Here is a 72089-nt window from a genome sequence, read left to right as displayed (position 1 = left end):
TTACAAATCGATTCCTAATAAATCTCCTTGCTTTTTGACTTCAATCCTTATCCATTTGTTATTCTGTTCACGCTGTAAGCTTGCTGATAAGCCTGTATGATAACCTGTAAGCTTGCTGACAGTGAACATAATACTGAATCATGTCAAGCTGTTAGCACATTCATATATAACTTTGATAGCTCGCTAACAAGCACCAGTTTTATGCTATTAGCTTGCTGGCAGTGTGATCATCAAAACACTGAGAGTATCAATCTCCCCCTTTTTGATGATTACACCATATTTAGGAAAAGTAATAATACTCCCCCTGAATACAGCAATCTAATATCATTAATCTTAACAGATAAATCAATTCAGCATATAAACCCAATATAACAAATATGACATGCTAGGCAGTAGATATGTCAATCAAATTATGCAACCAAACTTACTAAACCAAATACTTGCATAGATAATTCAAATAAAATCCTAAACCAGGATAAACCACCTGGTATCCAACAATTATCCAAAACAAATTGCAAATAGGGCCAATAAAGTACTTAAACACAGTTAAGCACACACAAGTCTTATTAATATTAATAGATAGATTCCTAAATTGTCTCCCCCTTAATCATCCAAAAGGGTAGAAATTCAGGTCTCCCCATCATCCTTGTCAGACTTCTCCTGTGCAAACTTCTTGGCAAGTTCCGCAGCAACACGATTCTCTTCCATCAGCAAATTTCCAGCCGCAGCATAAACAGAATCAGTACCTGCAGCCTCCTTAAGAACATCCATTGCAGTGCGTGGCCGTGGACTCTCAGTACCATCCTCAGTAGAAGTAAACGTGAACTTGACATCAGAGGATCCGCAAGAACCAAACATCCTCTTGCGTAACTCATATCCAAAGCTACCAGAACTACACTTCTCAGGAGAATTACCAGTCTTTCCTCCAAAAACAATATCCTTCCAAAAATCGAACTGATTTGACAATTCTTCCATCTGTTCAGAAAGCTGTTTCTGACCATCCACCAACTGCTTATGGTTGGCTCGCAGTTCCTCCATGTATTCCAAAATTTCTTTGGCAGAAATACCCAAATCAACACCAACAGGAGCAGTAACAGGTGGAGGAGTAACAACAGGAACCTCCAACACCGACAAACTACCATCTTTCTCAATTTTTAAATTTGACTGAGTCAAACATTTAACATCCAAAAATTCTTTTGCAGCAAGAGACTCAACACCATCAAAACTGACACCAAACCACTCGAAAATTCGAGTTAAGAGTAAACCATAGGGCAACCCAGCAGAAGACTTCCCTTCAAGAACCCCAAGCATATTATTCAAAATCAAATCCCCAACATCAAATGGCTTCCCAGCCATGATCATAGACACCACAATAACATCCTGAGCAGACAAGTTTGAGCGAGTACCCAAACGAGGACACAGATTTTCAATCGACACTTTAAAAACAGCATGCGCTAAAGGCAGTATTTGGGTAGTAGAGGGAAATGTTTCAGTAGAACTCTCAACCCCAAACAAAATCTTAAACTGATCTTTAACTTGAAAATCATCAAAATGTTTAAACCCGCGTTTAGTGTGTATCGAAACAGGGGAAGGAGGAGCTTGAATAATAGCGTTCAAGAACATAGGTGACAGAGTAATCTTTGTATCAGAAACAAACGACACAAATTGACCGGAAGGATTCAGATGCAAGTTTAAATAAAACTCACGCACAAGTGATGGATAACAAATCTTCGGTAAATCGACAATAAAAGACTCAAACCCTAAGGCAGAAAATAGCTTAACAACCCCGCAATTGAAGAATGCCTTACCAGAAAGAGGCTTCCCAAGGATAATCTTGCGAGTAGAGATGTTGTTATCTGATTTCTCCTTTTCACTAGATTCAACTTTTGCTCTCTTCATATCCTTGTCGGAGCGCTGAACACCCGACTCCTCACCACCACTATCAGAATCCACAGTAGCGATAACCACATCGTCTTCGTCGATTAGCTTGCGACCGGAAGTAGGAGTTCCCGTCTTAAGTCCAGCCCTAGTTTTTCGCCTCATTGCAACTCGGTATGCGATTGACGCGATTGTGATCAGTGTATAGCGATTGAAAATGAGAGATGAAACCCTAACTGGTTGTTGGGGGCTTTTAAAGAGGTAGCTGTAAAGACTTGGAGATAGAATATATCTCAAACTCTTTTGGATCATATTCGGGGGAGGGTTTTTAGGAATAAATCTAGTTAGATTTATTTTATTCAAACAATTCATTATATTATCCGTATGTAATCTAAAAATTTGTTACCGTGACTAATCTCAATTCCACTTAAATAGTGACTAGATAGAAATTCAAATTTTAACCTAATCAAGAAACCACATAGATTAGCACATAATCACGTAACACAAATTTTCACATAAATTCATAAAAATCAGCACACAACGGATAGTTGATTTATGGAGTAAAATTAACTAAAAACTCTTGAACTGACCCGCATGCAAAAATAATTCAAAATATGTAAAGTACTAAGAGTAAGCTGATAGTACCCGGACCAAGCTTATTAGCTTGCTGACTGCACCTCACACATACCCAATTCCCTTCTCAGCACAACATATCTTTCTTCAGGAAGAGGTTTTGTGAAGATGTCAGCTAGCTGATCTGCTGTAGCCACAAAAATCAGCTTGACAGCACCCTTTGCAACATTGTCTCTCAGAAAATGATGTCGAACATCAATATGCTTTGTCCTTGAGTGATTGACTGGATTTTCTGAAATATTGATTGTACTTGTGTTGTCACAAAAGATAGGAGTTTGCTTGCATTTGATTCCAAAGTCCTTCAATTGTTGTCTCATCCATAGCATTTGAGAGCAACAGCTACCAGCTGCTAAATACTCCCCCTCAGCCGTAGATAGAGCAACTGAAGTTTGCTTCTTGCTTAACCAAGAAACTAAGCTTTGACCCAAAAATGCACAAACACCACTTGTACTTTTTCTATCAGTTTGACTACCTGCATAATCTGCATCACTATACCCAACAAGATCAAAAGCATTTGTGATAGGATAGAATAAACCCAAAGTAATAGTTCCACTTAAATATTTAAATATTCTTTTAACAGCTTGTAAGTGAGAATCCTTTGGTTTTGCTTGAAATCTAGCACAAACACAAACACTATACATAATATCAGGTCTAGAGGCTGTAAGATAAAGTAAACTACCAATCATACCTCTATACATTCGAATATCAACATCTTTACCATTTTCATCTGCTGTCAGCTTGCTGACAACGCTCATCGGTGTTGATTTCGCCTTGATATTCTCATATCCAAATCTTTTGAGTAGATTCTTGATATACTTGGATTGATGCACATAAATTCCTTCTGGAGTTTGCTTAATTTGGAGCCCCCAAGAAATAATTGAGCTCTCCCATCATGCTCATGTCAAACTCACTATGCATGCACTTTGAAAACCACTTACACAAAGAATCATTAGTAGATCCAAATATAATATCATCCACATATATTTGAACAACTAATATATCTTGACCTTTAATAATGGTAAACAAAGTAGGATCAATTTTACCTCTAATGAAACCATTTTTGATCAAAAATTCACTTAACCTTTCATACCATGATCGAGGTGCTTGCCTTAATCCATAAAGTGCCTTCTTGAGCTTGTAGACACGGTTAGGATATTTTTCATCCTCGAATCCTGGTGGTTGCTTGACATAGACTTCTTCCTTTAGATATCCATTTAGGAATGCACTTTTGACGTCCATTTGATGTAGCTTGAACTTCTTGTAGCATGCAAATGACAAAAGCATCCTAATAGATTCCAATCTTGCAACCGGAGCATAAGTTTGATCAAAATCAATTCCTTCTTGCTGATTGTATCCTTGTGCAACAAGTCTAGCTTTGTTTCGAGTGATAGTACCAAATTCATCAACTTTATTCTTGAATACCCATTTGGTTCCAACAATTGAAGCATCCTCTGGTGGATCTACAAGTTCCCAAACATCACATCTTTCAAATTGGTTGAGTTCTTCTTGCATTGCCATGATCCAATTTTCATCTTGTAAAGCTTCTTGAACATTCTTTGGTTCCTCTTGAGCTATGAAGGCGGCATAAGCACAAATGTTGGCTTGAGCTTTCCTTGTCTTGATTCCAGCTGATTTATCTCCGATGATCAACTGAGGAGGATGATTCTTCACTGTTCTAGTTGATTTTGGTAGATTATGTTGAGCTATGACCTCTTCATTCCTTGTAGTCTGCCTAGGAGGAGTCTGATCAACAACATTTTGGCTTGCTGATGAAGTTTGACCTCTGGATTCACCCAATGTGAGCTTAGACATCTTATCCAAAGTTTCCTCAAGAGATGGAGTGGATTCAGTAGCTTTATTGCCTTCTGAAGTTGTGGCAGTTGACTTGTCAGCTTGCTGATTTCCAGTTTCCTGCACTGTCAGCTTGCTGCTAGTACCTGTACCTGCACATTCTTCCTCATCCCTTGCAAGATCATCAGTAGACTCTTGAAATGAAACATCAATAGACTCTTCAACAGTATGTTTAGCAAGATTATACACTCTATAAGCACGACTTGTTAAAGAATAACCCAAAAATATAGCTTCATAAGATTTAGAGTCGAATTTACCATCCCTATCAATGGTTTTGAGTACGAAGCACTTAGATCCAAAAACCTTGAAGTAACTGATATTAGGCTTCTTTTTCCTTAGCAATTCATAAGGAGTCTTGTTGAGAATTGGCCTGATAAGCACTCTGTTAAGAACATAGCTTGCTGTGTTGACAGCTTCTGCCCAAAAGCTTCTTGGCAGCTTGCTCTCCTGCAGCAATGTCCTAGCTGTTTCTTGTAAGGACCTGTTCTTACGCTCTACAACTCCATTTTGCTGAGGTGTACGAGGTGCTGAGAACTCATGTGAGATTCCTCTTTCTTCACAATAAGTAATGAAGTCTTTTTGGAATTCCCCACCATGATCACTTCGAATACCTACAAGTCTTGTATCTAGTTTGTTCTCAAGCAACTTGATTAGCTTCTCAAATTCACTAAAAGCACAATCTTTAGTACGCAAGAATAATACCCAAGTGAATCTAGAATAATCATCAACTATAACAAAGGCATATTGTTTACCTCCAATACTCTTATAAGCTTCGGGACCAAATAGATCCAAGTGAAGAAGCTCTAAAGGTTTAGAAGTAGATACCATTTTCTTTGCCTTATGTGGAGTCCTTGTTTGCTTTCCCAATTGACAAGCAGAACATGTCTCCATCTTGACATACTTAAGCTTTGGTAGTCCTCGAACAAGCTTCTTTGCTGACAGCTTGCTGAGATGATCCATATGAGCATGTCCAAGCCTTCTATGCCAAATTTCTGGATTATTATCCACAGCTGCTAAACAAACACCTGCCTCCTGTTCTTCAAAGTTCAAAACATATATATTTCCTTCTCGTTTTGCAACTAGAGGAGTTTTGTTAGCACCAACAAGTATAGTACATTCATCCTTACCAAAGTTAACAATATGACCATCATCAAATAACTGACTTATACTAAGCAAGTTATAAGTAAGACCTTTGACATATTGTACCTTGTTAATAGAAATGATACTATTACCTATAGTTCCCTTGCCAAGAATAGGAAGAGTTTTGCTATCACCAATTGTGACACGTCCACCCTTCTTCATCTTCAAGCTTAGAAACTGTGATTTGTCTCCACTCATGTGCCTAGTGCATCCACTATCCAATATCCATTGATTTGGCTTTACTTTAGACACGAGACAAACCTACAAAACAAACACAAACAACTCAACGTTTTGGTACCCAAATTTTGTTGGGTCCAGCAGTGTTAGTTGATAAAACATATAGAACATTAAGATCAGATTTCTTGATCCACATTTGGACCACTTTAGAACTCTTCTTCCATGTTCTGCTGGTCTTATCAGCATACTGTCCCGGAGCTGTCTTCTGTCTGTTTCTGTTGTCAGCATACTGCCAGTGAGCTGACTTCCTTCCCCAGCTTGCTGATTGAGGATTCTTCATTGGACAATTATTAGCAAGATGGCCCTTCTTTCCACACTTGTGACAAGTCACCCAAGGCATGGCATAATTATATGGAATGCCATTTTTCCCTTCATATCTCATTGAAGAAGTGGATGTAGAAGCTGCACCAATGCCTCCTTTGTCATGAGAACCTTTAGCTTGTTTCATTATAGATTTGAGACTTTCTTCTCCTTGAACAAACTTTCCCATGGCTTTCTGAAGATCTTTGACTTCTTGCTCCAATGATTTGATCTTTTCAGCTTGAATAGAGATTTCGGCTAAGCTTTGGGATTTGCTTAACTCGAATGCCTCCAAGCTTGCATCCTTAGCTTTAAGATCTGCTCTCAGCGAGCTGAGTTCCTTCATGAGTGTATCATTCCTTCTTTGGATTTGCATGTTGTTCCCTTCAAGTTGTGAGATTTGTTCCTTGAGGGCAGCAATGATTCCACTACTAGCTTTGGCACTCTTTTCATTCAAGAAATCACCTATGACTTTCTTCAAATGAACGTTTTCTTTCTCGAGCTCATAATTCTCATTCTTAAGATCAATGAGTTCCATTATTGATGAACAACTCTTATCCTGCATGGTTAGTTCACAAGTAGTTGTATCAATAGTATGTAATTCAGAATTGATAGAGTTTACCTCACTGTTAGTGTCCGTATCTGAATCCGTTGTATCAATTGAGCCATCGAGACCAACAAGAGCCAAATTCACCATCTCATCACTAGAATCATCAGAAGCTGACTCGTCTTCATCATCACTCCAAGTTAGAAGTGCCTTGGATTTCTTTTTATTCTTGTAATCAGCTTGCTGTCTAGGCGGCTTTGACTTGTTTTTCAGCTTGTAGCAATCCCTTTTGAAATGTCCTTTCTTGCCACATTCAAAACATGCATCATCCTTTGGATCTTTCTTTGCACCAAAAGCTTTGCCCTTTTCTCGCTTCATTTTGTTTTTCTTTTCAATCATTCTCTTGATTTTTCTGGACATAAGAGCTAGATCCTCATCTGATTCTGTTTCCTCATCTGTTTCCAGCTTGCTGACAGAGGAGTGCAGTGCAAGATTCTTCATTTTCTCTGTTGGCAGCTTGCTGCTTTCTGAGCTGTTAGCTTCAATCTTAGCTTCAAATTGTTCCAACTCAGCAAATATAGCCAGGTGATCCATAGTATCAATGTTGAGAGCTGACTCCAATGCTGTGACCTTGGCACCATATTCGAATGGAACAGCATTTAGAATATTCATGTTGATTTCCGATTGAGGAATCTTTTTGCCAAGTCTTTCAAGACTGTTGAGAGTGACTTGGAATCTAGCTTGGCTTTCTCGAATGGATTCTCCCTTCTTGATAGCAAAGCTTCCAAATTCTTTCATAAGCTTCCCGAGCTTGACTTTCTTTAATGCCTTTGAGCCTTCGTGATATGTCTCCAATGCATCCCAAATTTCTTTTGCAGATTTGAGAGAAGAGACCTTGTCATATTCAGCTTGATTCAGCCCATTGATTAATGTACTCCTTGCTTTTCCATTGGCAGCAACCTTTGATAGCTCGTCCGCTGTGAGAACATCAACGTCCTTGACTTTGCCATCGCTATCAAGATATTCATAAGGACCTCTTTGCACAACTCTTTGCATTAGGGGATCTCTGGATAGATGAGCCTCCATTTGGCCTTTCCACCAATTGTAGTTGTCAGAACCCGTGAGGAGAGGAGCTCTAAAATCGGACTTTCCCTGAAAGTTATCAGCCATATCGATCGATACTATTCCTGTTACAGAAGTATTAGTACAAACCTTGCTCTGATACCAATTGAAATTATACACCTAGAGGGGGGGTGAATAGGTGTTATGGCTAATATGACCGATTTTTAATGTTACCGAATATTTATACTGTCACAGACAGCTTGCTGTTAATTATCAGAGTAAACAGTCAGCTAGCTAACAATGCAGATGCAATGCAAAACAGATATAATCAGTAAGCTAGCAACACAGAGAATTTTAGCCAGGTTCGACCCCTAACCCTAATGGTCTACGTCCTGGTCCCCTACCAACTGGTAAGAGATTATATTATTAATCAATAATGTCAACGATTACAATGATTCAATAATATAACTCCCTTTATCCCTTGTTCCTGTTATCAGCTTGCTGAAACCCCTTGAACCACGAACCAAAAGCTCTCCAAGACCTATACTTCCCAAGTATACTCTTCTAGCTAACTAGTCCCCTTGTTCCCTTGTTTCACAAGCTCGATACACAGCAACAAACCTTTACACTTTGAACAATACAATGTATGAATGTAATACAACTGAAACTATGAACTCAATATAGATATATAATCAAATATAAGCACTAGAGCTCAAAGTAAGATTTTGCAATGAAAGTGTGTTGTATTTCAGAAGCTTGAAGTGTGTTCTTGTTCTCACAAAACGGAAACCACACTCAAGTTTATATACCATCATTCCAAACGGTCATAACTCAACAAACTATCCAACGTTCTTGGTTCAACAACCTCACGTTTAATTTGCTTGAATAATGAACGTTTGAATAATGTTATCTTTACTGAGTAAAAGCATAAAGACGTTTGAAACAACTCAGTAAACGTTTATTTATAAAACCATAATTTGAAATAGGATAGGAGTAGTTTTAGAGATAAGATCGAAAGATATAAAAACTCCTATAAGTTAGGAAATCGTTTTTGTTTGAAATTCTGATTTAAAACTGAGCTCTAATATTTATATAAGTCATATATAAATATTAAAGTCCTTACAAATCGATTCCTAATAAATCTCCTTGCTTTTTGACTTCAATCCTTATCCATTTGTTATTCTGTTCACGCTGTAAGCTTGCTGATAAGCCTGTATGATAACCTGTAAGCTTGCTGACAGTGAACATAATACTGAATCATGTCAAGCTGTTAGCACATTCATATATAACTTTGATAGCTCGCTAACAAGCACCAGTTTTATGCTATTAGCTTGCTGGCAGTGTGATCATCAAAACACTGAGAGTATCAAAAATTGTCATTAATAACAAATAAAATTGTGTCAGCAGACACAAGGATTCAGTTTTCAATATATAAACAGAGACGAACCTTAATTATCTGACAATAACAAAAAGAATTTAGACATTAATGAATTAACCTATCATTTTCTAGTAATTTTGCTTGCTTACACCTACCTATAACACGCATTAGCTCATTAATCAATTGTATGTCTGCCTAATATCAGTTCATGAATCCTGCCATCAAAATTATTAGTCAATTATATTGGCCTCATCTTATATTTTATTTTACAGTTGAAGGGAGGAGCAAGTATGAAATTCAATTTATATTTTAGAGTCACCAAATGAAATATGATGGGTGGCTATGACATAATATTTTATATAGTATTTGGTGAAGTATGATGACACTAAAAATATAATGTAAATGTGATTGATATGCGCGTGCAATAATATACGCGGAAAATAATTAAATGTGAATTTTTCTCTTGAACAAAAAATAACAATCATAATATCATTATCCGCATTCTCATTGAACTAGCTTATAACCCGTGCAAGGCACGGCAGCTTTTTAATTATTTATAAACTTTTTAAATATATTGTAAATGATGTGAAAGAATTTAATTTATAAATAATAAAGTAAAATTTTCAATCAAATAAAATATGAAATTATGATTTGTTTGTAAGTCAGGACTATTGTAAACATATATAGATTCTACTTTTCAGACTTGTTTCTGTAAAAAAAAAAAAAAGTCACACGTGTTGGATCATCCGACAGTGGCGATGCAGTATAAAATACACCGTCACAGCCATTAAAGGCTTCAAATAAACTATTGTAATCAAGTCATTCTTTTTCTCTTATGTATCATGCCAAAGTCTTAAATTTTTTCAATCAAATTTTAATATATATTGAGTAGAATATGTAACGTCAACTTCCATTAGATTATATTTATAAATGTATTTTATATTAGAATTATTATAATATGATTTAAATTTGGCTTACTAATTTTAAAATATATTAGATAAAAAAAAATTTGTGACGGTGCGATTTATATAATTCTACAATTAAAACTGGTAGGAAATATTTATTTTGGATTAAAATATCCGGCTTATTAATTTTGAAATATATTAGATAAAAATAATTTTGTGACGGTGCGATTTATGTGATTCTACAATTAAAGCTGGTAGAAAATATTTATTTTGGATTAAAAAATTCATAAACATGTGAAAGACAGAATTTATTTTAGGTTCAGAAAAGGAATTACAAACATGCAAGATATCAGTTGTCTTATAGAATTAGAAGTTAATTTTGTTATAATCTAACGGTGCTTATTTGTTCAATATACGATCCAACGGATGATAAGTTTTTAGAACATGTGATCATATGACCAAATTATCTCCATTACGCTTATTATATATAAGTATATAATTCGGATGATAGTAATATTTTATTTCTAGAGAATAAGGTACAAAACTAGTATATTCTTATTATAATATTGACATACATGCATTTAGGTAAATATCTTTTCTTAACCGTTTCCTAAATATATAATTTTTTTATTATATTTTAATTTACGAACATATATATTATGTATGAAAAATCTTAAAAGTTAGAAAATGATTTTTAAAATAATCTATTTAAAGAGTTTTCCGCAAAAGTATTTGAGATTATAACTTCATTAATACATCAATTGTTCCAAAAGTGAGTAAGTACGATTAATCACTAATAAATCCTTGTTTCATAACTCGTCAAATTGATAAAATATATGATTAATGAATAAATAAATATTATTAATTTCTGACTAATCTAATTAATCCCTCATTAATTCTTGGTTTTATGGTTTTACCAATTAAGTTTGATTTATATATATAATGAGATACGAATTTTTCCTTATGCTTTGACAAAAAATTTTGAATCATAAGGATCATTTGGCTGAATTTAAAATAAGTGCTTCTTGCTTAAAGTAAAGAAGTGAAATAAAAATGAGAAACAGGTTAAGACTTATAAGTGATTAAAGTGTTTGCGAAATAATTAGAAGTCGTGAAACAAAAGCTAGTATTCCTAACTTTTTATAAGTGCTTCTTGACTTTTTACACAAATGGTACAAATAAGTGCTTATGACTTATAAATCCAAAAGTTTTAAACCCAGCCAAATACCTCCATAACATTATTATCCGTGTTGAGATGGATGATAATAATTATTTATTTCTAGAATACAAGATACGAAACTAGTGTATTAATTCTCATTAATATAATATCAATATCAATAATATCAATATGTGTGTGTTTAGGTAAATATATTTTTCTTAACCGACATATTTTACTAAATTGGATCATTTTCTTTACATAATCCGTTTAAAGAGTTCTTCGCAAAATTTAACTGATATTTGATGACTAGAACTTAATTAATATATTATATTGTTCTAAAAATTAGTAAGTAATCATGATTAATCACCAATTAATCATATTCATAACTCGTCGAACAGATTAAATATGATTTTTATAATATAATACATGTAATTTGCATGTGTTATATTATATTTACTATATTTTAAAATTTGTCAAAGTATATAACTAGACCTTTACTAAATTGGGTTCGTTTTACCAAAATGATAACTAAATCATTATTTTTTCAAAAATAAATGGGAGGATAAAGGCATTTATGAATTTATAGTCACTGTTATATTTGTGGGGCTCAACTCTAAGTCTGTAGGACTCGGATAATACCAAAAATCCACTTGTGAAAATTATAATTTGAATGAATATATTTAATTATTTTAAAAGACTTTATTAGTGAGAACCACATAGGGTCTGGTTAAGATATGTTGGTTCTGTTTCCGTTTATACGTCTGTTTCAAAAAATCTTTTCCATGTTTAACTAAGGGCCTGCATGCCTGATTGACTGGTACGTGTTGAAATGATATGAGAAATATTTATCTTTTTGTTTTGAAATAAGCTGAGAAATTTAAAATGGTATAAAAACTAGTACCATATGTGCAGTAATTTGAACCTGCAATTCAACTTAATAAAATTATTCCCTTGTAACTTAAAGTTTTCAACACTCTTATCATTGACAAAACTATGCATAATAAATAATGGGTTCTTTTCCATAAATACCTAAGTCTAAAATTGTTTTTGCAAAAATACTACATCTTTTTTAAATATTTTGCAAAAATATCATACTTTTGAAAATATTTGCAAAAATACAACCACATGCAATTATACTTCCAATTTTTTTTTTAGGTAAACCGCACTTAAGCGACAGACTCTAGTTTAATCAGAATTTTCGACTCCCAAAGATACCAGTCCCCTCTTTAACCAGCTGAACCAACCCTTGCGGGCTATTTCACTGAAATTAAATACTTATCTTTAGGAAAATATAAGTTCATATACTTTCAATAAAGAATATTATATTTCTACAATAAAGATAAATCAAGTATGACCTAAAATAGTCAAAACTATTCACAAGAGTCGTGTGTTATTTAGCGGCCGTTTGGGTGAACTTAAAATAAATGCTTCTTGTTTAAAATAAAAAAGTGGAATGGAAGTTAAAAACAAGTTAAGACTTATAAGTAATTAAAGTGTTTGGTAAATAAGCAGAAACCTTGAAACAAAAGCTAGCATTCCTAGCTTTTTATAAGTGTTTCTGGACTTTTTACACAAACGATACAAATAAGTGCTTCTAACTTATTAACCAGAAACCCGGCTTTTAAGCCGGAAACAAACATCCCCATAGTTTGGTAATGGTAATAAATAGATAAAAGAATTAAATTAAATTCATAAATAATAAAATACATAAAAATAATTGGGCTCGAGGTGATCACACGTGTGCAGAATTAAATGTGTGAATAAATAATTGTAGAGATGAGAAGCTTGAGGTACAAAGTGTTCCGGTGAAAAATTAAATAAGGTTGGGACCAACATGAAAGTTTTACAAGTCATATGTATTCTCATCTTTGTCTTCTGCGGTGGGAGCCATTCACTACCGACACAAGTTAACCGTGAAGTTTTCGGCTCTCTCTTTTCTTCTCCCCTCAGATTTTTTTCTTAATTGTTCTTACTTTGTTATTGTTTGGAATTTCGAAATAGTCGGGAATTACGATATATTTTATAATTATAACTAAATTATTTGTTTCTAATATCAACCATGGCGTCAATTAGCAATGTCCTGTGATTTTGCGATTTAAAAAATTTATATAATAATAAAATGAAAATAAATATTTAAGATAAATGTATGATGTAGTAGAATATAAATAATCTTTTAATTATTCAAAGTATAAAAAAGTTAATTAATCATCTATTCACATAATCAGATGAACATGTTTCATATAAAAACATTAAAATCAAATTGTGATATTCATTAGGGTGAAAATAGAAGAAAAGTATTTTCTAATTTAAAATTAAAAATAACGTTAAACCGACTTCTTAAACTTTGGCCAAACACACTTTAAATATCCATAGAAAGCAAACAAAATCTGTTATGATATGATTTATGTGCAACAGAAATTGTGCTGTAGTGTCACGAACCTGACTCTATTTCTCCTTTTCTATCCCGACTTCCCTGTCATTAAATATTAAAATAAAAATATTATCATTATTATTTTAACTTAATGCATGATGACCTCTTTCTTAACCTTTTCCTAACTTGTAAACTTCATGCATAGAGGTGTTGACTGCTAAATAAAATTGATGAGCCTAATTCACTTTCCACTCGGGATAAAATTTGAACTCTCGACATCTCGATACGAAGACGATGAGGTCGTCACAGTATACTGCATTGAACAAGGGTAGTTGAAGAAATTAAACCCCACCTGAATCAGAAAAATATCATGTTTATGAATTACTTTATGTGTGGCTGCTTCTGCTGCTGCAACTACTTATTTAAGAAGGTGCTACTTCTTCCAGTTCTCATGTTCGTATCTGTTCAAATTTTAATCTTCGGCTGCATTTTTTGCGAAGGAAACGTTTTAGTAGCTACCGATTACCTGAACAATGAAGCCATGACTAGTATACACAAATACAAGTCATTATTTAATTTATATTATTACTGCATGAGTGCGTGCTGATTTTTGCATGTGTACATTGCGGATGGTATATTTTATTTGGCCTAATTTTTTCACATTTTGGTTTTTTTTTATTGGTAGAAGATTCAAACTTTTGGCTTAATTACCTTGTCTAACGATAAAAAAATAACAACTTTTTAATGATAACTTTAAGGCTAACATAACATGAGATTTTAAAACATAATTTTATGAATTTATATTTACTTTTTTCTTTTCCAATAAAAATGTAATATTTAGAAAAAGTGATATTTAAAAATTAAATTATTAAGTATGTTTTATACATGACTTAAAATGTTGTTAAAGTGAAAAAAAAAGTATAAAAACTTGAGCGAAAATGAGTGACGAACGAGTAATAAACATGTGCACGAAGACAAAACAAAATATAACTTTAATTTTTTTTTATAAATGGATGTAATCATGATTATTAGCTGACAATATTTATGTTAAAAACTCCTGAATTTTGAAATATGAATAACATTTGACGAATCAGAATCTCAAAAACTGACTTTAACTAATGTCCAATTTAAAAAAGAAAAAAGAAGAAGCGAATTTCAATTACACATTTGCTAAATTGTTAATAGTTTTTTCCTAAGAAAAGGCTGAAAAAGTGATCAAACTCATAAAAATATTTTAAAATAAATATTATAGATAACAAAAATTAAAATGTGAAATAGTAAAACTATAAATAATACACCCTCTGTCCCAGTCAATTGTATACGTTTCTTTTTCACTGCTCGACACGCTTTTTAAGGCTCTTATAAAACATAGTTCCACAACTTATTTTTAAGATTTTCTTTTTTTGTATAAAAATATAAATGTTATACTTTTATACAAAAAAGAAAATCTTAAAAATAATTTACAGAACTATACTATATTGAAGCATTAAAGTCCGTGCCGCGCCACCGTCCCCAATGTATACTATTGACCGGGACGGAGGGAGTAGACAGAAAAGGCGAGTCCTCTTGTGATATTGACAAGTGAGCATGAAAAGAAAGAAACAAAAGGGAGCCCCATTACCCACGACGCCTTTAAGTTGAAATAAAGGGCTGGGACTGTGTTAGTTATCAAGTTTAAATAAAGTGTTCGAGCGTCAATCTTATCATAAATTAACCATGTGTATCGGTTTGGAGGAGTTTATTACTTACAGTTATGGAGCAAGTTGGTGGGAGCTCAGCGTAATTTGTAAGTTAGTGTCTCCCATAATTACCATTTCTGTTTTTCTGCGGAAAAAATTACAAAATTAAATGTCTGGTTGTGCAAAGCTACTTCCGACTTTTAATTTACTTTTCTCGACTCGATTTTTAAAAAAATCAAAATCACTTATAAAAATTAAGAAAACTAATATTTGTCTCAAAAATTCTGCTCTTCTCCCAACCAGTTTAATCAGTTCTCACTCCTAGTCTACTAAGAAACTCTTTTTTAATTTTACACAAACAACTTCTAAATATATTTCGAGATGAGCGATAATATATGAGATTAATCAATTTTAGATATTTAGACCTAGATAGGTGCTAGTCACGAGTTTAAACTATACACATTCGAAATGAGATGGGGAATCAGATTATTTTTAATTATGAGCTTAAATTAAATACTATAGCCTCTTGCTTTTCAAATTAACACCTTACAATCCGGTCATTAACTGGTTTGACTTATTTGTTAAGTTAGTCCTGTAATTTTTTCAGATCTTAAATGAGAGATCTTCTGATGGATATCCATGCTAAGGTTAATTGTGTATTTAAATTTAAGTATGAGACACATTATTATTGTACGTTAGTAGTTAAATGAGTAGAAAAGGATGATCATGTTTGGTTTATTTTATTAATCTGAAATAAGCCGTTTATTTTATGTATTTTCAGAAAACAAATATTCATTTTTATAAATAAGAAATGTTAAACACACATAAATATTTAATATTAAAAAATAGTATGTAAATATAAATTTTTTATCGCAAGAAAAATCTCACCCAAACATCTCCTACATGTCAGTTAAAAAAGTTCTCCCACTTAGATTAAATCTATTTTAATGTTAACAAAAAAGATTAAATCTATTTTGTGATATTATATGATAGAGTCTGTTTGGGTAAATTTAAAATAAGTGTTTTTTTGTTAAAATAAAGAAGTGCACCACAAGGTGAAAAGTAAAAACATGTCAAGAGATTTATGAGTGATTAAAATGTTTTAGATATGAGTAGAGTTCATGAAATAAAAGTTAGTATTCTCAATTTTTTATAAATACTTCCTGACTTTTTATATAAACAGTACCAATAAGTGCATAAAAGCCTGACAAACACCCTAATAATATATATCGCTAATTTTCTTTTACGCGTATCATAACCAAAACAATTGAATTTTACTTTATAAATCTACAAATTAAATATGATTTATTATAAAATATTCATATAAAATATCTAGAATCATTCTTATCTATCTCAAGATATCATATCATGATATTGATATCCAAAAAAAATCAAAATTTGACGAGCATCAAAATTTCTCATATTTTTTAGCCGAACGAAAATCTTAAAATAAAATAGAGATCGATGCTAATTAGAGTATTAGACCAATGGTGACCGGTCACACCAGTTACGCCGGACAAGTCGCCGGCAATTAGCCGTAACCGTAAAGGACAATAACAACTACCCATTATTACAAACAAAAATTATTACACCACCCCTATTTATTTATTTTTTCTAACTAATTTCTTTATCTATATTATTCCAAACGTTAGCTTGCGGAAAATGAATAGAATTCAATACAAAAACATAACCTAAAGTCATCACTCTTTCTCTCTCTCCTTAATATCTCTCCACACTCTCTCTCTATATCTTGTGGGCTTTGAGCTGTGATTTAGCTGTCTCTATAATTCTTCTCCTATATCTCTCTCCATCTCTCTCTCATCTCTCCCCATAAACTCATCTCTCTCCTCTCTCCCTCTCTCTCATCCAAACCCCCCTGAAAAACCCATCTCTCTCTCCCTCTCTCTCCCATCTCTCTCCAATCTCTCTCCCTCTCTCTGCTGCATTTCGAGAAATGTTACAAGGAGCCTAAAATGAACTACAAAATCAATCAAAACCCTTTTATATTCGCCGCTTTGCTGCTTGTTTTTCTTACATTTTTGAGCTCCTGTGAAGCCTATAGCTTCAATGGGAGGCTGAGCGAGAGTGAAGTTCATTACATCAAACACAGACAGCTCCTGTACTACAAGGACGAGTTCGGAGACAGGGGCGAAAATGTCGCGGTGGACCCCGCTTTGGTGTTCGAGAATCCGAGGCTCCGGAGCGCTTACATTGCTCTGCAGGCGTGGAAACAGGCGATAATTTCGGATCCGCTGAACCTAACGGGCAACTGGGTCGGATCTGAAGTGTGTAACTACACCGGAGTTTTCTGTGCTCCGGCGCCGGAAAATAAGTCCGACCAAACAGTCGCCGGAATTGATCTTAACCACGGGGACATTGCTGGGTACTTGCCGGAGGAACTTGGGTTGTTGACAGATCTCGCATTGTTTCATATAAATTCGAATAGGTTTTGTGGCACGGTTCCCAAGAAATTCAAGAAATTGAAGATTTTATATGAGCTTGATATTAGCAACAACAGGTTTGCTGGAAAATTCCCTTATGTAGTTCTTGATTTGCCGAATTTAAAATTTTTAGATCTTCGATTTAATGAGTTTGAGGGGAAGGTACCTAAGGCATTATTCGATAAGAATTTAGATGCAATTTTTATTAATCATAATCGGTTTAAGTTCTCAATTCCGGAGAATTTTGGGAATTCTCCGGTGTCGGTTGTTGTGTTGGCTGGAAATGATTTTAAGGGCTGTCTTCCTGCGAGTATTGGTAATATGTCGAAAACCCTTAATGAGGTTATTATGATGGATAATGGTTTGAGGTCTTGTTTCCCTTCGAGTATCGGATTGTTGAAAGAATTGACTGTTTTGGATGTGAGTTATAATGAATTGGTTGGCCCTTTGCCGGATAGTCTTGGTGGGATGAAGAGTTTGGAACAGCTGAATGTAGGTCATAATATGTTGTCCGGGGCTATTCCAGAGAGTATTTGTGACTTGCCGAGATTGCAGAATTTCTCTTATGAGTATAACTTCTTTACTGGGGAGCCTCCGGTTTGTTTGAGGGTTCCGGAGTTTAGTGATAGGAGGAATTGTTTGAAGGGGAGACCAGGGCAGAGATCAGGAGGACAGTGTAAAGGGTTTTTGAGAAAGAAGGTTGATTGTTCGGCTTTTAAGTGTGAGCCTTTTGTTCCTAGCTTGCCTGCTCCACCACCACCGTCTCCACCTGTCCCGGTGCCTTCACCGCCTGTTTATGTTCCACCACCAGTGCCTGTGCCCGTGCCTTCACCTCCTGTTTATGTGCCTCCGTCACCACCCCCTGTTTACTCACCTCCACCGCAAGTATATTCACCACCTCCACCTGTTTACTCTCCGCCACCACCACCGCCTGTTTACTCTCCACCTCCACCACCACCGGTTTACTCACCACCTCCACCTCCTCCCTCACCGCCTCCACCTGTTTACTCACCACCCCCGCCTCCTCCACCTCCACCACCAGTTTACTCACCACCTCCATCCCCTCCTCCTCCACCTCCATCTCCCCCTCCACCAGTTTACTCGCCACCTCCCCCACCTCCATCTCCTCCGCCACCAGTTTACTCACCACCTCCACCGCCTCCATCGCCACCTCCACCATCTCCTCCACCGCCAGTTTACTCACCACCCCCACCCCCACCACCGCCTCCACCAGTATACCCATCCCCTCCACCTCCTTCACCGCCTCCACCAGTATACTCATCCCCTCCACCTCCTTCACCGCCTCCACCAGTTTATTCACCACCTCCACCCCCACCAACTACATACCCGCCTTGTATACGCTCACCACCACCTCCATCACCATCACCTCCACCCCCACCTGTGTACTCTCCCCCAATGCCATACATTTATAACTCACCACCACCACCTTCTCCACACTCACCACCACCACCCCCTCATTCGCCACCACCGCCTCATTCACCACCTCCCCCACCAACTTACATCTACTCATCGCCCCCTCCTCCACCCCCACAACATTCCCCACCACCACCATCCCCGCCTCCTTGTATAGAACCCCCACCCCCGCCACCACCATGTTCCGAGTACTCTTCACCCCCACCACCTACACCAGTCCCGTATCATCCCCCTCAATCACCACCACCACCGCCTCCGCCATCATCCCCCGTATACTCATCCCCGCCTCCACCAGTTCATCATCACAGTCCGCCACCACCAGTTGTTCACCATCATTCTCCCCCACCGCCAATCATGATCCCACCACCTCCCGTCTTTGAAGGTCCATTGCCTCCAATATTCGGGGTTTCCTATGCCTCTCCACCACCCCCTCCTTTCTATTAATTCTTTTAGAGAATTTTCCCTGATGATTCCTCACAACCACAAACTTATACCGAGAAAAAAAACAACCAAATTAATTTACTTGATCATCTTCTTGTCTTTCACTTATCTATTATACACCGTTGGCAGTTCTCATTATCCAGATGAGGCTTGAAAATCGTAATCTGGACTCGGGTGACCCACATTTGAATTCTTTACAACAAGTAGCAGAAGCAGCAGTGAAGCTTGGAAAACAAGAGTGAAAGGTAAATTAAGAGGAGAAATTAAGTCTGTCTCAAAGATTTATGATTGAATATATTTATCGATAAATTTGAGTTGTGAAATAAATTTCAAAGTAGGTTGCAGGGAATTTGTATGTATAGAGACCATAAAAAATCTTCATAGATAGTATAGCTCAAAGCAGTTGTTCTTTCTCTCTGTTGCTGCTTCGGGTTTGTGGGTGGATTCATTCGTGTTTATCTCTCTATCTTTTTTTCGTTCTTCATTTACTATTCATACTTTTTATCCTATTTTTTAATTTTCTGGCTTGGAATTTATAGTATGATCATGAACATTTTACCTGTATTCAGTTTTTGTTAGCTAGATCATTTCTTCTCTTTTCAACATGCTTGTATAGTTTTATTTCCTGGCAATGAAGTCTATGGCTTATCGCCTTGACATGTACTAGTATCTTTCATATTTCATCGCTGTCTCACTGGTGTATTGCTAGTTGTGGAAACTGCAAATGTTGCTTCGTAGAACCTAACAAATTGCTGAACCCCTTGTGACGAATATGTAATGCCCTTAAAAATACAGGATGCCCTTCTAAAAACCATTCTTCCCGTTAAATGCTGCAAGTCCTCGAGGATTCATCGTCTAGGAACCGTTCTTCCCGTTAAATGCTGTAAGTCCTCGAGGATTCATTGATAGTCTAGCGACGTGTCTCCTCCTTCTATGTCCATAAATGTCCTATTCATCTCTGTTCCTGATTCTGGTCACATTTTCAGAGTCCTCACTCCCTGTCCTCTAAATAATCAAATGCACTTTAAAACAAGTAATGCAAGTGGATTTGAATTGTGCTGAAGTGATGGAAGAAGCCTGTTGCCTGTTCTAATGCTAATCCCATATAAATCTGCTGCATTAAGTTGAATCATTAGTCTCAAAACTATAATTAAAATAGTACCAAGAATACTAATTGGGATTGCAGCCATGTGCTAATCACTCCCTTTCATTCCGGAATCTGCTCAATTTTGTGCAAGTGGCTTCCTTTTTACGCGTCTCTATTGGAATTTTGAAATTCTCTCCATTTGCTTTTGTGCTGCTTCTTTATTCCAATATGATGCCATGTTGTATTATAGCCCTTCAAAATTCTCCCCATGTTCCCCGTCAAACTCACTCGTTTTCAAATCTGGTCCTGTTTATCTACACTTCCAATTCGTTTTCACAATCATACTTTTAGCTGTAAACTATTAATGACACTATTTATGTTTTTCCCGACTGTCTTGAAATCCTGATTTTTCCATTTTTGATAATTTGGAGTATTTTACTATGAGAAATTGGGGTTAGTAATAATAATTCCGATCCCAACCCGAACCGCATTTAGATAAGCGTAGTCAGAGTGCTATTATTTGACCTCCAACTTTCATCTTGTTTTTAACAAGATTCGAATTGTCGATCTTCGTTGATAGATACCATATGAGCTCTATTTCATTCTTGACAAAATTCGGACTCTCGATCTCTGAGATTCGTAGAGAGGACAATACTATTGAATTAAGGAATCATCGGTAGTAACAAAGGCAATGTTATATGAGAGTTGATGTACAATGCAGAACCTCATTTTGTAAGACACCCGGAATGGAAATTTTGTGGAAGCCGAAAAAGCAGGTGAATCTAATGGAGGCTCTCTCACATTCCGTGCTTGATTGCCTCCCTTGTAATGATAAACCCAACTGTCATTTTGTTGAGTTACCAACCACTCTATACACGCAACTTCAACTGCTTGCTCATAGTACAGTACATCTCCAGTAGTAGTTTGGCATTGGTCATGCATTGGCCTCCACTCACCACATATCACATGCTACTCTCTGACAGCCCCATATCTTTCTTTTAGTTTGTTTCTGCTCAAGTCTTTTTTCCTCCCTGAATCATAAGTTATCCGATTTGGGTCCGGTTCCTAACAAATGTATGTTAACGTATATTCGGTGGAAAAAATTATGTTTATGGAAGGGTGCTACCGTATTATTCAACAGATTTATTAAATTCGGGAATTTTCCTCCCTGAATCATATGTTATCCGGCAGGTTCCAGTTCCAGACAAACGTATATTCAGCGAAAAAAATATGTTTATAGAAAGGTGCTACAATGTAATTCAACAGATTTATTAAATTCGGGAATTTTCACGTCCAAATTTTTTTATACTAGACGTATATACTATCATTCGTATATATATACAACCAACTCTGGTGTTGTTCAAAATATAAAAAAAGACAGTAATTATCTGGGTCATTTTGAGATTTTAAATGTTGCTCAAGTCTTTTGTGTTTTAGTTTCATTAATTAATTCGTAAAATGAAAACATCTACTCTCTCGCTTTGACAATACAAGTTCTCTGCCATTTGTCAATTTTGTTTAGATTCAACAAGAGGTCTAAAACTCAAGTAGTAGCCCCCATGTTTTAAACTCCACAATTCTCTTATCTTCGATAAAAGTAGATCATATTTAAAAGTAGAGGGTGAATATTAATGAATATAAAGCCGGTTATGCATTGCATGCTTGGCACTGTCATGAAGATGCTTGCTTTCTAAATCTGACTAGCTTAGTTCCAAAAAGAACAAAATTAATAAAAGAAAGAACTTGAACAAGTCTCTTTACTAATTTAAGTTGAGGTATAACTTTAAATCATTTCTTAATTATGGTTTAGTAGATGTTCTTAACTTAAGTATTTGGTGGTATTATAACTTTTGACCCACCATGGATATAATGCTATGATCTGAAATGGTCTATTGTTGTAATTAATCGTCTTCCACATGTAGCTTAGCCGAACATTTCTTTGTATGGGTGGTAGAAAAACTATGATGATATCCGTTTCATTTCGTTCCGAATGGATTTTATGGAATATGATATTTCATATTTGAATATCAGATATTTCGACCCGAAATCTAAAATTCAATCCTAATCCGACCGATTATGATTTCAACAGGGATAAAATAGTAACGATATATTATGATAAAAATAGAGAGATATATAAGTTCACAAGATCGGAGTTCCCACTATATTAATTGTACGAATCATATAAAACTTTATTTCTATAATTTATAAATGTGTTAATCATCGGAACAGAGTTGGTCGAATTTTCACAATTCTTGCGTTAAATTGTAAGATTTTATGAGAACTGATAACACTCTAGAAAAAGTTGTAAAATAATGATGACTTGTTGAAAGGAATTTGATCTATGTTATCGTACTATTATTTCATTTTTCTGAAATACTATTATTTTCCCGTCTTATATATCCATAAAAGAAACTATATTAAATGCAACGCTCCTATGTTGTTTAGTTGATCGTTTTCATGATTGTGGTTTTAAAAAAACCACATGAAAGAGGCTGCCTCTCACAAGACAGGCTGTTGTGAGGTGTTTTTGGTCGAGCCTATTAATAATTTCATAATTAGTATTGCCGTTACATTTATTCAATTTTGCAAGCGAACAACCCTGATAATTTAGGCCTGATCTCAAAATGTTAAAACTATTCAGGCACAAATGCGAACGATAGTATATCTTCTGAATTAGAATTCCGCAAACTGATTTTGACTAAGATTATTGGACCTTAAATCGTAATAGATAAGTGTACTCAATATAAATGGCAAATATATAGTATATACAAATGCAGGTTTGGAGGATGATACTGAGAAGTGAGACCCCATCCAAAAGCAGATTAAATCTGGCAAAATCTGATGATTTCACTGTTTACCAAATGTTCATAAATTGGAAACCCTACTTGTCAAATTCTTTATGTGGATATTTCTTCTCCTCGACTTCAGTTCAGACAATTATAAGAGCATCAACCGACTGCTGGATACCCGATTCTTCAAAATAAAATATCTTACGATCTTTTTATCTTATTTTTCTCCGTTAAATACTGTGTTAGTTTGTCTTAATAGTTAATATATATACCTTCGATCCCTTCCCATAGTATTTATTTTGAGAGAGAGAGTGTGGTAGGTATAGGTTGTCACAAATTATATTTAACTAGGACTTTTTGCCCGCGCTTCGCGTGCTCTAAGAATTTTGATTTGAAATTTTCTTAAAGTATTGTTTGTCCAATATTTTTATACCGTTTTTCCACTGCAGTGTTCTGGTTTTAAATTTGTTGTTTTTTCTAGTTTGAAATCGTATATATACCGTATAAATAGTCATAGGTAATTTAAAGATTACCATCATCGAAACTATAATTATTTCTTTGTAAATTTATCATACATCTTTATGTTCAATTAATAAAATTTATATTAAATTCCGATAATAGTGTAAAATATAGTAAGGTATCTGTATTATATAATATTACAGTAAAATATATAAAATCTTGTGCATCAAGAATCATCTATACTTCTACAATCGCCAAATGAACCTTAACTATTTGACAAACCTGTGAAAATCAGAAAAAGTTGTGATCGATACATTGACATTCATATATCTAAACCAAAAAAGAATTTATATATTATAATATGTTTTAAATTTTTTAATTCATAACATAAATAAATTTGTGAAATCAATAATCAATATCTATAATAATAATAGTAATAATAATAATACTAATAATAACATACATTGGAACAATACAATATTCGATAGTTTGCTAATATCAATTTTATAATTATGACTGTATACAAAATTAATAATACACAAAGGAGAGGCCGAAAATAAAATAAATTTCAGCATTCGACAACATACATGTCATATGCACCTAAAAATCAATATATTATAACATGTTTATATTTTTGTGCCTGATGATATGTTATATGTTAAATATTTTGATTCGCTCTAATATCGATACAAAATAAAATATTCTTATTAGTGTTTTTTATCTTATATTATCAAATATCAAATAATATATGTTTAAACATTGTAAATTGATAAAATGGAAACAATTATTAAGGGGAAACAATTTAATTTACAGGTACTGACAACGTAAGAGTAATAAAAGACTTATTAAACTACTTTGTCCTAAAAGGCTACCGTACCTATTTCTACGCTCTAAACCCTGGTTGCATGCGACGGTGCTTAGAAGCTCAATCGTGTTCTCCACAGTGCAGCATTCCCTTGTTCTTGTTATACAATTGCTCCAGACTTCTCGATCATCAAGATGAAGGTACACCTACTCATTGCTGCTTCATCGTTTTGAATTGATCGCTTTCAATTGAACTATATACAATTGGTTACATTACTTCACATTGTTCTCGTTCTTTCGCTTTTTCTAATTTCTTGGATTGAATTTGTATATAACAGCTATATTAACTCTGATTACGAATCATTCTAAGTTCTGCTGTTTACCTAAATTAGTTGTTGTTTGAATCCTTGGCAGCAGTGCTGTGTCAAATTAGAACATATGCACTCCAGTATCTTATTGATTATATATCTGTGTGTTTCCCTTTTTTATTAAGTTTATAATATTCGAATCCAGGATGAAAATAGCCTTGACTCAAGATGGACAAAGTTGTTTAATAAGGGTATGTTTAAGCTACTCTGCTGTGTTAATGATAATTCCGTGCTGATCATGTCCTGATGTGTACCAGTTTTCAATGTCTATGTAATTTAGGGAAATTGGATAAGAAATGTAGCTTTCTCGCCGCAAACATAGAATGCGACATCTTTGGGGCAGTGGTAATGGTCAAGTTATCATTATAACATCTTTCCTTTACTGTGATACCCATATCTATAAAATTCATTTTGTCTGTATGCATTGAATACAGAGGGTTCCAGCATCATTCCACGATAGATATGGTGATTTTCTTCCTAGTCAGCTAGGAATAAGATGTAAAAAATATCTGTGGCCTGCAAAATATGACAAAGCAGTCAGGAAGATTTACGATATTGGTAAATTCATGAGATATTATGGTCTGACGGTGTACAATGTTGCCTTGTTTGAGTACTACGGGGATGGTTTGTTTGAGGTTCAGATTTTCAGGGACACTGCTGTCGAATGTCTCTATCCTAAAATGCATCCAACTGAGTTCTTTAAAACCACTGGCAAGTATTATGACGAAGAGGACTATATTTTGGACACGAAATCTTTGGAATTGGAAAAACAAATATCTCTTCTCTGTTTTAATGCTTGCGCTAACAAAACTGATTTTGTTGAGATGTGCCTTTCAGAACAAAATCTTAATCCGCACCTTCAGAATCTGGTGAGTTAATTTCTGCGGAACGTGTACATATTAAAACTCTGCTAAGCTAATGTAATTATGTCTGCTTATTGCTATTTGGTGTGTAAATATATTCTCCCGTTTGCTTCTGGCACACACGTTTATGGAATGTACTCCATTATATTCCTGGTTCTTTAGTATTTAAAAGTTATAATTATCTACACGTGGACACTGAATAACAGGAATTAGATCCTTCCTGGGAGAAGTTTTATAACAAATGGGATGATGGCAGCAAAGTTGTCCTGAGGTTAGAAAGGACACACTGGGAAGTCTTCGTCAGTTGGCAGAACAATAGGTGCTCGTTTGGCAGAGGCTGGGTAGATTTTGCAAGGGAATCCGGGCTTCAAGCAGGAGATAATCTGCTGCTTTTCAAACACAACACAGACGAAGAAAATATCTTAAATTTCTGCATCTTCAAAGCCGAGGCCTGGTCTGATGCGTGTGTTGAGGGTATATAACATAACCCTTCTCTTTTTTAGTTTAAAGCTTCAATTCCATAGCCTTGGTATCTGACTATGTGTTTATTATATGTAATGATCAGGGACATCCAAGGCTGAACATTCATTCTATAAAATGGTGTATCCTGATGCTGCGAAGGAAGGACACTTTGTGAGTTCATCTGCATAATAAAGTTTGTTACTAATTTCGCACTTATAATATATACCTCATTATCCTTATTTTTTTGATCAAATTCACAGGTTCTTCCAAGACTGTTTAGCAAGAAATATTGTAGTAGGTTGTGTAGAATTAGGCAAGTTGATGTTGATGATAGAAGCTGGTACATTTTCTATAATGTGCCAAATGGTTATATCTACAACCTTGAGGATATGCTAAAGCATTTCAAGGTCATCGAAAAGGAGGCGATTGTTTTTTCCATTAACAGCAGTAATGTCATGACTGCTAGAATCTTTCAGAAAGATGGCATGGAGATAGCCTACAAAAGAAGAATCCGAAGCGCCAAGTACCTTGGAGATGAACACTGGTTTCTAAAGCCTGATCTGAGAAGTGATTATGGTACAATCCTAAAATCTTAATACTGTAACATTTATCTATACAGCACTATTTGAATTTGCTATTAAAAGATTGTAATTCCAACTGTTTTTCCTCTTAAGATTTAGAAGAGGACAGCGAACACGGCTCGGAATCCTCTGGCGGAAATGCTGGTGTTGGCAATGATATGGCAGAGAATGATCTGCAGTTCACCATCACAGTCTCTACTCTGCTCATTGATAAGAAAACACATGGCCCGGTATCAAAATAATTTCTTGATAATATCTAGAGTAGCATATTTTTATTGTTCGTACAATTTAAAAGGACCCCTTATATCTCCTGTTATTTGTTTCACTCCAGTTTATTCCAGTTGCTATCCATCCTCCAAACCGTGCATGGAAGAAAGGCGATGAAGTTGAGATCCGAACAGAGAAAGGTTCCTGGAGATTAGGCATGGTGTTGCACGGGAATCGCGCACGAATGTCTGCTGGCTGGAACAAATTTGCAAGGGATAATGAATACCAAGTTGATGATGTTCTAAGCTGGCAGCTGATTGAAGAAAACGGGACTGATGTGTTTATCGTGACCAAAGTAGCTCCAGTGTAGATTTAAGAAAACTTGCAGCAACAGTATAAATTCTATCAGACTTGTATTTTTGGTCATGGTTTGGTCGTATGACTTGAATTTTGTTTGTTTGAAGATCTGGACAATGTGCAAGAGTCTGGACAATGTGCACTCTTGCACATTTGATAAACTTGACAGTGTTGGTTGCAATGCTATTTTCTGATTTAAATTATTTTGCGATGAAGTATATATATATGAAAAATTAATCCTTCTCTATTGGTTTGCAATGCTATTGGTTTCAACGTATGCTTTAACTTTGTTTGGTTGGAGATGTGGATAATGTGCACTTTTGCAAGTTTGATTTGATAAACTTGACAATGTTGGTTGCGATACTATATTTTGGTTGGAATGATTTGGCGTTGAAATATATATATTAAGAAGTCATTATCTCGTTATTTAAATGTATCATACTGCCATTTTTTATTATCTTTAATAAATCTTAACAGGTAAGTTAGTCATCAAAATCATGTTTCCCAAAAAGGATTAGACTTTTAATTGATTTAAATTTAAATTTAAATTTAAATTTAATAAAGATTGAAATAAAAATCTGCATTCCTATGTTAAGAATTTAGAACTTAATCCTTTATAATTCTTAAAGTTACTTTTTTTTGATTTGGTTCAGTTGAAAAAACTTAAAGCAACAATCCAACGATTATTAACTAATTAATCATTATATACCGATACAGAATCTCCACTTTTAAATCAAGTATTTGAGAGTAATTAGATAGACAAAAAAATATAATAAGGACTAATAGATAAAGAATCAAAGAACAACCACAACTATTAAAAATCCAAGCTCAAATATCATAGGAACCTCGACAATCAATACCAAATATTTAAAAGAGTACATAACTGTAAACAATAGTGGAGAGTTCAAAATGTCCAAGCTTATTAATATTATTTGTCATAATGAATAAAAATAGTAGAACATCTTCGTGTTCTAGGAATGGCAGATGTCCTCCGATGCTTCAACAAATCAAGGTTCCTGCACAATGAAAGAAGGAACACCATCACTGCAAATATAAGTTTCTATCTGTTAAGCATTCATATGCATTAGAATGGTACAAAAGTAAGTAACCATTTTTATCTTCTTAGAAACAGAATCTGATGAAGTAGGAGTCTCCAAGCAAACAACATAATCATCAGTCTGAAAATAAAGGATCATAAGTAATGCAAACTTTTAATGGTGGATGAAATAAAAATGCTGAAACCATGCAAGCTAAGCTGCTGTATTGTTTTTCCAAAGCTACCTGTGATTGATCAAATGACGGGAACTTAGTAATAGGGGAATACTCAGCAGCTTTCTTGCCAGAAACAGAACCTTCACACAAATCCACAGCTCTGTATATGTTACTGTCTCCATCAACATTAGATTTTGAGAGAGATATCTTTACGGTAACAGTCTTTCCAACAATGTTTTTCAGCACTGAAGGCATCTCACTGATAGGAGCCTATAAACAAAGATCATGACATCAGTAGGAGTCAAATCATGAATGATAAAACTGAATACTTAGCAATAACAATGCAACTGAATAAACTCCAAACACAGCTGCATTGTTATTCATAAAAAAACCTCTTTGGAAGAGTTCATGAGATTGGTGACTGTGGTCTGTTCTAAACGTTTAACCACACGATCCGTAAGAAGAACTGTAGATGCAAAGGAGTTGTCATCAGCTAACACCAGTAGTCGAAACCTACAAACAAAACATTACTAATTGTTAACACTGATCAGACAGATTATAATTGTAAAAAATGACTACTGACCATATCCTAACAACTTAATTGAGTAATATTCCTACCTCTTTTCCCCATATGAGAAGCTACGGGGACAAACAGTACACTTGTACTTTCTTTCAACCTTTTCGACTTCTTCGTGGCATGACTGACAGGCATAGTACCACCAGTTTTCCTTGTCTTCAATATCAGATATCTTAAAAGTCACCATAACAGTACTCTGCTTATGAAGTTAGTTATTATGTGAAATTCTGTCAATGGCAATAATCTTATAGGCTAATGAACACGGCCAAAGCCAGTTATGCTACCTTTTCTGCCAAAGATGTGATCTTTTCTGTCAAATGTCTCAACGAAAACATTAATACAGGAGTAGCAGGAGTAGGGGTTATAGTGGCTCTCCTTGCAACAACGGGTGATTTGTAACCTTCTGCTTCCAATCTAGATCACATATTAGTCAATATCAATCTCTTGAATCTTATACATCTGTCATAACACATGTGAAATTTATAACATATTATACGCCATATAGAGGCAATGCTAATATGATTCACCTTTTACGGAAAAGTTCAACCGCCTCAATGTTAAGATTTAAATAAATCCTTGTGGATGGCAATGCACCAATTTGTAATTCTTCTGCATATGGGTTTAAATAAAATTTAAATAAATGTATGCGTAGACCATGATGAAAAGAAAATACCATATATGTATATAAATTTAATAACAATACGTCGAAATGTCGTCAACTTAGAGCTTGCAATAATCGCGACGACAGGCTTTTTCTTTTCAGATTCATATTCTTTGCTTACAGTAACAGCCAACTCCCCCCATAAGCACACACCATATGATACCCTATTAAAAGTAATCAGTAAGTTAGAAGTGAAAATGAGTAGAAAATAAACACTTGGCAAAGCTATTTTTGAATTTGATACCTTCCATTAGATAACTTGAATCGTAGTGTCTCCCTTTCCCCGTACCTGGTTGGAACACGGGACGCCGGCTCCCACTCTTCAATCATACCAATAACATCTACAGCGCACATGAAACAATTGTTAAGTCTCTCAGTGATAAAGATTAATTGTTAGTTTGTGATATTCGTTATTACCTAGAGCATACTCAGGATTCTCATCAACTTCACTCTGACCACCTGGTTCAATCAAATCACCGACCTCCAGAATTTCAAATTTGTGCAGTGGGATCATGATATCATCCTCAACAGGCTGAATCTTAGTTGAATTCAGGAAGCGGAGATCAACATTTGTTGACACTGGCCTTAGACGACCATATGTGTCTCGGACTTGGAAACTTTCAATAATGTAAACACCACCCTCTTTCACATCTTTCCCAATAGCTTTCCATGTGTCGGGATACACATAAGCATGAAGGTGGTAGTTCTGCACATGGATTTAAAAAAAATTTAGATGGCTTCTAATTGCTAATATTAGACGTGACATGATGATCAACCAAGAACACAGTGTTACATATCTCTATGTGTAATGAGAAATATTTTGAAACAAAGTCAACACAAAATCAAAATTTCGTTTTTTAACTAACATCATCGTCCAACAGAATGAGGTTGAATCCCTTAACGACGCCTGACTCAGCATTGCTTGTAGGCCATAATCTAGTCACCCGAACCTTTATCTTCCAATCAGTCCTGGACTTTTCAAGATCCTCAAGATGATCAAACATAGCATTGACTTCCGAGCTGTTGAGAAATAGCAATTCATGATAATATTGATATGATACTCCAACAATATAACACTCTAGAAATACTAAAATCTGATGAAACCAAAGCTGTAGACTATGTAAACAAACATGGAGCGAGTGACATAGATCTTCTAAATGTATCACTACAAAAACATTTCATGCTCACTACAACATACCTTTCAGCCATGGTGATCAAGTAAAGATTGAATTGTATTCCACTGATGATTTTCTTCAACTTATGTTCCGCATCTTATATTCTTATATATATATATAGAGCAACTAACAACCAAGCAAACCTTAAATCATTCCCTGATTTGGTCTATGTCAGACATTTTAATTTTTATAATTTGGTGTATTTAATAGTCTACTGATGTTATTGCTATGAGATTTAATTTTATTTGTATTTCTTAGACCTTTTTTATTTACTTAGAAAGATTCTTAACACCAATGAGTCATGCGATAATTCCTTCGCAATATTTTTGAGATCATGCTTTATTAGGTAATAAAAATATATTTTTATCTTGTTCTAATGCAATATATCTAGGTGTACTATCCATAATTGTTTCAGCCTGATTTTACTATCAATCCCAATATTATACCAATCACTGATTATACCAACCACTGATGAACATTTATAGTAATGATTTTTCCTGACTAATTACATCATTTTCTACGCAATGATTGATATCTTTTTTCTACATTGATTGAACGGTCTTACAAATCGGATACGATTACGGTATATTCCATGAAAGCTAGGCATGATTAAAGATCAAGTGTTTTAATTCTATATATATTGATAGAAAAACATTAAAAATATTAATACAAATATTTCTAATGCTAAATTATTTAATATTTTAATTTAATAATTTTTGCACTAACCATTTTTGCAAATTTAATTTTTAGACATAATTAGAGCATGCGTAACACGGACAAAAGATGATTTGTTTTCCTTCAAAATATACCAAAAAATATGTAATCCTTTGTACGATTTATGAAAGATATTAATTTTTTAAAAAGTTTTCACTCATTAAATTAAATAAATCTTCCACGTTTGACAAAGAATAAAAATAAATCTCCCATACGCATTCTTTGGACTTTAATTCCAAGTTAATCACAAAACAACCAATGTAAATATAAAAAACTATTTTATATTCCCAAATGATTATTATGCAAATGAGTGCATTCAAACATCTGTTGTTCACAAATATATTCCAGAAAACGTGCAAAATTTTTTATTCAAACATCCAAACATAATAGGAATAACTCCTTTCATAGTTCAAACTTAAAAAACATAAAGGCCACAATAGCTAGTGCAAAGTTTCTACTGCAAATGCAGATTTATTACAGTACTAAATAATTATTTCCAAACCGAAGCAGAGAAAGCAAGGAAAAAACATTATTCCGATTGATGGAGCCGCATCCGTTGCATGTAGTGTCATATTCCAAGAAAATTGCGCCAGTACCTATTAAAATTAAACGAAAAACACATGAACTCGAACTATAAATTACGACAATTTTAACAAAATCTTAATGAGTGCTGGCAACTAACACGTCTCTCATGTCACGAGCAGCATCACTTTCCATGTTTATAAAAATTTGACTCCAGGGGGATGCTGTCAAATGGTAGTTATCCAGACTTCTATCACCTTCACGTTAGAAGGCATGGTGTTAGTCACGATTAGCATGTATTATATGTAGAATGAATGTAAGAGACACACCGACGAAAATAACCTGGGATCTTCCGAACTCTGACACCAGCCAACACGACAACAATCGGAGCCTGAAGATTGGCAGTAAACAGCGTGTTGCTGCTGTCCAGTATGCTTCCCAACAGGGTCACTCGAACAAATATATGTCCATCAGTTACTTGAAACTTATGAACACGACGATCACCATGCCTAGTGCGAATCGTTGACACCTGGCCAGGATTCTCGACAACACCAATCACATCTGCAGCCAAACAAAATAAAAGAAAATGTATCACAGTATAAGAAGGTTATAGCTAGCAGGTATAATAAGTTGATTGCACAACATGCCTATGGTATGGACTGCTGATTGATCATCATTGTCTGTTTCTGCAAGACGCTGTACTTCATCAACTGAAACAAATTCAAAATCATGTTGTGGAAAGCTAAGGCTGGTATCCAGGTATGGCTGAACAGTGGTGACATTCAAGAAACGAATTAATCTTGTAGAAGAGAGGGGGCGTAAAAACGCAGAACAGTTCGAAAGGGCAAAAGTTGTTATTTCGTAGAGGCCTCCTTCCACTATCAAACCATCAAGAGATTGCCAGACTTCATTGTGAACCCATGCATGAATACGATGATTCTGTGTTCAACAACACCACAAATAATATATCAATAGATTGCTCCACAAATAACAACACCACAAATAGACTGCTTGATCTAAACAATTAAATTAAATATCTCAGCAAACATTAAAAATGCTAGGCAGATGTAACATGTATATCAGATTAATCAGAGCATCTCACGTGGCGATCAAGGAGAATAAGATTGTATCCTCGGACAGCATCTGTAAATGATGAAATTCTTGGCCAAACCCTTGCAACACGAACTCTGATTGTCCAATCAAGCGTTGAGTTGTTCAGCATATGTATGCAACTCTCCATAGTTTTGTTTTCTTTGTGACAACTATAGGTCCTATGAAGAGCTACTATATATATAGAGTAACAGAGTAATGCTGTATAGCAGCTGCTGAGCTTGAACTTGTGATTCGATAAAATCGATAAAATCACTGAAAATATTCTAGCAATGCTAATTACGCTGCATATATGATACTAACTGTGCAAGAGATCTTATTTGATATGCTTTTATAAATCTGTATAAAATATGAAATCTTCTGTTTTGTATTATTGGTATGTTGAAAGAGTTTTGCAGTCTAATCCATATTTTCTTATGATCTTTTTTTGACAAAGATATTTTCTTATGATCTTATGTTTTGCTCGCAATCAATTTAAGTTAATTGCCAACCATATTTAAAAATAGCTTACTTGTAATTATATTGGCATACTCATAAGATCTCTCATTCTAATTGAGTACTATGGATATGTCAAAAAAATCTTTCTTTGTAGGTTGAAAGGAATATCTTTTTTTTTCGCAATAAATTATTGAATGATAATATTCTACTGCCTGTAATAATTTTTTAAAAATAATAATGTCTGAAAAGTAATTTTATTTAACATCATAATTTAACACCGCTGGATAAATTAACTACATAGAATTTAATTGTAAAAAATACCCGAGTACGATTATACCGGTGATTATATCAAATAGCAACACACACGATTTTTTACCTTTTCAAATATCCTTCTTATTTTTTATTTAATTTAAAAGTCTAGATCGAATATACAGCCGTGCTTTTAAAAAAAAGGTTACATTGTTTGTACTATGTAAAAAAATTGGAAGCAAATTTGTTATAAAAATGGTGCAATATACTATACCAATTTAAAATTTGAAATTTGGATATTGGCGAGAAACAGTCAAAATATTAAAAATTCAAATTATAAGATGTTATCACAATTAATATAAGTGAACACATCTTTTTCTACAATGTGTATTTAAGTTTTATATTTTTTTTTGTCACACAATGTGTATTTTCTCAATATACAATAAGCATGTGAAAATAGTCATTTATGTTAGACTATCAACTAATTTTTTTTAATACCATCTTACGAACAAATATCTACTATGAGTTAAATTAAAACATATAATACACACAATATTGGAATACACACTAAATATATTGTAACGGGGAATCTTATATTTTTTAAACACTAACATACATTGAAATTGACACATTATTAATTTTTTATACGGATTTCCTAACGTCCATACTATTTTTAACAAACAATTGCTGCGAAAAAAAAAATACTTGGGTACATAAAGTATGGTAAAAATAATTTTAAAAATAAAGGCAGGTAAGACTTTTATATTCAGTTTTAAAAATTGATTCATGTCAACTGCCTTTAAAAAATGTTATAAAGGCAGGTAACGACCATTATAGACATGTCCTTCTATCAAAATAGATTCAGTTTTAAAACTGCTAATCAGTTTTATTGACACGTCTTTCCAGATTGTAGTGATGACGCTATAAACAAATTCCACTCTATAAATAAAGCAGTTCTTATATCCATATAATATTAGAAAATATTTGTGATCATTTTGCGTTCAAGATTCAACGTCAATGTCGTCAAGGCGTGCTAAGCGAAAGCGTTACTTGGAGTTGCAGGACGTGCTTGTCAGCAAAGTGCAATCTCTGAATTTAAGTTCCTCTGATCTGGACACTGATGTTATAGCAGCAAATGAAGATTTTGGTTTGATGTACAAAAGCATGGAAGATAGGCAGTCGGAACTATACTCTCGTATGCTCGGCATTGCAGAGAAATCTGGGTAACTAACTTTCTTAGCGCGGGTATATTTTTTACAAACTTTGTCTAACTTATATCTGTTATACTTAGAGAATTACATTCTATACTCAAAGACGGATTGCGAGCGGATGGCGGTAGTTCGTCGACAGATAAAACTTTTGCTCTGCCAGAAGAATACAAAGGAGATGTTGGTAGGTTCGTGGAAGATTCAAGAGCATCCGTGAATGGACACGCAAGATTGTTAAAGGATCAAACAACCGAGATGTGTGCAGCATTCGAGACTTTTGTAGAAGAATGGACCAAAAAATTAAAGGATCTGAAGGATGCTGCAAACGAAGTAGGTGCAGAGCATGAAAATCTAAGTGCTATGCTCACCGATTTCCTCCTTAATGTCTAGCGAAAACAGCAATCTGTGTGTCTTATCAAGGCAGGGTTTACTTTATTTATAGTATCGTTCTGTGTTAAAATGTGTGTATTATATCACTGTGATGACTCTTAGTAAATGTCAATTGCATTGCCTAAAATGGTGAAGTTCCAGTTCTGATCATATGCTCGTCGTTCATAATTAGTAATTATTTCTAAAGATACGTACAATAAATCAAAAAAAAGGCCCTATTTTACTAAGTTGTGAACTCCCAACTCTGTATCAACCGAAAGAGGTACATTACTTGCCATCATTACAATGCTGATTAGAACTTTGTTAAATGACTGTCGAATAAGAGTGTGTCAATTTACAGTAGATATGAAATTGCAGTTCCTACTTCATTAACTACTCTGGACCTCTAGAAATCATCACTTTGATAATTTTCTGAAATACATATAGGAGATCAAGATAGAACAGTGTTGGAATTCACTTTATCAATCATTTAAGCTTGGCAGATTGTAAAAAACCTCCTCGAAGACAACATTCGCTGTCACATTAGTGCTGGCTCCGTTGTCATCATCAATCAATATGTGAAGTCCCCTCGGAGATGTGACACGCGAGATTGCCACGTACAACTGACCATGTGAAAACACAGACCTCGGCAAGTACAGCCCTACCATATCAAGTGATTGACCTTGACTCTTATTAATCGTCATGGCATAGCATACCTGGAGTGGGAACTGAGTCCTTGTGAAATCAAACGGAAGATTAGTGTCACTTGGAACCATATCAATTCTTGGAATGAGGTGCTTGGTGCCAATTTGTGAACCGCATAGAATCTCACACTCAATACTATTTTTCTTACAGTCTGTAACCAACATCCTAGTTCCATTGCACAAGCCTAAAATTTGATTCAAGTTGCGCATCAGCATGACCACAGCTCCAACCTTGACTTTCAGTTCATGCTTCGGAAGGCATGGCATATCAAGCGAATTTAGATATTCTATAGGAAAAGATGCATCAAAATCGCTATCCTTGGAAACGGAATCTTCCATCGAATCCTGGCTGAGATAAGTGTGACATGTACCCGGAATTTTTTCAAGGAATCTACTGTTAATATCATCAACGAAAACATTGGTCGGGGTTAGAATGGCTCTTGAACTCAGATATGACTTTGAATTCTTACTGCTTTCGAAATCCTTATACACAATATCAAACAAAGCTTCAATTGGATGCTTGCCTTGATTACGGACAACAAATTGCTCAGGTATCATGACCTTTGTCTCAAAATTAGCTTCAACAGACACGATGTTAGGCAGTCTACCATCTCCAACAGCAAGCTGCCACTCACTAAACTCTTTGATTATTTTGTTTTCTTCAGGAGTATTGCCATCACGTAAACGCATGTTTTGGCGAAGTAGAAAAACTTCACAACTGTGCCACAATTTAGAGCGATTGAAAGCAGCTCCAACAACCTGGGCCCTCGTGGCCTTGCGAATCACGGGTAAAATCTGTCGATAGTCACCACCAAATACAATAGTAATACCTCCAAAAGGTTTCCTAGCTTTCTGTGAATCAACCGAAGACATTATGTCGCGCAAAGATCTATCAACACATTCAAAAGCATGACGATGCTGCATTGGAGCCTCATCCCAAATTATAAGGCTTGTCTGACGTATTAATTCGGCAAGATCTGAACCATGATTAATCCCTGCAGTGGAACAGTTATCAAGTTTAAGTGGAATGTGGAACCTCGAATGTGCAGTCCTCCCTCTGGGAAGAAGCACAGCAGCAATGCCAGACGAAGCCACGGGGAGTACTATTTTACGTTGAGACCTTAATTTTGCACAAATTGTTTGCCATAAAAACGTCTTCCCACAACCTCCACTGCCGTAGACAAAAAAGGCGCCACCTCTGTTATTTTCAGCCTTTTCAACTACAGAATCATAAATCTTTCTCTGGTCTGCATTCAGTTTTGCAAGATTACGGTCATGCAGCACAGACATTTCCCTGGGATCATAACTGGTTTCCTCAGCAATAAGTCGATTAACATCAGAGTGAAAATATTTTTCATCAGGAAAAGGAATCGTCGGAAAATCCTTCAAGCTCTTTCCAACGTCGTTCAAAAGCTTCTCAATTTCTGAAAAAGAGGCGATGGCATAAAACTATTAGCTTCTGTAACATTTATAAAAAAATAAGAACTATAAACTAAGCATTATAATCAGACTGTATTGTATTTTATTGTTATAAAGAGAATTATTACCAGCAAGAGTATAATTCTGTATATCAGTCTCAGAAAGCTGCAGAGAATTGTCGTCGGTATCCTTCCGCCTCCTGTGCTCAATATCATCTGCCATAGACTGCCAGTGTAACTGCCAGAGATTTCCGGGATCTGAAACAGAGCAGTAGCATAAAATATTGACAAACATTTCACGCAATTGATGAGCTAAAGATGAATGTGCATTCTCTTCCATCGCATCATGCCATTGCTTATCACTCTGCAGCAAACCAAGAGCACCACAGGCCTCTTTAAAGGTGGGATAAAGAACACCATCGATGGTTCTTATGTCTTCGAATGACATAACTCCCTTCCTTCTCATTAGAAGCATGCGGAGGAACAATAAATCACCCGCGGTGGCGTGGACTTCTGAAACTCTGCCAACCACTTCCCCCCTTTGGCGCGGCTTCCACCTAGATTCACGTGGCAGCCATGTGAAATGACTTGGAAATTCCCCGTAGGTGTAATTACGGGCTTCGGGATACACTTTATTGGCCACAAACCAAGCCTCAAGCTTAGAATTTCTGGAATCCGCCCTATCACAAACTCCCTGGAGGCTCTCTCCAGATTTGAAGCTCACATATTTATTGTTGGGAAGATGGATTGGAAGCCGGTCAACAGCTGGCCACCGAGAGTGAATATCAAAGCCAAAAATCCTCCAAGCCGCTTCCGAAGCACAAATATATCGACCATCTAGATAATTCTTAACCTCATTTGTCTCCCGAGTTTTATTATTTTCACTACGCGCACCAGAGGCTCCTCTCTTTTTCCTGAGCATCATTGTTGCTGTATCATGGCCTTTTAAACAATACTTGAATAAATACTTCAACGACCGTGAATTATTACAAATTTCGATATTGATGTGGCATTGGAATCGCAACAGAAGATCTCGATTGTATGGGACCACAAACCGATTATCGAGGTCATGTCCTTTGCGCCTGACCTTGTTCCCGGTTTTCCTTCGTTTATAAATGGGAAAACCGCAATCGTCAAAATAAGTATTGCTATTGTACCTGCACAAATTTATTATAGTCAACTTAATAGAGAACACAATATTGTGTGTCACATGAATATAATCAACAATTTTCAGATGAAAGTCTAAGCAACATACGTGAGTAGTATTGTGTTCATCATCAAAAAATTTAATGGATAATCCGATCATACCTCTTTGGGAAATGACGTGTACATTTCCCGTTGGCCATACATGACGAATAAGAGAAATCCTTTCCACACGGGCCATGAATCATATAATTCTTAACAGCCTCGTAACACTCCGGGTCAGCGTCTTTATCAGGAATCTCGGCCGAAACCAATTTATCAATTTGTGAAGGACTCTTTGGCTTGTCGTTTGGGTGTAACCATACCAACATATGTGCATGTGGAAGACCACGTTTCTGGAACTCAATGACGTGCATGACTGTGTAGAAATGAATAGAACTCTAATTATACTTATAGCTAACAATAAGTTTAGTCTTTATTCAAGTTATCGCAAATACGGAATCTAAAAAATACAACATATAATCAACAAAACTTACAGCCTATACAGCGGCCGAAATAATTCTTCTTCTTTATAAGATCTATTAGCTGATCAAGTTTCATTTTGAAGACTCGCGCAATGACATCAGGAGCATCAGAAGCCTTTACACCAGGCACGTGCTTCATCATTTCAGTTATCTCAGGCCATTTGGTATTACAGGTCATCGTGAGAAATAGTGAAGGATGTCCAATTGTGCGACACAAAGCCAGTGCATCTTTGAAGTATTGTGACATATATCGCTGTGATCCTGTAAATGAAGCCGGTAGTATAACACACTTACCAACCTGACTCGGGTCATTGTCACCTTTCCTGACCGCATCACGCACAGAAGTGTAAAGATCAGAACGAATGGTTGTTTGATTCCCGCTTATCCAGTCAAGTCTATACTGCTCAATTGCGGTGAAGGCATCAACAACGTACTGCTGCCACAATCTGCCACCCATATGAGGCGTCAGTCCTACAAAAATCAATAAAAATCAGAACAAATCAATAATGAAGCCACGGATCTTAATGAAGACAACATTGTTAACATTTTAAACAAAACAGGAGCATAGGCAAAAAGAAACGTGAATACATACCTTCACTCGGGCGTATCATGAGTTTGTAGGAGTAATACTCCATCATTGATACGTGGTCACGCTGCTTTTTTCCACCATCTATATCCCCAAACTCTCCACTGTTTTCGCTAACTGGCCTTTGAGTCTGCTTATTTTTCACCAATTTGATTTTCGTATGGAATCCGTCTTCTCCCAAAGGAAATAACAAAGGATACTGAAGCTGCATAAAATAGACATCTGTTTCCCAAACTCTCTTCAACTCCTTATGTCGCGTCTCCACAACTGTGTCCCTGAAGCCAGATGTGTCCTCGTTTTGATTAACAACTAAACCACCAACTTCATTGGAGGGACCAACATTGTTTGGCCTTCCATTTGCTGCTTGGGAAGAAACCAAAACCAACCTGAACTCATCTTGCTCGCCAGACTTGAAACGTTCCCTAGCTGTGTGGAATTGTCTTACCAAGTTATTATGTGTATGAAGCATTCCCTGTAATTCCTCAACAATACTTTCATCAATATCTTCACTGACATTATCACCAAAGGCATTAAGCCTGTTATTTAACTCATTTTCAGTGTCGTAGATGTACAACTGACAGAATTTCGGCGCTTCTCCCTCCAACGGTAGTAGGCTTCCCATAAAGTGAAGGTTCATGCCTCTAATTTTGAAACAATAAGGAGCACCACCGCGATTGATTTTGTGGTCAACCCTACCCCCACTGGAGGACATTGCAAACATGGCATTATAAACTCTGATATTTTTTTTGAAATTCTTGGACCTCCGATCAGACGCCAACAATGACTGAAGAGGCTCGGGAGCCTTTTTCTCCTTAGGGAGGACTACTTGTCCATTCCGACAGCACAGCGAAAATGTTGGTTGACTACCCTTGCTAGACTTGTTATTTCTCTCCACATTCCACATAAGAGAACCACACTTTGAACATGTAACATTGGGAGGACCAAGATCCATATACTGATTCCACATGTTGAGGTTAGGAGTATGGTCATCCTCTTCATCTGTTAGACAAAATTTACCCCAACCAACTTTAACAACAGATCCAGTCATTATTTGCAATTAGTTTAAATTGAAAATTTCGGGTCATACCTTGCTCGAAATCTTCACCGTCAGAGAAAGTGCTGTCAGCAGCATCCTCGAATTCTTTATTCAAATTTTTAACAGGATTTCCGTCTGTCTGCTCATGTACATTGTGGCTTTGTCTGTTCTTAATTGTAGTAGCAACACTTGGACCACGGCGTCTTTGAATACAAACTACAAAAACAAAAACAACAAAACACGTTAGGGCATCCAGAGGTGAATACTACAAATATAATGAAGCTCGTGGAAACATCACTTTTTACCTGGATCTTCAATAGTTGAATGAGATGCATTGCTTGAACAACCCTGCATTTGATGTGTTGATGTCCGGTTTAAATCAACTTCCGACAACGGCAACCTATGACCTGCAGAGCAAAACAAAATTTAGGAGCATTTGCAATCACAAAGAGCTTATCAGCCAAAATGTAAATGGCGTACTTGAAGAAAACACATTAGCATGCACCAGAGAGGGAATCCTGCTGTGTTTACTTGTCCTTCTTTTCGGCTTTTCAGGGACTCCTTCGCTAGTCAGCACTTCTGACCGCGACATGTTATGGTCCATAATGTTTCTGGTTTCATTTTCAAATCCTTTTCCTGAAAAATAACACATAAAATTTTAAACAGATACCGGATGTTGTGATTCACCCGCTTCTATTAGTCAAACATATAGAACCATCCTCACGTAGCATGCAATTAAGGGGTGTTTGATGTCCAAGGTTAGATGATTGTCTTGCAGCACACGCATAATCATAATAGTCCTCACTCCCTGAATTTTTTTGATGATGAACAGAGGCGTGAACATCATGCATTGTCTGTTCGAATGTCAAGCTTGAATCGGAATTGCCGCTTTTGTTTGTACCATTATGATTATGAAAATTCTCTGTAAAATGTGGAGTAACAGAATATATAGCATGAGAATGAGGTCAACATCACTTGAAATTCAAACAACAATTGAAATAATCTTTATTCTATAACCTTTATCTGCAATATGTTTTTCAGTCCGACCTTGATAAGCTACCTCTGTAAACAACGTTCGCTTGTAAACTGAAATGGAGACAAATCATCATGAACAGGCAACGAAGAAGGTGGATCATTTTAAACGGTGAAAATCATTGAGCAACCACGACATGTAAAACATCGAATTTCCAATAATACCAGACCTACCTTCATTACCAGAAGTATGAGAATTAGTGACACACTGAGAATTCCTCCAGGACCCTTCCTGAGGCTGTGTATTTTTGGAGCGCGCACGCAAAAAGGCCTCGAGGCCAGTTTCCTCTCCTCGCCGTCTCAGAACTAACACAGTTTAAAAAGACAAAAAGCGCTTAGATATCGTCTCCTAGGTGAAAGAAAACGATAACATGATCAATACGAAGTTAAAAGGCAACATACCAACACCAGGTTCAGTCTGAGATGGACTCAGAGGCCGCTTCCGCCCTGAGTCAAAAAGCATTCACAAAAGAGCAATGGTTAACAATTATGCTATATTTACAAAACTGGAATCCGAATGAAAGCATTTGCCTCTAGATCATACCATCACCTCCTACTGAGAATCGCTGTGATTGCTGGCCTGAGTTCATAACATTATATTTTGAATTCCCGAAACAAACACAACCTCAAAAGCACTGATATTGCAGAGACATTCTTGATCTCATTGTTTCAAATTTGAATTTCTGACTCACAATGGAGCTGTATATTCCAATTAATTTACATTTTCAAAACGAACAAACGATTATGGGAATGTTTCATCAGTCATGATACAAAACCTGGCCTAATACATGCAGGTTTCCATATGTTACATCTCTGTTTATGTCAAGTTGATATGTCATTGCAATTTCCATTTAATAGTCTGTCGAATACAACCCTGAAAGCAATGTAAATATGGCAGAATAATATTAAAATATAAATTATTAACTGAAGAAATCAATTGGAAAGCTAACTTTTAATACCTTGAAATTAGTTTTATACAATTAATAATTAATATATATATTCACAAACGGGTTAACGGGTCGGAGCAGGCAAATCAAAAAGAAAATGACCGAAGTACCCTTTTTTTGTATGTGAAAACCAAACCCTTCACTAGCACCCATTAAGAATATATAGATTTTTTTTGAATGAAATTTAATACTTATTTTTAATTAAAAAATTATAAAAAATTTTAAAAGACGTGACGAATAGTGAAGTAAAATCTTTAAAGAAAAATGAGATGGAGGGAGTAAATAACTTATAAACAGAAAATTACAATCAACGAAAAAATATATTTTTGAAAATAGTCACAATTTTAAAAAAATTACAAAATAAAAGCTGGACATGAAAAATTCCGCTTCCCCACTAATTTATGAGAAAATTTTCTCCGAAGGAATGTCATAGGCCATGAGTACTACTGGTTCGTAAAATGTCTTTCAACAAAGATGATTGAAGAATAACTAACCTAAACAAGCCTGGAGAGTCCTGGACAATCCAAAGAGGCCCAACTATTATTACAAAGGCTGCCCAAAATTGAATTCGGGCCAAACTGGGTTCCACGAGGCTTCAATAATTCTCAAGGTTTGCATAAGATTTTGAAAACACAATCCCATATACCCTTTGGCGTAACTAATTTATAAACTCAGGGAATTGCGTTGTAAAAAATATACGACTCAAACCCACCATCCCCTGTCAAAAAATATAGTCAATCATATTTATCGAATCAAATGAGTTTTAGGTATAATTTTATACAAGCACAATTATAGATAATCCCATTAGCATATATACATGTTCTCTTAGCAAAAAATTTACATAATTTATTTAACCTATCAATACAGCAAATCATTATACATATTTCTTTGAAGATGCTCTTAATATGACATTTACATATTTATAATTCAAGCCAATATGTTGATGTTGAGGTACTTCTGCACCTTATTTATTATCATATTCAAGTGGTATCTCATATTTATAATAATCTAAATTTTTTTGATATATAAACTTTTAATATATAACTAATTAATATAATCAATCTCATGGAAACATAATTTCTTATATGAAATTTTACGTAATTAATACTCACTCCGTCTCATTTTATATGACCCTTATTCTTTTTTGGGACGTCCAAAAAAAACTTAACCTATTATACTTACTATTTTTTAACACTACTTTTCACTATCACATCCACTACTTTTCTGTTTTATACTCTTTTTTTATTAAATAAACACTATTACACCAACTACTTTCCTCCCATATCTCAAATCTATTATTAAATTTTGATGGGTTTCCACCATTTTACTTACTTTTCAATTAAATTTACTATTTTCCACTACTTTTTTCTTAATCCGTGAAAGTCAAACCAGGTCACTCAAATTGGGACGAATGTATTTTTTTATCGTGTTAGTCAATTGCATTGGAGATGTTTTTAAAATTTTTACGAAAAAACAAAAATTCAAGTTTAATGTATTTCCAATAATTTATTTAAGTTTTGTAAATATATATTATTATTTTATATAATATTTAATATTCTCTCCCGGTTTATTTTATGTGAACTATTTTTTTTGGATGTCCAAAAAATAAAATCTTTCATTTATAATATTTTTTAAATGTTATCACAACCACATTTATGTTTTTTAAACATTTATCATCTTATATTCTAAGGTTCAAATTGAATTCAAAACATGTAATTCTCTTTCTATTTATTTGTTATGTGTATGTATATAAATCTGCATTGAGTGATTATAGTTTAAATAATATATATATATATATATATATGTATATATATATATATGTTTTGTATATATAATAAATTAATATTTTTTATCATGATTTTTGGAGATTTAGAATCCAGTGATCAAGTAATAAGAGCAAGTCCAATAGGTGTGCTAAATCAAGTCTTAAATCCAAAAATAGGGTAGGGAATATGGGATAAAATTGCACTCCAACACTATGCTAGTGATGTGCTAAATCACTAGCACAAGCCTCCCCTTCCCTATTTTTAGAATATGCTAGCCACTTCTAAACTATTTTTATCATTAAAATATTCATCTCTCTCTCTCCTTCACATCATTTCCCTCTCTTTTTTCCCTCTCTCCTCCACTATTTAATATTATTATAGTAATAGGGAATGGATACAGGGAGTACTGTTGGAGCTCATGTGCTAAATCTTGTGCTAAATCGCTAAGACATATTATTTTATAATATTTTTAGGGAACCTTTTAGCATAGTGTTGGACTTGCTCTAATAAGATCATTTCCAACCCTCTAAATTTTTTAGTTACAATTCAATAAATCACATCTCAATTAAAAAAATTTATTGATAATATGAAAATTTTGTTCGCTCAAATCATGTACCATCCTTGTCTAAAAGTATAGCCAATTTCTACGGATGGGTATTCACCCCACCACACTCGACCCCGATCCGCCCTTCTTGTTTTTCGGAGACAAAGCGGGGACCGGAAAAAGTTTCATAAAAATTCCGGGGATTGGGGTTGGGGATTTGTGTCTCCCTGTCCCGATAATTATTTTTCGTGGAAAAATATTCGCAATACTTAGAAAGCTTTTTCAACATATCAAAATCATGATTTATCATGAACAATATTTTTCTAAGTATTTTGGTTTCAAAACATTCGTCAACTATGAAAGGATATCTTCGATATATAATTATTTATATATTTGTTTCGGTATTTATGACAAACATTAAAATTAAATTCACCTAGTAATCCTCCCAAATAGGACATTAATTTATTTGATTAATTAAAAGTGGAAAGTTATTTTTGGCAAGTAATTTTAATCTCTAAATATTCCTTCACATCAAAATACATTTATTTTTAAAGGAAATTTTTCTGATTACGCAATAGTGGCGCTGAGACATATCGTGAGTCTACGATTATCTCTTTCTTGCTACTGCAACATTAAATTACATGAAGCTCGAAAAAGGGCTATCAATATTTGGTATTCTCTAGAGTACTCATGTTACATTATTTACAAAATTTATATTTAAATTAATTTATTCCATATTTAAACATTTATTATCTCTCGGAATAAATTAGTTTAAATCTTTCAAAAATTATTAAATCCTTCATTCCTCAAGATTTATTTTATTCAAGGAAGGATTTATTTTCTCCATATTAATATTTGTCTCTAAAAATATTAATATCACTTTTATACCAATTCTGGAATATTTTCTCCCGGTCTCTCAAATTCATTATTTTTCGGAGAAAAATATTCGCAATACTTAGAAAGCTCTTTTAACGTATCAAATTCATGATTTATCATGAACAATATTTTTCTAAGTATTTTGGTATCAAAACCTTCTTCAAGTATCCTTCTCGGTTTTCCAAAAGACGAAGTGTTTCGGTTTTTCATAAAACGACTTTTATCTTAGAAAATCGGTTTAAATACCTTAAGATTATTCTCGTCCCTCAAAAGTATTTTATCTTTATGGGAATATATTTTAAGTATTTATTCAAGTTTTAAGTTTGGCCATAATCCCTCTCTGATAATTTCGAAAGAATTATCGTATTTTATTTGAAACCCGAAAACCTGATTTATCGTTTTAAATCCAAATAAAATACTTCCACTTGCCAAAATGACTTGAAACTTGAGATTAGCCAATTAAATATTATTCTTAGTGCATGGTTAAATTTTCGTAATTTTCCGAGAACTTTCATTTCGGAGCGTTTTCTGTCTGCCGACCCGATCACTGGCTGAACGTTTGACCAAGCTAGGGTTGACCAAAAATTACCAAAATTTCCAAAATGCCATTTTCTAATATTCTAAGATTTATCATATTTTTTTCGTAATTTATTTCGCACGTTCGAAATATCGCGTTTTTAATGTAACGGATTTTATCGGTATCTCGTAAAGCGTGTCTGTCTTTTAGTGCATTAATTGCACTGAATTTTTAGTCCAAGATGCTGGTCAAGAACACCTTTTTAGGTGTGGGGGACAAGGGGACAAAGTTGAGTAGTGGCCAAGGTATGGTTAATTACCATTTGCATTTTTACTTCTACTTTTCTTACATTTACCCCACCCATTCTTGCCTATAAATACACCCGTCCACCCATTCATTTTTCCCAAGCTAATAGCCAAGTATATGCTGAGATTTTAGAGAAGAAACACTCTCCCAAAGTTTATTCAAGTGCCCACTTCTTCTACTTCATCTTTAAAACCTTCGATTCTTCATATATTCCGATATATACAAGGTTTTAAACCCCGAAGCTTCGTTCTACCCAACCAAGCATCGCTCATCTTACCATTTTCATAAACCACTCTTTTCTACCTCCCGAAGGGCTGCCCAAATTCGTTCGTGTGCTTAAAGTCGTATCGAACCTCCGACGAATTTCTCCGGCGAACTTTCGTGCATTAATCGTGTAAGTGGTTTCTTTTAGCTTCAATTATCCGAGTCTTAATTAACCATTTTCAAAGGGCTTTTCAAACAAATTTCTCTTCATCTTAAGCTCTCTTGATTTCAAAATACTCGAGTTGGCCACTCATTATTATCGGGAATATTGTGCACTAACCTTACTTGCTCACTAACTCATATTTGTGCTACCATTCCCATCACTCCCATACCCTTCTTGTTTTAGTGAGAAACCCATTTTTCAGCCCTGTGCTCGGTGGGGATATCATTGAGATAAGATACGTGGTATTACGTGTTTATTTTCCGAACGTGTGTGTTGGGTGTGATTTTACTTGTTTCGGTGGTAAACCCCGTTTGGGCCTTCTCGCTATCGCGGGGTGTTATCCGAACAAGCTACTTGGTTCAATTCCGTTCGTGTGAGTGTGTGTGATATATCTTGCTCGACTTCGACTCCCTCTTTTCAAAACTCACTCATCACTCGATCTTATTAAAATCAACAACTTATATTTCTCCGCGCGATATAATTTGTTAAAATTGAACCAACGACTTAACCACCATACTAAAACGTTATAATCGACTAATTTCAACGTGGTTAAATTGGACTAAAACTTGCGGAACCAAAACTTTTTTAAAACAAGGATATATTTGTTTGTGGATATTGTGTTCTAACTTTTGCAGTGAGGTGAAGTGAAGTGAGGTGATCTTCGTTCTAAGACCCAAGTCTTTGACGTATTGACGGGGAGTTGATAGTCATCGCACTGTGAAGAAGAGGAAAGACCCAAGTCCTAATACCTAAAATCCAAGACCGGCGAAAGGTTTAGAAGTACAAAGACCACTGGAGGTGCAACGACTTTGAGGAAGTAACAAGGATAGTTACGTTCCGAGACAAGTCTTGTTATTTACATTTATAGTGAGGAGGTAACGAAGAGTTACGCTCCAAGATATATATTTGTAAAGGCTTCTCCGCCTACTGTAAAGGAGTTCTTTATAGTAGAGAAAATCTCGAGTCCGGGGAGGAGCTCGGGGACTAGACTAGGGGTGAGTGGACTCCAAGGGTTGAGTTAGCCACCGCGAACCAGGATAAAATCGCTCGTGTGATGTTTTCCTTTTCTTTTCTTACACTTCCGCACGTAACTGCCAATACTCTCGATACAAGTTCTAAAGAAGGGGTGAAAACTTTTTAAAACGACATAAATATTTTTAATTGGTGATTAAGCTATTCAACCCCCCCTTCTAGCTTAATTAAACCATCTATCGGGACCTAACAAACTATATTTCTCTGTTTTTCAAAAGACGAATTGTTTTGGTTTCTCGTAAAACGGCTTTTATCTTAGATAATCAGCTTAAATTAACTTTAAATTATTCCAGACCCACAAAAATATCTTATCTTTATGAGAATATATTTTTAAGATGTATTCAAGTTATAAGTTTGGCCAAAATCCCTCTTCGATAATATCAAAAGAATATTCGTATTTTATTCGGAACCCGAAAAACCGATTTACCATTTTAAATCCAAATAAAATACTTACACTTTTCAAAATGATTTAGAATTTGAGATTATTCATTTAAATACTATTCTTAGTGCATGGTTAAATTTTCGTAATATTTCGAGAACTTTCATTTCGGAACGTTTTATAACTGCTGACCCGATCGTTGGCTGAACGTTTGACCTGACTGGGGTTGAATAAAATTACATAAATTTCCATAATGCAATTTTCTAATATTATAAGATTTATCATATTTTATATAAAATTTATTTCGCATGTTCGAAATATCGCACTTTTAATGTAACGGATTTTATCGTTATCTTGTAAATTGTGTCGAGGGGACAAAGTTGAGTGGTGGCCATGATATGTTTATTTACCATTTACTTTTATCTTTAATTAATTAACCTTTTAACCCACCCATTTTGCCCATAAATACAAGGGTCTAGGTCCCCAGCATATGATTGCTGAGGAGCTGTTATATAACCTACAGTTTTTCCAGCGTCGGATCAGTTTATGAACGGCCCAGATTTAAAAAATTTCTCACACGTCTAGCGCTTAAAAGGGGCTCTATGTCTATCGTCCAGCAGTTTTTAAGCGCTGGACAGTTAGGTTTCCTTATGCATACAGCGCTTGAAAAGCGCCAGAAGCCCAGAAATCCACATCACTGTGTTATCTGTAAGACACTTCTACATTAATTTTTTTATAATTTTGTATATATGTTTAGGTTATAATAATTAAAATTTGATTTGTATTTATGAAAAAAAGTATTTTAAACAAATATGAATTATTGTACCTTAAACGAAAATATATAATAATAAAATATTAATAAATATAAGTAAGACTAATTTAAAAAAAATGAGAATTAAATGAAGCAATTGATTTTGAATTTTTCGATGATATATGTAAGTACTTAATAAATGTGATAATCATACTGTTTAAATAAATAATAACTATTTTCATTTTTCATAAATTTTACGTTATTATAAATTATGTGATTTTTATATTTTGTATTATATTTGTGTTATAGTAATATACAAATTAACTTAAGAAAAGAATATAAAAATGATGTATAATTTTTGTGTAAAATGAATATAATTATAATGTCCACATAAATAATTTTTATGTATAATTTGGAGGCTTAGTCGTCCTTGTAATAAGACAACGTAATAGAAAAACCGCAGTAGAAGCAGTAGTATAAGAAATATAAAAAACTTATTATAAATAATAAATAAATTCATATATTAAATAAAATAATATATATATATATAATATAAATTAAAAACTATTATGTTGTAAACTATTTATTATTTTAATATAATAAAATAATAAAATATAATTTCAACCGAGATAAATAATTTTTATGTATAATTATAAACTATTTCAAATATAAAAAATAAGTATTACATAAAAATTTATTATAAATAATATATTAAATTATATATTAAATAAAATAAAATATATTTATTATAAATTTATATATTAAATAAAATAAAATAATATATAAATTTATACTTATAAACTTAAAGTTGCAGCTTTGAAGAATATAAAGGTAGAATGAAAGTATACTTGCACGCTTCTGGACTTGGACTTCCAGCTCTTTTTAACCGCGGTATGTATAAAGAAACCTTAACTGTCCAGCGCTTAAAAACCATTGGACGATAGACATATAGCGCTTTTTAAGCGCTGGACATGTGAGAAATTTTTAATTCTGGGCCGTTCATAAACAGATCTAACGGTGGAAAGACTGTAGGTTGGATAACAGCTCCCCAACAATCATATGCTGGGGACCTGGACCCTAAATACAAACCCCCATTCATTTCTTCTAAGCTAATAGTCAAATACATGCTGAGATTTTTAAGATGAAACACTCTCTCAAAGTTTATTCAAGTTCCCACTTCTTCTACTTCATCTTTAAAACCTTCAATTCGTCATATATTCCGAAATATATAAGATTTTAATCCCCAGAGCTTCGTTCCACCCAACCAAGCCTCGTTCATCTTTTTTTTTTTTTTTTTGCTAATTGATTAAGCCTCGTTCATCTTAACTTGTTCATTAACCACTGTTTCCAACCTCCCGAAGGGCTGCCCAAATTCGTTCGTCTTAGTTTATTCAAGTGCCTTTATATGCTTGCCTGATTTTCTGGCTGGATGAGTTCTACTGTTAACCTGATTTTCACTAAAAATACGAGATCTGCATTTTTTTGTGACTGACATGTATAATGAATGCAAAACATCCGGAAAATTCTTAAGAAACTTAGCCAAAAACGATTTCTGATTATACGTGATTTTATTACAGTGCTTCAAACTTTATGATGATGGCTGTTCAAACTTTCAAATAATGTGTAATTCTCAGGCTTAAAATTAGAATGATAATTTTTTTATGCAAAATTTCTCCAACCTGATTATAATTAAATTCTCACAATGTCTACCATGTTAACTCAAATCTGCATTCTTGTTTTATGATAATATCTAAGAAATGATTAAAATCGAATTAATTGATTAACATGCTTCTTGAACATCTAGTGATCATATCTAGGAAAATTGATTAATTAAATATTCTGTGTATCTATTGTTCTTGCCATGAATGTTTGATTAAATTTGTCTATCCTGACTACTCTATCCTGCCAGTTGTGTAAATGAACTCTCTACATGCCTATCTTGAAACTTGTGTATCTTTTGACTAATTTGATAAAAATTGAGCTGAGCGGATTCTGTGTCATATTACCAGCTGTATGAATGAAAATTATGACTTGTGATTTGATTGTTTGATGGACATGACTTGGTTGACTATTTTACTCTTGCCACTTGTGTGGATTTCTTTGATTTGATAGATAATGAATAATTTGTATCTATCATGTCTGTGAATACTTGTTAAGTTAATCCCATATATTATGATTAATCCTACTGTGATAAAGTCTTCTTGCCATTAAAACATGTCTGTGCAACCTAATATCTATTGATCACCTAATTCTTTGTGTTAATCTGATATGTAAAAAATCTGATTTATGAATGTTCAACTTGGACTTACTTGATAATATGTACATCTCATAAATCTGCTAATTGCCATGCTCTCTGATAATAATGATTTGCTAAAAATTGGTTGTATGTACTTATATTGGTATTAATAGAAATCTGTCTGAACAACCTGAACTGATTAAATTGACTCTGTTGTGATATTCTTGGAAACTATTTTATTGACTATCATGTGAGTTTCTTGACTATTTGGCAACATGTGAGCTGTATTTGCCAGTTGTTTAAAGGAATTCTTGATTGCATGACTGATGGGTTTCCAGTTAAAGAATTTGATATGTTTATGAATTAAATAAATATAAATTGGAATTTGTGTTATTAATAATTGAAATATTATCTCTCTGAATGTGCTCATTGAATGAATAATTTTTTTATACATAACTTAAGTTTGCTAGTAAACAAAAAATTATTTGACATAATAAAATCTGATATTTTAATAATCAAACCTTTGTCTTAAATTCACAAAATATTTGTCTACTTAAACTTGACTGATGTAGAAGTTGACTATTATGCATGCCTTATGTGCTTAGCTGTTTGTGTGATGAATTGGATGACTTATGTGTAATCTGTATTTTCTTAAATTACAATGTCAAAGAAAACATGTCCCTATAAACAGTGGCGTGTCCCCTGGTTTTAAAACAAATGTCTGACCCGTTTTTCTTTTAAAACAAAACAAGTGGTTTCTATTCTTAACTTATCTAAAAGGACCCTTTCTAAAAGTTTTTGACAAAACGGATTTTTTTTAAAAAAAATGCCTACTCTCATTTAAGGTAGTATCTTACAAAATCCCTTGATTTTCAAATTTCTGTGTTAACTTATGTCATCAGTGGGTTCCTTGCATTTAATATGATAGTGATTATCCCTTTATTCCCTAGAAACTCCCATTACCCTGGCCAAACAGACCCCAACTACTTTCTTATAAATACCCTGCCCCTTTCCTAACACTTTACACCAAACAAACACTATCACAAACACAGCCACTACCCAAATGGACTTCCAGTTACTCCCTTCCAACCCAAACCCCCGATCCAAACACTCAAGCCTATGACCCATGTCTCCCAAACACCATGGAAACCAAACAGTTTGCCACTCCCAACAAACCTCTTCTTTCAAATACTACACCCCAAAACAAAACACTGCCACCTCCTCTCTCCTCAGGAAACCCCAACACTACTATCATCCCTACCTACCTAACCAAATCCCCTTTGCCACCAACTATAACCTTGACCCATTCCACACCCAAACCAAAATCTACCCAAACACCATCTCTCCACCTATCACGTTGCCCCTTGTTCTCTATCATAGGAGAAAGAGGTGGCAGTGTTTTGTTTTGGGGTGTAGTATTTGAAGGAAGAGGTTTGTTGGGAGTGGGCAAACTGTTTGGTTTCTATGGTGTTTAGGAGACATGGGTCATAGGCTTGAGTGCTTGGATCGAGGTTTGGGTTGGAAGGGAGTAACTGGAAGTCCATTTGGGCAGTGGGTGTGTTTGTGATAGTGTTTGTTTGGTGTTAAGTGTTTGGAAAGATAAAAGGTGTTTATAGGGAAGTAGTTGGGGTCTGTTTGGCAAGGGGAATGGGAGTTTCTAGGGAATAAAGGGATAATCCCTATCATATTAAATGCGACTCCACTGGTGCTAGAGTTCCATGGATCATCAATTTTTCAAATGGTGGTAAGTTAAGCAAAATGATGAAAAATTTTCAAACGGGAATGATGGTTTTTATTCATTAAAAAGGAGATGTACACTCGTTTATAATGGCTGCTCTATGGGACAACTTGATTTTTTTTTATCATGGTCAGAATTACCACACTTATCTAATGGGTGAGTTATATGGTAATTTGATCACGAAAAGGAATCAGCTTGGCCTATTTGAATTTGATAGTGATATACGGAAAGTATGTACATATTAGTGTGGATACAATCTATAAGGCCTTAAGAATGGACCCTCTTTATTTTTCACAGTCATGCATTAACATTTATGAGGCCTATAAATTTAATCAACGTGATTTTGAGATACATGTTGGTTTCTTCTGTGGAACAGATGATCATATAGGGTTATGTCATGAGAATTGTGGTGTTAGTTTTAAGCATTTCTTTCCTGATTTCCAACAACTTGCTATAATTTTTTGCGCGGATTCTTGATAAAATTTGATAGAGTTGATATAGATTTTTTAGGATTTAAGCATAATACTTCAAAATCTCATGGATTTTGATGAGATTTTAAAAAGAATTAAAATATATTGAGCAATCTTACAAAACCAATCATTTTATGAAAATCCAAAAAAATTAGCATTTGTCAGATTTTAATGTATTTTAAACAATCTCAATTGAATACTATTAGAATTTTATGTACAATTTAAATTCTAACTGAATACCACTATATTTTTAACATAATTTAAAATTTTAGTTGAATACCTCAAAATTTTAATAAATTTTAAATAATCTCAATTGAATACACTCAGATTTGATGAATGAAAAAAATATTTTTTAAAATACCCGATTTCTTAAATTTTTAAAGAAACCCAGTATGACACTGTAAATAGAATATTCTTCCCTCCCTCACACCACCCAACCAAAACTTTGAAATTCCATGTCCCAAACAGCGCCTTACCATTTCTCCCAAACTCCGCACCTTCGCAATCACTTCTCTAACTTCTCTTCGCCAGCCGCTCCATATCGCCGTGCACCTCACGCGATTTTACCGCCGAAGATGTCGCTCGCCTCGGGAACCGCGACTCCGACGATACACACAGTCACTATATCATACACACAGCTCAAAGTTAGTTAAATTCTCCGTGATCACGTACATATAACTTGCTTGCTTGTGTTTGATGTATTGTTTACTTGTCGTGTGGGTGAGCGAGAGAGAGAGACTGAGAGAGAGATAGAGATAGAGAGAGGAGAGAGAGATATGTCTATTAGTTGTTACTTGCTTGACTTTCGAAATAGGTCGAGTATATGGAATTATGTAGTAATGATTCGGATAATATTGACTTGAATTAGACTAGTGCGAAAATCGCATTGATTTATTACGTCAATTTGAATTTCTTGTTTATCCCGAGCACCTCAAGTGTTGAAGAATTCTGTTGTTTATTATAGTACTCCCTCCGTTCCTAAAAACTTTTCTAATTTGATATGTCCGGACTGTTCATGACATGATACAAATTACTAATTTACGTCTAATCTACAAGACTAAATATAGTCATGAGTGATCTTGTTGGTTTCGTATTTATGAGTATTTTAACACGATGAATTTTTATATTTTATACTAATATGAAATTAAAGATATTAATGATAAAAAATGTGTATTGGCAAACGTGATAAAGGCGAATAGGAAAAGTATTAAGAGACTGAGGGAGTAGTAGTTTAGTAGGTTTGTATCCGTTGCTTTGGTTTTCTAGCGATTCATATTTTATCTGGTAAATTGCAGAGTTTGAATTATTGAGTGTGGATTTCGTCAATGTTGACTTGAGTTTGACTAATGTGAAAATTGCATCGACTCTATGACATTAGTTTGGAGTTTTACTTGTTATGTGTGCGTGATAATTGATTGTTTTCAGAGTAGTTGTTACTTGCTTTGATTTTTGCTATAGGTGTATATTTACAGAATTGTGGAGTGCCGATATTTGTAATGTTGACTTGAATTTGACTAGAGCGATAATCACATTGACTTTATCACATTAGTTTGAGTTTCAGAAATTTTTGATCACGGTCAGTGTTGTGGAATTATGTTATTTATCGTAGTAGTTAACTGATTTCGTATGCATTGCTTTGTTGTTTTTTGCGATTCATATTTTATCGGCTAAGTTGTAGTGTCTTTTCCATCAATGTTGACTTGAGTCTGACTAGTGCGAAAATCATGTTGACTTCATTACACTAGTTTTAATTTTTAAAAAATTTGATCACGGTATGTCTTGTAGAATTCTGTCATTTACTGATTACGGTATTCACTTTTCTTTAAAAAATTGATCACTGTATGTCTTGTGAATTTTAGTTTGAACCTGTATGCGACTCTGGGCATGTGTATTTTTTACTGATTATGCAATGTTTCATTTCGAATTGCTTGAAATAGGAGAAGAATCTTGACTTATCTTCGAAAATTGAAGAAGGATTTGGGCCAGATAGTCTGGGGATCTTGTCCATATCAGATGTATGTATGAATCGTTCTTGTACTGAGATGCTTGATTTTGCAATTTCTCCTTCAATTTTTAATTATTTTTTTTGACGCAATGATCTATCCTTGTATTTCTTTTAATACAAGCTCTCCTAACACTGATTCGTGTGGGACACCTGTGATTTAACTGGAATGATGATCCACTTATTTTACTATAATCATGCCGAAGTTCTGAAAAGTAAATTGAAGAATAGCACACAATGTGCTGCAGTTAGTTGTTCATGTCCTATCGCAGAAAAGAATTAATTCGAAACTTTAACCAACGAAAGAGGGGCCGCTGTTAAGTTCTGATTGGAGCAGAGCTCAATCTCATAAAACAAATTAATTAGTCTTTAAAAAAGCTTTTGCTGGTTGACAAATCTAGATGGGAAAAGAAAATTAGATACCCGTGTAAAGAACTACAAACTAATGCCTCTAACAGTGCACGACTTGGAATCCTTTGGGACAAGTTATGCCTGTTATTAACATTCTTTATATTTTTACATACTATCTCTTTTCTTAATTAGGATAGAAGCTTTCTTGAAAAACGTGAGTATATACATAATTTATCTTTTTACACTATGTTGAGTTAATAATATATGCCATGAAAACTCTGCAAGTCAAAAAATATCTGATTAAAGATAAGGGTTATTAAGCACTAATTACCAATTTTGTGTTTCCCATTTAAGCATGATTCTCTAACATTCCAGGTTCCTGGCTATTCATTGTTGCGCCAGAATCTTCTGCATCTTGCACCTAGGTATATATGTACTTACAACAGATTCTATATTTAGTTTGATTACATAATTTTACGACATCTTGATTCAGGCTTACATATTTCTTCTTACAATACTCAATTGTTTATCCTCTTATATTAGATTAGCTAACCTTTCTGATGAGGTAAAGAAGAAACTAGAAGATCCTGATAGCAGGTAAGATATAGTAACTCAGTTCTATTGTACTTGTCCCTCAAAGCTCTATCATTGCATAGCTTGTGATGTTTGAGATTGTTTTTCTGTCCATGTTTGCTACTAATCAACTCCATTAGTTTTGGGGATAACCAGGTACAACTTTGGATGGAGTCATGGGAAAGAGAAGCTCGAATCAGGAAAACTAGGTAAACTGTCTGCCTATCTCTAGTCAAATTCTATAACGTAAACAATCTGTATATTCTAAACTTAATTATAATTACTGGATTGTGTCTTAAAGGGTATGCTTGTTTGCAAGAATTGTAAACCGTGCCCGTGTTACTATGGATATATTACTGACTTTAGAATCATGTAATAAACTAGATCTGATTCTGTTCACAAACCCTAGATATAACTTATCACAAAACAACCACAAAGAGGATTTAAGACTGAAATAAGGAATTGATAAAAAGAAAACACACAACACAGTAACCCAGTACGATATGATGGATACAATTTGCACAGAGCCACAGACAATTCGAGAGGCCCAGCTCTCTCCCAAATCCTAATTAGAATTCACTTTTCACATAAAGATCCCTCTCCCTTTTTGCTTCCACTTATTTCCCTTTTCCACCCTTAACTTACTAAATTACCCTTATACCCTTACCTAACATCTTTTAATTAATACTGTTATTTCCGTGGTTGACTACTCGTTGTTGTTGACTTTGTTTTTCTTGCCCCTTGTGTAAAATATCCTGTCCTTGGGCTCGGTGTCTCCAGGCATTACATTTACAAATCACTAATCCTTTTGTAAGATTAGCCATGTTTTCTGGTTAGAATCATTTGGGCAAGTCCAACAATGTCCTAACAAATGCACCATAAATCTATCAAAAATTAGTGTCCTAGTGATTTAGGACACATGAACTCCAACAACATGCCTTACAATTGTGTCTTATTAATAAAACAATAATATATATGAATTATTATTGGAGGGAAGGGAAAAGATAAGAGTATAGAGATGTATTGAAATGGAGGGAAGCTAATATTTTATTGATAAAAATGGTTTAGGGCAAACATAATGGTGCCTTAAAAATAGGGCACTTGTTGGATGTCCTAGTGTTTTAAGGCGCCACTAGGACATTGTTCGAGCACTCATTTCCTCCAAATGTCTTAAATTTTGATTTAGGACATCAATTTAGGACATTGTCGGACTTGCTCCAAGCTTGGACTAATATGTCCTATATAATATGAAAAAATGAATGTACTATTATTAATCATTCTAGTCATATCATTAGATGGTGGAAGGATTTTTTGCCCAAACTGTGTTTGATCCACAACCTATTATACAGTTTTATCTTTCATGCATGTCACTTAATCCATTGATAGTCAGTCTATGGACTTGCACTACCTATATTCAAAACACACATGGTATAAATTTTTGATGCATAGTCCTATCCCATTCTTGGTAACTTACTATTATCCCACTATGTGCCTCTTTCTTGTGCACAGATATGCTGAAAGGTTCCTTCTATGCAAATCCGATTATAGATGTACCTACAACTGAGGAGTCTCTTATTAAACGGTAATTTGGCTAGAAAGGCAACTACGAGTAGCTCTTTAACTTATACAATTCCTGGTTATGTGAATGCCAAAATAGATCAGTGCCCCATTTTAAACTTATACTTTATGCTATTATCATTTCATAGTGTAAAATAGTCTAGTAGTACTTATATGTTATATTATCTGCAAATATCCATTATGATTTGGACTAAAACTAGATTACTACAGGTACTGCCTTCAAATTTGAATATGGGGGCACATTGACCTGAAAACTTATAATTGTACAAAATGAATTTAACTTTTTAATTAGCCATTGTCGCTTTGCATATGCAGGGCTTTCTTATTGATATTGTCTAAGCTTCTTACTGTAATACTCTACAGATATCCATCATATTGTGCACCAAATATATGGCCACATGCTGCTCTTCCAGAACTTGAAGTTGGTATGTAAGTCATGTTTGTTTATCAGTCATGAACTATCATGACCTTATGCTACTTCATGCTGACGATACTTATTACAGTTAAGCGCATAAGCTATTGCAAATTTGGGTACGTTTATTGGATTGGGTGGAATCAATTCTTTCATAATTTCTTCAGTTTAAATGTATAATAAGATCTGTAGTAACTAGTGCAACTCCGAAATTGCTTGACCAATCCATTATAGATTATACTCTATATTATATCATGGTGACTCATTGTAAGTTTTTGTTGAGTACAAGGAGTACACTTTTCATGCTATCAAACCTTTCTAACAACTCGTTGTGCTAAAAAACAGAGAGAATCCTTAATATTTATAGACAAAAACAAGACTATTCAAGGTTTAGGTATTAGGCATATTCTTTTTGTCTTCCATAGGAAATCTATATCTTGGTCTGCACATATTTTTTCGTTAGTAATGTTCTGTGTTGTTAAGGCGGTGTGTCGTACATGGATGCCAATAAATATACCCATGTCCTGGTCATTGGTATTAGTTCACAGGTGCCCATAGACCACACTACTCACAGATACCAAATCTATTCATAAGATTCGTGTGATATTGTCCATTAAGTGAAATATGCATAACATTGAGGTTGAGGTCCTTGTAAACCATCTTGCTTCTATATCAACTCTAAAATTTGATTATTGTCATATCTTTCTTTTACTTTCCTTTGTTATTGACATCATAATTTGGGTCTGTAGCTTTTAAAGCTCTTGGGAAGCTGATTCTGGACGTTGGCTTGATGGTGGCTTATCATTGTGATAGATATGGTAAAATTTAACTTCAATTCCTCCTTATGTCTTTGATAACACGTCTGTTGAGTCTCTTTGTCTCATTATCATATATTATGTAAGATAGTTCAGGCAAAGTTGTATAATTTGTTTTCTGTTAATGGATCTTGGTGAGGTGTGAAATATTTAAGACTCTGGAAGTTTATTAGAAACGTGGTATGTACAAAATCAATAAGGTTTCAATTTGAGCTGCGTTAATTCTCTGTAAAAGTATTTCCTTTTTGCTCTTGGCTGAATATTTTGTTATTTAACATGCATATTCATATAATCTGTTCTTGTTATATTGCCTTAGAGATTTTGTGTACATATGATTGATGTTGCTAAGCTAAAGTCTCAAATTCTATATAAAATTTCTCTAAAAACTTATAGATAATTTTAAGTTCAACAATAAGAGTTTTCTTTTCTGGCTTATAATACATTTATAATACCAATATTAATGTAATAACTTAATGATTAGTTTTAAGTTCAATGATAAGAGTATTTTTCTGTATTGTAATACAATCAAAATACCAACATAACACCTTTATTGTTAATTAAGATTGGAGTTTACATTAGACTTTTGTCATCGTGCCCAACAGCTATCAACTCATAAGAAGTTGGGATTATATTTGATGGATGTATATTCACATTTGATATAGTTCATGGACCATGGCTAAGAGGGTAAGCACGGAGAAAAAGGAGGATTAAAACTGTCAGTTGGCTAATTATCTAAATAATATATATTTTAATAATGAATGAGTTACAATTTAACTGGTAGCAATATTTAGTATTATCTCCCATATACGAGAATATTCTTTTTAATGGATTTGCAAAGCTGCCTGTATCAGCAGGGGTGCATCCCATGATTTTATCCATGGACAGCCAAACTATATTGTATTATTAATCGACAAAATATATATAAAAAAATATTAAAAGTTAATTGTCACATTAAGTATTCTTTTATAGTTATATGATAATAAGCGTGCTTTAGTACTTTAAATATATTACATTCAGCTAGAATTAGGACACAATGACAAAGATAGTCAGCAGATGAGTTGGTGTATTTTATGGTTTATCCAACATATATTAATGTCTTTTAATAATTACTCTTCTCTGTCTTTATATATGTGGATGAAGTGAGCAGTTCTAGTGTTCCACTCTACCTTACCTAGATTGCTTGAGACAAAATTATAGCTAAAAGATGTTACTGCTCAACATTCCTTCTCTCTTTGAAACTTAGTTTCTTCATACCAGATGTTATAATTATATGAACAGTACTCCGTTACTGTTTGGCTTAACATTTTAATTTATATATTGCTCTTTGGTTCCTTTAGTTATCTTGTGCAATCTCTTCTGGATCTGGTGGAAAGGTGGCGGATATTTTGATTTGCTGTGTTTGAGAAATCTGACCATTTCATATTTGTATGTCTATTGATAGTATCTAAAGAAATGAACTTGCATAAGGATGAGGGGCTTGAACAAACACTTATTCGCTCTCGTTGCCATAAAGGTCGTTTGCTTTATTATTTCCCTGCTAAACTAAGGTATATATTTTGTCATAGATTTACTTGCTGACTTTACATTTGCCTTATTTGCTTTCTTTTATTATTTTAATGTTAGGATTTGTTCGTGTTTTAATAAGTTGAGCTATATCGAGTTAGCATGATGTCTTTGCACACAAGTAATGACCAATGAACAAATTAATCACAGTTATGCCATGCTAATAGAGAGCATGTTTAACATTGAAATATGATATGCATACAGTAATAACATCCAGCATATGGTGCATATTTTTTTTTCCAGCAACTCTACCCAAGAAAGTGACTCCATGTCGTCTTGGTGTGGATGGCATACTGATCATGGTTCGCTCACGGGTGAGTAATATTACTCTGACACCCTGAATCTTTGTAACATTTAAGTGACATAATGCATGACACATTCCTTGTAAAATTGTAAATGAATTTCTCAGAGGTGGTTACTGATATTATGAATTTCCCTTTCCTGTTTTTTCCTTTTCTGTATATGAAACTAACAAAAAAAAAAGAGAAGAAATAAAGCGGTTTTAAAGTTTCTCTTTATGGTATTCTAGATCAAAATCTTCTGTTTAGATAACCAGAACTAGTATATATCACTTTGTCTTCATAAAAAGGCATGAGAATAGATAACAGATTACAAGTATGGTTATTTGACAGACAAAGAAACATATCACGGAGATGGATACTTGGGCCCCCTCTCAAGCATTCTATTGTCTCCGAGAGTTCAATTTAATTGTTTACTTATTCTGTATCACACATTAGGCAGATGTAACACCTGTAGCATACCAGCTCATGTTACACCCACACACACACACACACACCTACCTATTATGCATCTTATTCTGCATTGCTAAAGAATTAAGAACTCGTGTTTTTACAGCAATGTAACCCAAAATTGCAAAGTTTTTGTAGGAACGACTGAAAAGGTATAAGTAACCGATATGTTTAACTTCTTATGGTTCCAGTGCTCAATTATATTCTCACCTGCGATCAATTGACAAGACTCAGATTCTGTTATTTTTGCTCCTAGAATTTAGCAGCCAACTTCATCGGTTTTTCCTTCCATAAAACAATTATAACTTAATATAATCTTTAGTATCTTGAGATAAACTTATTTCCCTTGTATCAATAGGGTTATATATCATTTTCTCAAACTGTTAATACTATTTCATTAGATGTCTAATTTTGCTTGAATTCAACATGCAGGTCTTACTTCTGGCATGTTTATGAGAGATGCTGTACAAGTAACCTGCCCTGATAGTTCTGCGGGGCTATATATAAAAACAAGAAATGGCCAAATAGTGAAAGTATACATTCTCGTCCTTGCATTTGCACAAGGTTTTCCAAAAATTGTATTTGTAAATAACTGATATATTAAAACTGCCTATTCACCGTTTCTAATCAATATTCCAGACTTCCATAATCTACATATTGCACATAACAATTTAACGGACTTCAGAGTGGCTGCATTTGATCTTTGTTCATTTTAATTATAAAAGTTATGATAACTTGATATGACATATCAAGCAATTTTGACAAAACCTACTGCAGGTGATTGATTACGTTGGTTTTAGTTCAAGTGCAAGTACTTGAAAAAAGAAGAAACTGAAATGAGATATTGTTTAAGCTGGGTATTGCCTAAATAGTAACCTTTTGGTAGCTATTCATGAATTATCCTAATATATTTTTCCCTCTCTTTCTTTCCAAGCATTTCCCTCCATTTCAGGAAACTTTATGAGTTTATTACACTTTCACAACTGTTATAGTTATATTTTCTTTTAAGACCCCAGAACTACATGACCTGGACTTTGGATCATGGCGAATGCAATTTCACATAATGAAGACACACTGATAAAACAAACAACTGCTTTGCTATTGTACCAGGTGGTGTATGGAGAAAATGATATAGCATACCAAATTGGTGAAACAACTGAAATCCTGTCAAGAGGCCATCTTTGTGCAACACCACACTGTGTCAGGGTACTCTTTTTTATTTATGTTGAACGTAGTTGACTTCTGCATGTAGATTACAAATTAAATGAAAAAAAATTAGTCTTGCTTTATTTGTGGAAAAGAAGTACTCCCTCTGTCCCTCTCATTTCTTTCCAGTTTTTCTTTGATGCTTGATACGCATTTTAGAATGTATATAAAGTATAGTTTCATAACTAATTTTTAAAATCTTCTTTTTTTTTTGTATAAAAATTTAAACATAACTTTTATTCAGAAGAAAAAAGGTTTAAAATAATTTCTGAAACTGTACTTTTTGGGAGCATTAAAATGCGTGCCAAGCCCTCTGTTCCCAACGTAAAGAATCGAGGGGGATAGAGGGAGTAATACATACAAGTTTTTGAGTTACAAAGAGAGAAAGTAAATAGTAATATATTCTCTTATTGCTTATGGGCACTAGTGAATTTGTATTAAGCCTAATATTTCTTACAATTGAGTATGATTAAAGTCAATCCTCAACTGAAGCCCAAATTTAATTTCTTACTTTTGTTTCATAGTGAATGATATATACATCTTAGATCATAGGCTTACTAGTACTCCACAGATACAATCAACAAAAGGAGACAAATGCTAATCTTCTGTGCTTCAGTTAGATTTTTCTCATGATTACGCGGATGTCCAACATTTAAGACCTTCTCAAGCTATTTTAAATTGATCAAGTTTGAGCTGTATTAAAGTTTCTTAATAGTATCCTTATAAGCTTGTTTCTATAGTCGGATAAATTTTAACACATCAGCTCTTCCTGTCATAAAATTTTGATGTTGACTAACGGAATGGACCCGATACTGACTTAAATGACCAGTTTGATACCGTTTTGAGCTTGGTGACCAACTTGATATATTGAGCCCACTTCAGTGACTCACTTGATTATAAACCCGTTTATTTTATGAGAACTGCAGATATTATTATTGATTGACTTATTTGACCTGCTTTGTTCGTCAATTAATTTTGCTAAAGCGTCTCTCCTCCTTATGGGCACCTGTAACTCTTATAATTTGTAACAGAGGTAATCCTTTTCATTTTCAGGCACCAAAGGGGGCAGATGCTACTGATCTTGAACGTGCAACTTTTGCGCTATTCATGCAGCCGGACTGGTACTTTAACTGCAAAATTAAAACTTTGTAGAGATGCACTTGCCTCTTCTGATATTTCTTGTGTGTATGTGTGTTATTTGAAAATACTTGCACAAATTATTAGCTTTTACAAAATCTAAGCATGCCTTGTATACCAGTTTGTTTTCTAAAATATATGCATTATGTATTTTAAAGGGTAAGTAACTGTCATTTATCTGTCTCTCTAACACTTATATTGAGTTTCTTGTTTATAATTGTTTTTCGATCATCAATCATCACCTCTCTTCTTTCTCATTGTTTTACAAATCATATACGTCAGATACATCCCACAGGGTTTAAAAGTAAATATAATTAGGTGTCTGGGTTTACACGTAAGATGGCATATTGGGCAATTTGCAGTGGGATATAAGATGAAACTTCTGTTAGTTGCTATTGGGATTATCTCAACTACATAAATTGGCTTGCAGGGCGTGGACCTCCTTCACGCTTGTAATCTAATTTATAGCCCCTACAGGTGTCAGTTGTGAGACACCTTAACAGATTTTCCATTCACAAACTGGAAGGAACTCGGGGATTGGCTAGTCCTGACATGGCTTCCCTTAACCCAAGATTCTGGGCTTTGGCCTCCTTTTAAGCCCATCTCCCCTGATTTTATAGGTGTATATTCTCATATCCGCCCGATACTGTGCCTGGCCCGTGATTGATCACCTCGGGTTACCTGAGGTCTCATACCACTTAAAGAAACTTGTAGGAATGTAATGTTGTGTTGTGTGGAGAGAATGGACTGGGGAATGACTGGAATGAAAATTGTGAACTTTTTGGTGGGGGTGGGGCAATCATGCAAGTGGAAGAGTAAAAAACGTTCAGTGCAAACTTTTTAAGATGAGACTCGTGAAGAAAATGAGTGGCAAGTAAAATAGAGCATTTCATTTATATAATGGTGGGACTTAGCCTTTTTAAAATTGCTAGTATTGGAATGGATGGAGATACGGTAATTTTAAATATTTACCAATAATTTAGTACAGATTTCTTGCTGATCTCTCCAACTTAATACAATAAGAGACTTTCATTGGTAATATGTGTAAAAAGCTTTAATCTCACCACCGCTTCTGTGTTTCGGGACTAATACTCAAATTGTCACAATCTCACCTTAAGGACTCTCACATTTTAAGAGATTCTACAACGGAGTTGGCTATAATGATTGATTAAACTATAGACAACGGAAAAGGTGCACAAGTATTGGCTACAGATATTGTCTATATTTTTTGCCAACAGGTTTTAAAGATTGGCTAAATATAGTCATCCATAAGAGCTTATCTAAATTTTTTGCCAAGGCTTTTATTTTGCATATAACCACTGGACTGCATCCATTACTAAGAATTGTGCCACCTAAGATATTATTGCAAAGGAGGTCAGTATCTTTCTAGGTTTTTCACATTAATTGAACTCTCTAGATTATTCGTACTCAATGCAGCTAGGCTGTAGGCCTTCCACATGCATATACACTAAATACACCATATAATTTCAGTGTGTACTTGACACTTTTTCATTTTTTATGAATTTTATAATTTTCTTTAAATACCAAATTTCATTAGCAGAGCGAACAGCCACGTTATAAAGGATTAGGTTTGTCCTTGCCAATAGGGTGACGGAGGGAATAACCACCGTCCCATAGCAGAAGCTCGTTTTAGACAAAATGAAATTGAGCAGCTAGCTCTATTGGAGTGTATGACCAAATGACATTAGAACAACCAGTAGAAAATCTGAGTAGGAGCTTCTGAGCTGCCAAGAGCACTTCTCTAGTTTGACTGAGACTTTATGATCATACCTTTGGCCCATTAAGCTCATTCCTAAAAATTGCTCCCACTCCCGGAGACTTATTTTTCAAGTTAACCCATGCATCAACATCGATTTTCACTCTTCCATGTGCCAGGAGTCCACTTCACATAGTTTTAGGTGTTCTGCTGCTTATCGCCTTTAGCGAACAGCACCTCTGGCATTACGACCTTTCCCACAACGATGCTGTCCATAGATCAAATTATTTCATGAATTGGATTTCACCATCTGGCAGAGAAGATCTTCAGGTGTAGATTCCATTCCTCATGCTTATGGCCATATGTGAAATACACTTGGTCATTAGTTACAAGCAAAAAGTAAATCCTGAAAATCTGGGTGATGAGAACTAGAAAAAATCTACAGGAAGGAAGAGCTAGAGTCGGTGCATATTTAAAATGGAAGGAAAAAGGGACAGAAAAACAGACACAAGCTGCGGGGGAGAGGAAAAATTATGACTTGTTAAAAAAAACCTGGGTTTTCTAGATGGACTGGTAACTGGTTGAATGCTAAGACTACCGGGGAAAAAAATTAACATTCTATTACTTGTGTGTGTTACTTTGTACTTTGAACTAAGCATACATTAGATTTTAAAGGTGTTTCATTTTTCTGCTTGTTCTTGATTTTACAGGGACGAGAAGCTTAATTTCCCAGAAAAAGTGCATATTCATCAAGAGGTAGGTATTTTGGATCCTACATATGCGCTATTATTTGTCTAAGAAACACTGCAGATAAAAAAATAGGCTCTATAATTGTCAAGTGTGCTTAGTAAAAATACTAATGAACTTGCTGTTATTTTTATGGATAAAGTATCTTTTGGAGATTTACAAAGTTGAGAATCAGTGGGTGGGGTTATGAATCTTGAATAACTACGTACCTTATAAGTTCGTATATGTAGGAATTATAAATACATCAAGTCAGTTTTATATGTAAAATTGAGTCCAATTTGCCGTCAAAACTTAGAGCATCTCCAATGGTACTCCTAAATCATTCCTTTAACAATAATATAAAATGTGGCTCCTAATGAGTTAATGCATTGGAAAATGTGAAAACTCTAATGCTACTCTTTATACTTAGCTCTTTATCCACATTTTAATATTTATTTTATACAAGTGAGAGAGAAAAGTTAACTTAAAGAGAGGGAATATTGGAGGGAAATTAATATTATATTCATAAATAAAAAGTTAAGAGCTACTAGATGCTCTATAAAAGAGAGGAGAGAGAGGAGGCTCTTAAATTTTTAAAGGGTTTCTAAGAGTCCATTGGAGCACTAATTCTTGACTTGCTTTTTAAATTTAGAGTTAAGAGCTTGTTTAAAGAGCTTGTTTGCTGAGCCAGACCTTCATGCAAGAGGTTTTGACTAGATATGAATATATGATCATGTGATTCCCTATACTGCTATACTTTTTACTTGTCTTTAGTTCATTGTTGATATTCATACCGTAAGATGTTATTTGTCATCTCTACATCTGCAAGCTTCTAAAATATATATGTTCCTGATCTTAATTTACAGGTGATTCCATCTTTGGGATCCCTTACCTTTGGGGAGTACACTGAGAAGCTCCTAGACAAGTATTACCACCTTAAACTCTGATATTGTGTGCTGCTCGGGTAGACCATCAAGCATGGATCTTTGCAGTACTTGTCTATGCTTTCAAGATTCAGGTGACAATCGACAAAGTTAAGTTGAATCTGCTAGAATATGGTAGTTACACTATTGCTGCTGCTCGACACTTGCAAGTGACAGAATTTACATGTTTCCAAGGTATAAACAGATACCAGTTTGTTTATTACTCATAGACTATCTGGGTGGCTGGAGTCTGGGAGTTCTCTTGTTCCTAAATGGGTCCACTCAGAGAAAATGGAAAAGAAATTATTGGCTAAATTGCTGACCTCCTTGGTCCACCAACACTTTGGAAACGATAAACTTTATTAATTTATCAAGATGGTTAATTTACCAAAATTAAGATATGCTGTCTATATTATTTCGTAACTGGAAAAAATATATTAGTAACTTATGTGCTATAATTTATTGATTACCAATTAATCTAGTTTTTAGCTGGAGTCTCTCATATTCTAAAAGACAGAATGTTATTTTCATCCTTTCTTTGTATTTAATATTAGTATTAAATATCTGTCAAAAAAAAAAATATTAGTATTAAATATTTAATCAGATCGCCCTCCCCCTTCCCCTCCTATACTTGTTCAGTCAAGTGGTTTTTCTGGATACTTGTGGTCAAGTGGTTAACTATCTCGGAATTGTATCGAATGATAGTTAATGCCAGAAGTTTGTATTCGAATTCCGTCAAATTTTAATAAATTTTAAACAATTCCTTCAATCATAGGATTTTTAGGTATAATTTATAATCTTAATGGCATATCACTAGATTTTATAATATAATTTAAAATCTTAATGGAATATTCTAAGATTCTGATACATTTTGTAAAACCCGAGTTGAATATTCTCGATTTTCGTGAATGAAAAAAACTCTTTTAAAATCTTAATTGAATGCATCCTCTTAGTATATGTATTGAATTTTAATTTTTGTTTTATAATAAAAAAATATAGAATAAGATTTAGCAAAATAATTTATGTTGCACTGGTCGGGGGTCTGCACGGAAACAACCTTCCTACTCTTTGTGAATAGGGATATCGTATACCTGCATTTTACTCTTCCTCACCCTGATGCAAGTCGCAACCCGTAGGACTGAGGATTCGGTTCAGTTAATCGAATACCGAACCGAGATTACTGAAATATAAATTGAAAATTAAATTTTTGAGAAATGAATAACATCTTTTTATTATTAGTGTCCTGTTCAAATCAAATAATATCGTACCCAGTTTTTTTCAATAAAGTTCCCACCCTCAAATTTTTCCCACGATTTTATCTTGTACTCTCAGTTCGGATATATTAGGCTCTTGACATTTTTCACGTACTTTTAGAAAGTTTGACCGCATATTTATAAATATTACTTTAAAAATTATTTTTTTTTGTAAACAAAAATATGACACTAACATTTTTATTTGTAAGAAGAAAATTTTAAAAATAATATATATAAGTAAATGGTTAAAACTATTAAAAGTACGTGAGAAAACGTCTATAAGCATTTTCTAACAATAACTAGTACTCACTCTGTTTGTATTTATCGATCGTTTTACAGAAGTGTATTTGTTTTTAATTATTAGTCGTTTTCTATGTCCAATGCAATTTAAACCATCTTATTCCTTAGTTGCCTTTATTTATTTTCTATATTTATATCAGATGCTACCAAAAATATGTAAAATGCATGTGCATGAATGTAAAATGGTGCCTTAATGACAGTTTAGTTATTCCAATAAATTTTCTTAATACTTGTGTAACAACCTGAAACGTCTAATAAATCCAAACAGGGGTAATACAATTTTGTTTATACAGTTTATACAGTTGAACCTCGATTAAGTAATAATCGATAAATTAATATTTTCACTAAAGAAATGTTTTTTTTAGTCCCAATATAATGTAAATAGTATATTTTTATTTTTAATAAAATAATAAACTTGATAAAGAAATTTTTTTCGTGAGTCCAACGTTATTACTTTAAGGAGGTTTAACGGTAACCTTCTAAAAATCGATGTCGGCCGGAAGTAGTTAAAGTGACCCCACCTCAAACATCACTTGTCCATCCCACTTGTAAGTTGTAACTGTTGGGATTACATGCGGTGCATTTACGAATATATAAAACGTGGAATATATAGTCAACATGATGTGGCAATACGAGACGAAAGCCGTCTAGTGGGTCCTTCTTCTAGTATCTATCCGGAGACGCGTCTCGGTGTTCTTATTATCTTGTGCCTTTAATGGTGTTTCTAGAAGCTAATTCTTGGTTATTTTAGTTTATAAATCCAAACAATTGTGATAAAATTGAAGCCTCTGCAATCCTGCAAGGCTGCATGTAGTGAACTTAACCGGCAGCATCTTGCCCAGGCTGATCGTCTAAAATAATATACTCTGACCGAGTTTGACAAGTATTTACGTCTTCTGAAAAGTATTTTTTGTAAATTAATTTACCGGATTTTTTTAGTGTGTAGCAATGGGCACACATTAATAACGATTTTTTAATTTACCAGATTATTTTAGTGTGTAGCAATGGGCACACACTAATAACGATTTTTTAGGTAGGTAGTGGATTTATATTGGCTATCATCAATTAATAATGATGACCTGCATGCACAAAAATCTCCACCAATACAATTCCTCCACCTACACAAAAAATAGTTATTAGTGTATGCCTATGTGCACAAATTAGAAAAAGCCATTAATTTGTTTTTTTTGAATAACAAGATAATGTTGAAATTTTTTAAAAATAAATTATTAAATTTTATTTTGAATATATATCCTAATATATGTATAAATAGTGGGAAAAGGATAAAGAAATGAGTGGGAAGGAGGAAGTAATTAATTAAAATTTCTTGAATGGGTAAGTTATTGTTTTTAGTGGAATTAGTCTTCTATTTCAAATAATTATCAATACATTATATTAGTCTTGATATAATAAAAGGGATTTTCTATGGTGTGCCCAAGAGCACACAATAGTCCCTAACTCCAATAAAAATAGCTCTTTTTGATTGGTGGATGAGTAATAAATGATAATGGCCCCCTTGCATTTACATCAACTCCACCGATCAGAATAAGTCATTTTTATAGAATTTAGTGATTATTGTGTGCCTTTGGGCACACATTAGAAAGACCGATAATAAAATACTCCCTCCGTCCCTATTTATCTGTCCACTTTGGAAGTAAAAATTTGTCCCTATTTATCTGTCCATTTATACTTTCAAAACTAATTTAATGTTAGTTTTTCAAATATATCTCCATAATTTCAATTTTCAAGGCTTGACTTATTTAAAACTTGGTTGAATTCATGTTTTCAAGACATAAAGTAGGGGTATTCTACCATTTTCAAGATATTAATTAGAGGTATTTATATTTTCTAGGAGACTGGTAAAGTAGGTTCAAGGTTAACAGTACCTTCTGAAAACAATTAAAAATAAAAGGGTTTGCAGTTTTGAGAGTCGACTTCCAAAATTCTAGCCGTCACTTCTCCGCTCTTCATCCTTCATCCCTCTTTCTGATTAATCATCTTCGATCTTCCATCTTCTCTTATATTTATCAGTTTTTTCAATAAAACCAAGATCTAATCCTTTTGGGTGAGTTCTTGTTGAGTACCTTGTCATCAAGGTTGTGCCCATCTTTTTGGGATGTTTGTGTTTGTTTTGATGTTTTTGTGTGTCTTGTTATGGGTTTCGGTAACGTTTTCAAGGTGTTACATGATATTTTGGGTGATCCGTATGGCTTGTATCAAATATGGCATGGTGATAAATATCGCAAGAGCTCACCTTTCACGACATAATATTGTTCATGTTTTGGGGTCATTTTTTGATCCAATATCAGTGGATGTAACTGATAATTCTGAACATTGGGCTACAGATGCTGCTGCTTATGTGAAGGTCGATTGTGATGCTACTATGTTCACAACTGATGTAGGTTGGATTGTTCGAGATTTGATTGTAATTCTTTTTGGTTCAAAGAATTTAAATATTCTACTTGTTAAACGATCTGAAAACAAAGCGGCTATATGTTTAGCTCGTTTTTTGTTTCTTAATCAGGTTGTAATTGACAGTTCGAGGGTTTGTCTCGGCTGGGTTTCAGTTATTTATTAAATTCTTCGCATTTCGTCAAAAAAAAAATTAGAGGTATTTATTGAAAAAATTTATACAATCAATTATTTCTTGGTATGTGTTTTTTTTTTCAAAATGGACAGATAAA

At 34.2% G+C, this 72089-nt stretch overlaps 5 protein-coding genes across 5 annotated transcripts; 2 read left to right on the top strand and 3 right to left on the bottom strand.

Moving 5' to 3' along the window:
* Positions 1-16829: 16829 nt before the first annotated feature.
* Positions 16830-20020, top strand: LOC108199445 (leucine-rich repeat extensin-like protein 4). The gene has a single exon (XM_017367255.2). The coding sequence runs from the start codon at positions 17114-17116 to the stop codon at positions 19457-19459; it is 2346 nt and encodes a 781-aa protein (XP_017222744.1). The 5' UTR covers positions 16830-17113; the 3' UTR covers positions 19460-20020.
* Positions 20021-28440: 8420 nt separating this feature from the next.
* Positions 28441-31092, bottom strand: LOC108197931 (replication protein A 70 kDa DNA-binding subunit C-like). Its single transcript, XM_017365667.2, has 12 exons — positions 31082-31092; positions 30750-30903; positions 30301-30589; positions 30128-30224; positions 29926-30047; positions 29750-29831; positions 29507-29636; positions 29264-29418; positions 29038-29158; positions 28715-28915; positions 28543-28611; positions 28441-28449 (listed from the first exon to the last, which is right to left on the bottom strand). Exons 1-12 carry the CDS (start codon positions 31090-31092, stop codon positions 28441-28443), a joined length of 1440 nt encoding a protein of 479 aa, XP_017221156.2.
* Positions 31093-32432: 1340 nt separating this feature from the next.
* On the bottom strand, positions 32433-33534 carry LOC108197930 (uncharacterized). The gene is made up of 4 exons (XM_017365666.2): positions 33397-33534; positions 32942-33233; positions 32637-32855; positions 32433-32551 (listed from the first exon to the last, which is right to left on the bottom strand). The coding sequence occupies exons 1-4, from the start codon at positions 33532-33534 to the stop codon at positions 32433-32435; spliced, it is 768 nt and encodes a 255-aa protein (XP_017221155.2).
* Positions 33535-34658: 1124 nt separating this feature from the next.
* On the bottom strand, positions 34659-43059 carry LOC108203623 (uncharacterized). Its single transcript, XM_064083079.1, has 13 exons — positions 42656-43059; positions 42514-42558; positions 42286-42417; positions 42097-42165; positions 41804-42001; positions 41560-41715; positions 41385-41486; positions 41131-41295; positions 40050-41042; positions 39470-39928; positions 39099-39351; positions 37920-38947; positions 34659-37796 (listed from the first exon to the last, which is right to left on the bottom strand). Exons 1-13 carry the CDS (start codon positions 42699-42701, stop codon positions 36151-36153), a joined length of 5292 nt encoding a protein of 1763 aa, XP_063939149.1. The 5' UTR covers positions 42702-43059; the 3' UTR covers positions 34659-36150.
* An 11472-nt stretch (positions 43060-54531) lies between these two features.
* Positions 54532-68262, top strand: LOC108197495 (uncharacterized). The gene is made up of 15 exons (XM_017365131.2): positions 54532-54744; positions 56038-56115; positions 56829-56878; positions 56997-57050; positions 57183-57235; positions 58536-58608; positions 58968-59029; positions 59766-59834; positions 61273-61378; positions 61638-61708; positions 62576-62676; positions 63254-63349; positions 64403-64470; positions 66914-66959; positions 67796-68262. Exons 1-15 carry the CDS (start codon positions 54556-54558, stop codon positions 67874-67876), a joined length of 1197 nt encoding a protein of 398 aa, XP_017220620.1. The 5' UTR covers positions 54532-54555; the 3' UTR covers positions 67877-68262.
* The last annotated feature ends 3827 nt before the right edge of the window (positions 68263-72089 follow it).

This window comes from Daucus carota, chromosome 8 (genome assembly GCF_001625215.2).
Source record: "Daucus carota subsp. sativus chromosome 8, DH1 v3.0, whole genome shotgun sequence".
In the NCBI taxonomy this organism is placed as follows: Eukaryota; Viridiplantae; Streptophyta; class Magnoliopsida; order Apiales; family Apiaceae; genus Daucus; species Daucus carota.
This window is presented reverse-complemented; position numbering and strand designations above follow the sequence as displayed.

Excerpts from the sequence above, each read along its gene's own strand:
- LOC108199445 (XM_017367255.2), top strand. The coding sequence starts at position 17,114 with ATGAACTACAAAATCAATCAAAACCCTTTTATATTCGCCGCTTTGCTG.
- LOC108197931 (XM_017365667.2), bottom strand. Across the intron at positions 30,225-30,300 it reads GAATCCTGAGTATGCTCTAG|ATGTTATTGGTATGATTGAA; the intron begins GTAATAACGAAT and ends TGTGCGCTGTAG. Across the intron at positions 28,916-29,037 it reads TCATGAACTCTTCCAAAGAG|GCTCCTATCAGTGAGATGCC; the intron begins GTTTTTTTATGA and ends CTTTGTTTATAG.
- LOC108197930 (XM_017365666.2), bottom strand. The coding sequence starts at position 33,534 with ATGGAGAGTTGCATACATATGCTGAACAACTCAACGCTTGATTGGACA. Across the intron at positions 33,234-33,396 it reads TTATTCTCCTTGATCGCCAC|AATCATCGTATTCATGCATG; the intron begins GTGAGATGCTCT and ends TGTTGAACACAG. Across the intron at positions 32,552-32,636 it reads CAGAGTTCGGAAGATCCCAG|GTGATAGAAGTCTGGATAAC; the intron begins GTTATTTTCGTC and ends TCTAACGTGAAG.
- LOC108203623 (XM_064083079.1), bottom strand. The coding sequence starts at position 42,701 with ATGAACTCAGGCCAGCAATCACAGCGATTCTCAGTAGGAGGTGATG. Across the intron at positions 42,166-42,285 it reads TCATACTTCTGGTAATGAAG|TTTACAAGCGAACGTTGTTT; the intron begins GTAGGTCTGGTA and ends TCTCCATTTCAG. Across the intron at positions 42,002-42,096 it reads AAAACATATTGCAGATAAAG|AGAATTTTCATAATCATAAT; the intron begins GTTATAGAATAA and ends CACATTTTACAG.
- LOC108197495 (XM_017365131.2), top strand. The coding sequence starts at position 54,556 with ATGTCCCAAACAGCGCCTTACCATTTCTCCCAAACTCCGCACCTTCGC. Across the intron at positions 56,116-56,828 it reads GGATCTTGTCCATATCAGAT|GTTCCTGGCTATTCATTGTT; the intron begins GTATGTATGAAT and ends CTAACATTCCAG. Across the intron at positions 64,471-66,913 it reads CTATTCATGCAGCCGGACTG|GGACGAGAAGCTTAATTTCC; the intron begins GTACTTTAACTG and ends TTGATTTTACAG.